The 72,089-nt window shown below is 38.6% G+C and overlaps 3 protein-coding genes across 3 annotated transcripts; all 3 read left to right on the forward strand.

The window, feature by feature from the left end:
• Positions 1-31,888: 31,888 nt before the first annotated feature.
• On the forward strand, positions 31,889-34,397 carry LOC113466741. The gene is made up of 2 exons (XM_026822402.1): positions 31,889-32,182; positions 32,261-34,397. The coding sequence occupies exon 2, from the start codon at positions 32,326-32,328 to the stop codon at positions 33,160-33,162; it is 837 nt and encodes a 278-aa protein (XP_026678203.1). The 5' UTR covers positions 31,889-32,182; positions 32,261-32,325; the 3' UTR covers positions 33,163-34,397.
• Positions 34,398-35,297: 900 nt separating this feature from the next.
• Positions 35,298-39,357, forward strand: LOC113466742. Its single transcript, XM_026822403.1, has 2 exons — positions 35,298-35,484; positions 38,766-39,357. Exons 1-2 carry the CDS (start codon positions 35,329-35,331, stop codon positions 39,327-39,329), a joined length of 720 nt encoding a protein of 239 aa, XP_026678204.1. The 5' UTR covers positions 35,298-35,328; the 3' UTR covers positions 39,330-39,357.
• Positions 39,358-62,290: 22,933 nt separating this feature from the next.
• On the forward strand, positions 62,291-63,091 carry LOC103507572. The gene has a single exon (XM_008472062.1). It carries the CDS (start codon positions 62,291-62,293, stop codon positions 63,089-63,091), a length of 801 nt encoding a protein of 266 aa, XP_008470284.1.
• The last annotated feature ends 8,998 nt before the right edge of the window (positions 63,092-72,089 follow it).

Consider the following 72,089-nt stretch of genomic DNA (forward strand, 5'->3'; position numbering starts at 1 on the left):
ACACATCCAAAATCACGCTAAGTGACGAAGCTATCAACACCATCAGCAGAATCCTTCCAAGAGACACGTCTCTGGTAGGATAGTGGTGCTCAAACCAATTTCAATTTGCTTTCTGTGTCCGTGAGATAGCCATGGACATATACATATCAAAAACACGCTAAGCGACACATATTATAATTTTACACAGAAACGCAGGTTCTCGTTTCTTCACATTTTCCATCTCTGAAAGTATAAATACAACTTCCCAAATCTTGGCCAGCATCTAAGAGCTATGTCTAACTGATGAGTACAAATAAGAACGAAACGTGTCCTAGGCTGCTCACAGATGTCTTGCTAAAAGCAGATAGTAGAAGACCACCCTTTTTCGGTGGAAACGCTCGGGCCTTAGTGTGACAATGCGAAGGTGTTCATAAAAGATCTTGCACAGCTACACAGATTTGTTTAACCCCTTTATGATGATGATAATGATGATATATAGGTACTTTATTTGTAATAATAATTGTTACAATTGGTTTTGTGGTTGGCCAAAAATAAATTACAATTAACATGAAAAAATTAATTCTAAAAATAGGGCAAACTGTCGAGAAAAAAAAAAAATATTAATAATAATCATAAAATAAATACTGAACACAAGCAATACATACTTACTTAAAATGAAAATGAATGAAAGAAGAATACAGAACAGAAAATGGATCAATAATGGATCAATGGATGGAACAAATTTGGTTTATAACCATTATAACTGATAACTAACTATTATACAGGGTTTTCCAAGATGAAATTCCTCTCTCTCGCTACTTTCATGTAATAGGATATAATATTATCCAAGATCACGTTGTTTGTACTGTCGTAGTTGAGCTTTATTAAATCCAAAAAAGAAACGCGGTCCAAAATCTCCGTCCCCAGGTAACTTTTACGTACATTTTTAAAAACGGTACAGCAAAAGAAGAAATGCCAAATAAAGTCTGAATCTCTCGCGTTACAAATTGAACAAAGATTTCTCCCCTCGACCCTTAAACCCCTTTATGAAATACTGTCCTAAATAATAAGTAATGCCGACCACTCACACCCCTTTTGTCAGACTAAAAGTCGGAAGCTTTTTCCACCATACAGGTTTTGTCAGTCCGAGGGTGTGTGGCAGGTCAAAAAACGTGTCCACACATAGTTGACGCCCGTCGATCGACGGTGGACATGACTAGGTGTGGACTGTGGACACACTTTTATACAATAAGTTTAGGACACACTGTCCTTGGACAACTGCAACAGTTCTCACTCTTGCGCTCAGGATCCCAATATAAACATGTCCTACCTTGATTGAGGCTTTGACAGGCACTCTGCATGTTCGGATTTTATTTAGATCGGGCACTGGACAACTGCAACAGTTCTCACTCTTGCGCTCAGGATCCCAATATAAACATGTCCTGCCTTGATTGAGGCTTTGACAGGCACTCTGCAACAAAGAGATTCTCTTTGACAGTGCCTCCTCATGTTCCTTCATTCCTCCGGGGTACAGTTTCTATATTTATGATACTGCTCCAGTTCAATGGAACACGACATCAGGCTGATATTTCTCGAAAATTAATTCCATAACTGTTTTTTCATTATTGTGAATCGCTGATTGAATTGCGCGCATCAGGGTCTGGGTGGATTTGAGGAGAGGGACGTAACTCGGGCTTCAATTTTCTTTTTCTGTAGCCGAGGCCGGATAATTGCAACTTTTCTCCAAACTTCCGTACAATTTTCAAAATTAAATCCTCTCCCATATTAAAATAATAAAAAAATCCTCATCCAAGGTGAACATGGAAACGTGCGGAATTCCTACTCAAAGAGTTTTTTGCAAGGCAGACGCACTACCAACTAAGCTAACTAGGCTGGCTTGGATTTTATCTTAAACAGATAATGTTCGTTCTCAAAACGACTGGCTTAAGACTGGCTTTCTCCTGTCCTGTCTTCCTCTTCTCTTCGCTTTTGGGATGATAATTATTATGACCTTTTTACACAGTTTCCTCTATACTTTTTGTTGTAAGTTTGTTCCTTCTGTCAAACCTCCAAGGCAGACGCACTACCAACTAAGCTAACTAGGCTGGCTTGGATTTTATCTTAAACAGATAATGTTCGTTCTCAAAACGACTGGCTTTCTCCTGTCCTGTCTTCCTCTTCTCTTCGCTTTTGGGATGATATTATGACCTTTTTACACAGTTTCCTCTATACTTTTTGTTGTAAGTTTGTTCCTTCTGTCAAACCTCTTTTTAAAAAAAAAAGTTTCATAACAATAGCTGCCAAGTTTGATCTATGTAGATCGAAGTATAAATCACAAAATGGTTCAAGTGGACCGAGTCTTGGTCAAGTATTCAAGTACCTGACTGCAATATTCAAGCAGTCAAAACTGGATGGAATGGCTTTATTGCAGATCACATTGTTTTCATTACGATGCAGTGGTGTAGTGATATTTTTAAAAAGGGGAGCTCTAAATGTTTGACATAGTTGACGGTCGTCGATCGATGTGGATAGACGTCGAAAGACGGCCGCGGTCGACTATGAGTTTACACACCTTAAAACCTATTAGGTACTGTTCAGAAAAATTCTCTGGCCCTACAAAGGGGCAATTGCTCGAGCATCATAAACACGTTGCCCTCTGGAAAGGTGTTAGACGAAGTATTTTAAGTTTTTAACATTTAATGAACTTGTACATAAGAACACCTTCATGAACTAGCCTTCTTGGCTGATTCGCCACTGATTTATTATTGTGATGTCCTGCTTAGAATTCCGTGGATGTTGTTTAAATTTGAACTCAATTGACGAGGGTCATTTGATAACGTCTGGTATGTTTGACTAAATTTGCTGATACATTTAACTAGATTTGGATCAGGTAGGATTGTGGCTAAGGCGTGCCGAAAAATAATTATCCTTGCTGGCTACAATTATCAAAAATAATATAAAACAAACGTAACATGATCTCGAGTCTTTGCTCATTCTTATATATTATTGTTCTTCTTTATCAAGGATTTCACCTTCTTCATTTTCTTCGTTGTCTTCTTCTTCTTCTTCTTCTTCTTCTTCTTCTTCTCGCCGTAGATTTTAATAATTCTATATGTTTGTACAAATAAGTCGATCCAACAGGAGATTTTGATGACTATTATTATTATTATTTTCCTGTCTTCTTCTCCTTCTCCTTCTCCTCCTCCTTCTTCTTCTTTCTTCTTCTTCTTCTTCTTTCTTCTTCTTAAGTCTTTGCTCATTCTTATATATTATTGTTCTTCTTTATCAAGGATTTCACCTTCTTCATTTTCTTCGTTGTCTTCTTCTTCTTCTTCCTCTTCTCCTTCTCCTTCTCCTCCTCCTTCTTCTTTCTTCTTCTTCTTCTTCTTCAAAAGAGTCTGACTGAGGCCTACAATTAACAGAACTACATAGAAAGAACATGGTCAGTTGGACATGGTCAAATTTCAACAAATAAGAGCATGGAAATGATGCCACCTGCCAAATTGTTGCACCATTATGCATAATAAAAACTTAACAGGCGTTCTTATTTACCATTTGGAAAAAAATGCATGGTAAAATAGTACAGCCCAACATCAGAATTATTTTGAAAGGGCTATACGGTTACTGACATGCATAATAAAAACTTAACAGGCGTTCTTATTTACCATTTGGAAAAAAATGCATGGTAAAATAGTACAGCCCAACATCAGAATTATTCTGAAAGGGCTATACGGTTACTGATCATCGTGTAAACACCACTGGCGTCCAGTTGAAGACTACAGCTGTGAGTTAGCAAGTGATACCAAAAAGAAGAGCTTGGTGTACTCTTTCCAGCGATGTAAAAGTAAAATAAAAAAATTGAAGAGAAAAATGTGAAAAAAAAAAGAACTTGAATCAAAAACTCCTTTTGGCTAAGTAAAGTAAAACGACGAAGGCTAGAGTTAGCAAGTGATACCAAAAAGAAGAGCTTGGTGTACTCTTTCCAGCGATGTAAAAGTAAAATAAAAAAATTGAAGAGAAAAATGTAAAAAAAAAAGAACTTGAATCAAAAACTCCTTTTGGCTAAGTAAAGTAAAACGACGAAGGCTGAAAATTATGACTTAGTCCGGTTAGTTAGTTACTCATTTCTATTAGAATCCACGGCCTCAAAAGTCATTAACATATCCGTGTTGCAAAACTCTGGTAATGTTTAACACGAAACGAGAATTACATCTTCAGTCGGAAATGGTCAGTACAACAGTTACTAGGTAGGGTGAGTTGGGGTAATTTTGAGTCAAGCGCAATTTTGAGACATACTTACCTAACCTGTCATCCTTCTTCAGTCGGAAATGGTCAGTACAACAGTTACTAGGTAGGGTGAGTTGGGGTAATTTTGAGTCAAGCGCAATTTTGAGACATACTTATAACCTAACCTGTCATCCCATGCTGAGCCGCTGAGGGAGATAACAAGACTCAACAACGAATTCGTTTGGAAAGAGAAACATGATGAAGCGTTCAGTAAGTTGAACAACATGATAGTAGAAACCAGTCTGTTGAAATATTTCGACGTCAACAGTCAGATATACATCCAAACTTACGCATTAAAGGTCTCAAATGTTGTATATTGGCTTTGATTTTGGTCATCTTGATTTAAAGTTCAATAATACAGTTCTGATATCACGGTCATCAGAGGTTCTTCTTGAATCAAACATCAAATGACATGCTAATCAAGTACAGAAGTCACTCCCCAGATGGTCAGTTCCATCCATGTGCTAACTGAAAGGCTGTCAGTAAAGTTCCACTTTACTTACAGCCGACAGGGGCGACCTTTGGGCTGGATCAGAGCTAGATCATGGCCATTATGCGAGCTACAAGTATAGGGGCTCGCTCAAGATTTATATCAGAAGAGGGTGTCTTCGGGTATTCCTGTATTGAAATTTGACTATTTCAGTTATCTATTGAAGATAAACAATCAGTAAAAATGGATCAACGTACTACCCAAAACGACACAGCATACTTTTCAGATAGAATTTCGAAACTTTAAAGTAGGTGTCTGTTGTATATTTGATACATACAGTATTGTTATAATTTTGCAAAAATTTTGCAACCACCCAGTACCTATGATTGGTTTCGCTAGGAAACATTCAACAATATAGAAAAACACTTTTCCCAGATCTATCCATATTTTTCAATCAATATCTTCCTGTACTAAACAAATCCTTAATGTTTTCAATCCTTCAAAAAGACACAATAGCGTCTCAAAATTACCCCAGCTCTCCCTACTATCCTGAAATATCTTTCCAGTTTCAATAATTATAAACATCCAACTCATTCAATTCTTCATTCAGGTGCAAGGTGCAATGGGAGTCATCAACTAAACCATTGGGTTATTGGACTTCTTAGGATTCTTGAAGCCTGATGCACACGCCACGATTGCAGACCTTTCTTATTTATACTGCTCGCATAGGACTGAAAAGTCCCTTTACTCCAGCAGTAGGCTACTACTATTATTGTGGTCGAATTCTCAAATTATTTTGAGGATAAAATTCCATACCTCGGGTGGGATTGAACCCACGCCCTCCTGTTTACCAGGCAAGCGCCTTGACCACTACACCACCGAGGTAGTTTGTACGACAAATTTCTTTCCCCTTTGGTATTGCACCCACACCCTCCTGTTTACTAGGCGAGCGTGCACTTCATCACTACTTCAGGTATGTAGCCTACTAGGCTTAAATCTGTGTCACATAGTGGACGGCCGTCGATCGATGTCGACTAAAACTGTCTACACTGCCCTCGACAACATAGATCGCACATGCAACCGCACGTTCGACTCCACTTACGTATACACTTAATCACTTAATATATTTTTTCATATGCCTACCACCTTTCTTTATTACTTTCTATTACCTTTACGTATAGGGAACCTATACAAGGTAATGAGAAAGTATTGCAATCGGTCCAAATTTTTTCTTGTTTGTCTTTGATGCATTAGTTTTCTGCATTTTTTATTCGATGTAAAAAAAGCATTTGAAAAAAGATTCAATTCGTGTGTGGACACAGCTTAACAGTAAAAAAATCCGAACCGCATGGAATCTGCAAGTATTGTCAGAATCATAACAAACATCACCCGTATTCTAAAAGATGCCCATGTAAGGAATGCACCATTCATCGCGACTATTATAAGTTCTATTATGCGAAGACCAATAGATTGGAAGTTCAGGGTTAAAAATCAGTGAACGTAAGCTATAATGAACCAGGCAAGGAAGACGATGATTCAACCCTTTGATACTCGAATGGCCAGATGATCACCGTCGATAATTGATAGGCTCTAATCTGTGGCACAAGCTCCGGCTTTTACGAATGGGTAAACCATTCAAAAAAAAAAAAAAAAAAAAAAAAAAATGGCTATAATTAAATTCAGACATTGTGTCATCTATATTAGAGACGGATTTGGCACCCGATACTTTGGTGACGTCATTCTATCTAATGGAACCAATCATAACGATTATAGACAGTATAAACATAGGAATAGACTGAATAGACAGTATAGACACAGGATATTGAAAACAAACACAACATCAGTGATGTATGGAAGAACGGTAAAAGCTATGCCTATGCGACTATTAACTGGAATGAAACATTAAGCTGTGTGCACACATAGTGGACGCCATCGATCGACGACGTGAAGAGCTGAATCTATGTTGTCGACTGTCGAGGCAGTGTACAGTTTCAGTCGACGTCGATCGACGACGTCTTGTCAGTCTCAGGATATTGAAAACAAACACAACATCAGTGATGTATGGAAGAACGGTAAAAGCTATGCCTATGCGACTATTAACTGGAATGAAACATGCTGTGTGCATACATAGTGGACGCCATCGATCGACTACGTGAAGAGCTGAATCTATGTTGTCGACTGTCGAGGCAGTGTACAGTTTCAGTCGACGTCGATCGACGGCGTCTTGACAGTCCCTTCCAGACAGCCCGATTGTGTACATCAGTATGCTTCTCAGTACATGGGCGAAAAGAAGTTACTTCCAAATCAGGTGCTTAGGTCAACACGAGAACACAAACTTATGGGTTATGGACCCAGCCTTTGGTCTTCGCTTAAATGGCTGTTTGCCCCACTTAAAGACTCGGCTGGGCTTTTTGTGCATGATTACAGTAAAGACTTTGGTGTTAAATTTTGCTCTCGCTGTTTCTTAGCCCATCTTTCCTCGCACCCTGTATATAGTTGATGATACAATTTACAAAGAGATTGGTCTTCGCTTAAATGGCTGTTTGCCCCACTTGAAAGACTCGGCTGGGCTTTTTGTGCATGATTACAGTAAAGACTTTGGTCTTAAAGTTTCTTAGCCCATCTTTCCTCGCACCCTGTATATAGTTGATGATACAATTTACAAAGAGAGTCAGGTGCTTAGGTCAACACGAGAACACAAACTTATGGGTTATGGACCCAGCCTTTGGTCTTCGCTTAAATGGCTGTTTGCCCCACTTGAAAGACTCGGCTGGGCTTTTTGTGCATGATTACAGTAAAGACTTTGGTCTTAAATTTTGCTCTCGCTGTTTCTTAGCCCATCTTTCCTCGCACCCTGTATATAGTTGATGATACAATTGACACACTTTTATACAATAAGTTTAGGACACACTGTCCTTGGACAACTGCAACAGTTCTCACTCTTGCGCTCAGGATCCCAATATAAACATGTCCTGCCTTGATTGAGGCTTTGACAGGCACTGAGTTTTTTGCCATCGACACATGACATACGGGAAACAGAAGAATTGTCCAGAAAGAGATCCCGCCAGTAGTCCAAGACAGTCTTCTTGCGGGGGGGGAGTATGTTTGCGCCGCTCATGAGTTTTTTGCCATCGACACATGACATACGGGAAACAGAAGAATTGTCCAGAAAGAGATCCCGCCAGTAGTCCAAGACAGTCTTCTTGTGGGGGGGAGTATGTTTGCGCCGCTCACACAGTCGTCTGACAGAGACTTTCATATGATCAGAAAGCTATGTAAGTATGCAAGACATTAATTTCAAATAACTACTCGAAGAGCTCCTACTTGTTGTATTTACTAAAAGAAAGCATAAAGGAACTACTCAAGTATTCTGTCAAAAAAATGATGCGAACATCAATTAAAACAACCTAACAATGGGAAAGTTTCCAAGAGGCAAGATCCGCAGATCTTATCACATCTTTAAAACTGTCCTATGTAAGTATGCAAGACATTAATTTCAAATAACTACTCGAAGAGCTCCTACTTGTTGTATTTACTAAAAGAAAGCATAAAGGAACTTCTCAAGTATTCTGTCAAAAAAATGATGCGAACATCAATTAAAACAACCTAACAATGGGAAAGTTTCCAAGAGGCAAGATCCGCAGATCTTATCACATCTTTAAAACTGTCCATCAGATCTTTAAAACTGTCCCTGAGACATTAGAGGACAATCTCAAATGTCAACAAGACGTGTAACAAACGTTTGATTACTTATCATAAATTTCCAATTGTATCGATCCGATCTTACTGGAGCATCTTCTCCTTTATGTATTCGTTCGGTGTTTTTGTCGATCAAATTATTCCGAAGTTCTTCTCTTTTTGTAACAAACGTTTGATTACTTATCATAAATTTCCAATTGTATCAATCCGATCTGACTGGAGCATCTTCTCCTTTATGTATTCGTTCGTTGTTTTTGTCGATCAAATTATTCCGAAGTACCCTGCTTGTTTTTATTGATTGCTCTTTGTTTGATTGTGGTTCTGACCTTTTTGATGTCGCTGCGAGACAATGAAGCGATTGAACCAGATTTCAAACATTCTTCGACGAAGGTGGACGTAAAGCCTTCGAGCGTGATGTGATCTTTGGGTGAATAGCTGTCATACCGAAATATTTATTGCGTACATCTTCCATATAGGTTATATGTTTACTAATATATGTTAGAAATAGAATTTATTTGAGACAGAGAGGTATGTCAGGTATGACTTCAACAGAGTTAGTTGATGAGGATGATGGTGTAGAGAGCGCGACCCCATGCACAACCCCGCGAAGCCCCGGGTGCGCGCAGCGCGACCGTATACGCAACTCCGCGTAGCGAACAAGCGAAGCCCCCCTCCCGAGTGCGAGTTTATTTTATTTTTCTCCTTGATTGTGGGGTTGATCATAGGAATGGTTTCCTGGGAATTTTCTACTGTGAACACCTTAGAGTGTATTCTTTGTGTTTTTCATAAATTTCAGCATCTGCATTAAAGCCAGTAGTAATAGTTGTATTCTTTCTTTTTCTTCTTCTTCTTCTTTTAGACGCTTAGTTCTTTGGTGAGTGGAACTTTGGATTGAATGTGTATTCGACAAAGAATTGAGTAGACTGTTATGGCCAGTTTCTGGTTTCGATATGAAATTAGTTTTCGTGTTAAAGAAATGCCGAAAAACGCTGAAATTCTGTTTCGTGTTAATATAGGCCGGGCGGTGCTGCGAAATCTTGACGTTCGCGCGCCTCCCGGCGCGCTTGATGTAAAAGAATCAAAATGTCACACGTTCACTCTTGAGATCGAGTTCAAGAGTCGTTCTGGGTTCGATCCCCAGACTGGGTGTATTATTAGACCTTTGAAATTCTTAATAAATAAATAAATGAGACATTTTGACCGCCCTGAGTCCAATGTACTTTTTATGGCACTCTGTGTCGGTATAATAATTTTCCTCCTCTTCTATTTATTAATCTATTTTAATCTTTCTATTTACGTACTCAATCTTTCTATCTAGGTACTCAGCTGTAGGAGATTATATTTGTTGCAGGTATATTGTGAATGTGTACTGAGTGGAATAGTGGTGTGGGTATACTGGAGGTGTATGTTGTGCGACTGTAAAAGTATTAGTATGGGTAGGTGTATGAGTGCGTGTAGGTGTAGGTACATATATGAGTGTGGGTAGATGTATGAGTGTGGGTATGTGTATGAGTGTGGGTATGAGTATGAGTGTTTTAAAAAATCAATTACAAACTATTTCTGTTAGTTATAGAAAATATCAAATCAACTATAGAAGTATCGAAACAGAAGGATGAAAAAATGTTATGATAAAGGAGCCAAGGCCCTAAAGCCATTGAAGCTCAATGAAAATATTCTTGTCCAAAAGAAGCCTGGGTGACCAGTTGCAACCAGCTACAGTTTGTAAATTACCTTCTGAGTTGAATTCTAAAAGAGCCTATCAGATTGTTACTCCTGATGGGTCATATTATGTTAGAAATAGAATTTATTTGAGACAGAGAGGTATGTCAGGTATGACTTCAACAGAGTTAGTTGATGAGGATGATGGTGTAGAGAGCGCGACCCCATGCACAACCCCGCGAAGCCCCGGGTGCGCGCAGCGCGACCGTATACGCAACTCCGCGTAGCGAACAAGCGAAGCCCCCCTCCCGAGTGCGAGTTTATTTTATTTTTCTCCTTGATTGTGGGGTTGATCATAGGAATGGTTTCCTGGGAATTTTCTACTGTGAACACCTTAGAGTGTATTCTTTGTGTTTTTCATAAATTTCAGCATCTGCATTAAAGCCAGTAGTAATAGTTGTATTCTTTCTTCTTCTTCTTCTTCTTCTTCTTCTTCTTCTTCTTCTTCTTTTAGACGCTTAGTTCTTTGGTGAGTGGAACTTTGGGCGACATTGAAAGAAGAATGATAAGAAAGGTCCGGTAATGCGATTCCCACGTTTGCTATTCCAGAGGTTAGTAATGTTGGAGGAAAAAAGAAATCAAAATCTTGTAAAACATTTGTTAGAATGTCGTCAACAACAAATCAATGCAAGAAGGAACCCAGAGAAGAGAAGAATATGATAAAGGAGTTGATAATGGCGAGCGAAGAATAATGACTAGAGAAATAATAAACGATGGACAACATAAACAACGATTAAACAATGATTGTTTACACTGATTTTCTTGATTCTTTATTATACCCGTTCCTTGAAACACTCACTGGTGCGAAGTATACAGAGTGTAAAGATCGCTTGGACTTTCGGGCCTTAAAAGGTTAGGACTCAAATTTGGTCCTCTAAAAAAGAAACAATAGGTACAAGGTACTTATTTACTTCAAACCTAATAAAGTTTTAGTCCGAAGTTTAAAATTTCGTATTTCCTAGCAGCAATAACCTAACGGACTTCAAACCAAAACTATTCCTCTAAAAGCCTATGACGAAGACGACATTGAAAGAAGAATGATAAGAAAGGTCCGGTAATGCGATTCCCACGTTTGCTATTCCAGAGGTTAGTAATGTTGGAGGAGAACTTTGGATCTTAATCTTCTGGACCCAGCTTCGTCTATGACTTTAATAAATTTATGATTTTTATTGGTCTCTCCAAACACAATCTAATGAGAAACTTTAGCTTCTCCTCTGGGTAACAGACTGTTTCCATTGTCTCGAATTACTTTCGTATATTTCTCTAATTTTACATTGGTTTTTGCATGTCTTTATTTTTTATTTCTTCTTATTATTAAAACCATTTTTATTGTAATAACTTTCGTCCTGTGAGGTCAGCTTAAACAATTACTCAGGTCGTTATTTTTATTGCTCATTAAAGAACATTAAATTGTTTGAGAATATTGGGCAATAAATTTTACTGGCGGACGATTGAATTAAAGTAGACATAAAAAACACAGTTTCTATTGTGTGTTATGGTTGTAGGTTTGTAAATGGGTTTGGAGCTTGGGTATTTATTGGATAGTAAGCTACTTTTGAGCACACTTATGGATAGGATTATGGGCTTTTTCATCTCAGACACAGTTTCTATTGTGTGTTATGGTTGTAGGTTTGTAAATGGGTTTGGAGCTTGGGTATTTATTGGATAGTAAGCTACTTTTGAGCAGACTTATGGATAGGATTATGGGCTTTTTCATCTCAATAGATTGAAGTTGGAGGCGCCTTTTTGCTTCAAGTATGTATTACAATATTACCTGTGCCAATTTCCTGATTGCAGATTTTCGTGAGAAACAGGCAATGAACATTTAGAGGGCAACATAATTATTAGACGAAGTGAAGATGATTTTGTAGAGAAAAGAGTTTGAGGCATGAAGTACCTCAAAATGTGACTGATAAATACATCTAAAAAGAACACGAACAATCAAAATAGGTACCTACATGTTCCAAGATCCGAACAAATGAAGTCGGACTTTTCTTTGATGCCCAAGACATTACCTCACATGAATTTCTTAATTTCTTGAAATCACCTTATCGGTGAAGTGATTTTCTACATATGTGGAAAAGGGCAAAAAAAACTATTTTGCCGCCTTGCTAATATACCACAAAGAACACGAACAATCAAAATAGGTACCTACATGTTCCAAGATCCGAACAAATGAAGTCGGACTTTTCTTTGATGCCCAAGACATTAGCTCACATGAATTTCTTAATTTCTTGAAATCACCTTATCGGTGAAGTAATTTTCTACATATGTGAAAAAGGGCAAAAAAAACTATTTTGCCGCCTTGCTAATATATGTACCAGCCATCTAATGGGAGGCAATACTACGGAATGGGTATGCTAAGATACAGACCACACGCGTCTATTGTAGCAGTTGTTTCATTGCTACGAATTATAACAAGTTGGAGTACAACATACCCCGTAATCGTACCGAGAGCGTGAATCCCAGACGTGAGGCCTAATCAATTGTTCGGGATCGAGATTGATTGAGAAATTTGATATGATTACAATAATCACACCTTCACCAACCTCGCGAGGAACATCTGGACCTGTTGAACCGTTTGGCGATCCACAGACCAACTTTACCAGGCATGGTCGTAGAAATTCAGAAGATTTCCATAATACTTCCCAAGGAATGAAAACTTCATGGTATATCTTCTGGTGTTCAGGAATTTGTCCCCTTCGATTCAATCTAATAAGTAGAATAAAAGATATTGCCATTGAAAACAATAATAAATTATTGAAGTAATTGAAGAGCATCGGAATTTCCATAATACTTCCCAAGGAATGAAAACTTCATGGTATATCTTCTGGTGTTCAGGAATTTGTCCCCTTCGATTCAATCTAATAAGAAGAATAAAAGATATTGCCATTGAAAACAATAATTATTGAAGTAATTGAAGAGCATCGGTTAAAAATAACAGGACTGCCTACCACTGATAAAAGTGTGTAGGTTTTCATGAGTTTCAAGGAGGGTATCTCATTTTGAGTTGATAAATACGAGTAATTGTCCTAAAATAATCATTCATTACTCAAAACATCAATATTACGTTGGAACCTCGACAAAGGTTATTGATCACTCCTCAAAATTTATTATCATTTTGTAAGGACATGGGAGGAGCCCAGATATGAGATACCTATTGTTTTTGGGCGACCAAAGGGTTTAAACCCCAATCCTTCCGACACCGAGAGACAGGTGCCTTTCCTATCTCACGAACACGGAATTTAGTAAGTACTTCTCAATCCCACACTTTTCAGTCCCTGTAGAGTTGTCTAATCGGCAACACGTCCCATCTCCCGGCCTCACAACATCACCTACAAAAGGTACATTCCTCGTAATCCCGTAATCACTGCCCGTAATCGTACCGAGAGCGTGAATCCCAGACGTGAGGCCTAATCAATTGTTCGGGATCGAGATTGATTGAGAAATTTGATATGATTACAATAATCACACCTTCACCAACCTCGCGAGGAACATCTGGACCTGTTGAACCGTTTGGCGATCCACAGACCAACTTTACCAGGCATGGTCGTAGAAATTCAGAAGGTCCTGGGTTCGATGCCCGCTATCGACAAATATTTGTCCTTCTTTCGATTGCAAATATTTCAACGGGATACTTTCTGGTGTTCTTGTGTTGTCCTAGCACTTAAAAGGGAAGTATTGTGTCTCTTCTCACCCATCTAATGGGAGGCAATACTACGGAATGGGTATGCTAAGATACAGACCACACGCGTCTATTGTAGCAGTTGTTTCATTGCTACGAAATATAACAAGTTGGAGTACAACATATTTCAGATAGTTTACATTGCTGACAATTGTATTATGATGGTCTTTCTCTCATTTTCTTAGATTTAGTTATTGAAGACCATCCCTGATTCTGATGTACCCATGACCATCTTGACCCCTTGCGACCAAATTGTTGTGAATTTATCGAATGGTTTGGTTTCTCTTCTTTTTCGAAACCATAACAATCGAAAATCATGTTCAAACCCATATTGTAACATCAACAATACGTTTGCTGCAATGTATCAATTTTGATACAGACGTGTGTGGAGTTTTGTAGTGGACTTATCTTGTGATGTAACACTTATTGGATACAATAACACGATCATATTGATAATGTTCTTCTAGACCTGTTGTGTGGAACAGACCAATTCAGGACCATAATACTCTTTAGATCTTCTTTTGGTGTTGTTTATGATGACATGTGGACATTCGATCTGAATCTCATTTTTATTATTTTGGGAGGATTAAGTTCTTTTAGTTCTTCAAAAGTGAAATCTTTTAGATATTTTAGAAGGAGGATTTTCGAAAGTCAATTGAATATAGAGCCGCTGAATCTACATACATAGATTTGTGAAAATTCATCTCTAGTTTGGTTGTTTTCGTATTTTGGATTCAAGCAGTTTTCGACAGTAAAGCCTGAACATTAAAAAGAGCAGCAGCCAAATAATTTGGTAACGCCACGTGAGATCAGGATCTTTACCACTCCCAGAGATCTTCTTTGGGTGGTTTGAATTCTGCTTCTTCAGTTAAATTGTTACAAGGATTAGAATTAGATAAACGACACAAATGATAAGGAAACCGTAAATCTAAAAGCATGAACCATGGGAAAAAGGAACAAAAGAAATTACTGACACTATCTGGGAGATACTGTCTAGTCATATTCTCTGAAAGCATAAAAGTTTTTAACTATGGTAAGTATCTATGAAGCTATGAACTTGGACCATCAGACCCATCAGTCTTCGGCGAAGTTGCGGACCACCTGTTGGGAATCACTGCCCTACACATCGCCTGATTGGATACCCAACAAAACCTCATCACATGTGTGAAGTCTGATCTTCAATGTGAAATATATCGTGAAGTATGATGTGGAATATATGATCCCAAGAATGCCTTGATTTCACATCTCCCACGAAGAATAATTTCTCCCTCTCGTCTCCCGTTCAATCAGTGATTGGGTTCAACGTAAATTAACCTTTGTGACACCTGTACTGCGTGGCAGATCATCCATATGGACCATCAGACCCATCAGTCTTCGGCGAAGTTGCGGACCACCTGTTGGGAATCACTGCCCTACACATCGCCTGATTGGATACCCAAGAAAACCTCATCACATGTGTGAAGTCTGATCTTCAATGTGAAATATATCGTGAAGTATGATGTGGAATATAAATATGATCCCAAGAATGCCTTGATTTCACATCTCCCACGAAGAATAATTTCTCCCTCTCGTCTCCCGTTCAAGCAGTGATTGGGTTCAACGTAAATTAACCTTTGTGACACCTGTACTGCGTGGCAGATCATCCATGATATTGACGATGTTTCTTTGCTTTGGAATAATTACTGTGAATAATTTGGTTATGATTGACTCTTTGAGTATGCTTGTCTCTTGTCTATCATGTAGGTATTCTGTAGAGGTATCTAATGTTATGAGAATGTTTAGTGGATTCATATTTAAGCTTAACAAATACTCTGGGGCAGTTGCCCCTATACCTTAGCTTCAGAGTGGGCTTTTTGTGTATGGAGTTGAGCTAGAATATTTGGTATTCATTTGACTGTCGTTGGGTCTGGTCATTTTCCGAAGCAGGGTTTGTTTCATAAAACACATCAGTGGAGATGGCACGTTGAGTGCACCAGTTTCCAATGGATGATTGAAGTTAAGCAGCGTTGGTATCAGGATGGATGACCATCAGGGCAAACGCGTGCTGCTTGCAGTCACATGTCTGCTAGTTGCTGGAACTCAAGGTCACCAAACTCTGAAGAGGCTGCTGGGTTTATTATGCAAATACCCATGATATTATCCAAAAACATGTGTTAATAACTCTGATAAATAAAGGAAATCTGAGATATAATGAAAAATAATGAGAAATTGTAAAAAAAAAAAAAAAAAATGTTCTGAGATTCGAGAACCAAAGGTCACAGTCACACCAGCATTTGAGTTATGAAGTCTTTTGAAGCTAGAGAGATCGCTTCTACAGAGAAAACTTCAAAATCAGTTGGACCTTCTCTGTGTCCGAGAAATGCGTTTTACCTGCGAAAAATCTAGCTGTACAGCGAACAATCTAACTGTAGAACGAACAACTTATTATGCAACCAAGAAAAATACATAATCCAAGTTTCACAATCGGAATTTTTCCTTCTCATTGAAAAAGTGAGGAACTAAAGATGCAAATCCAGTTCTGGGTATGTTTGGAATTTGGATCACTCTATTCTTGATATCGATGCTACGTATGATATGAATTATCGAACCTAATAATAGGTGAACTATTAATTTCCTCTGTTTTGTTGTTCATTTCATTATCCTTCGTCACTTCTTTCCATAGTTCTAGCATAGTGATTGTTTCAATTTCTTTATATTGTTCTCGTCTTGTTTCCTTTTGTGTTGAATGGCTGTTCATTTCTTTAATTAAAAATTCCAAGTGCACATCCTACCTTATCTGAATGGTGCAAGAAAATATTCTTGAGTGTGCTACCGTTGTGTTGATCAGATTTCGGTTTTGAAAGTTGATTTGTGTCAAAGCATCATATTAAATCTAGAACACTCTACTCTCACGTCAAGTGAGCTCTAGTCGCAATAACGATGGCAAATTGCTTTTAGTACGGGAGTTAAAGGTATAAATTTAATTAGCAAAGCAACTAAAGAAATACGAAAAAAACTCACGGTCTACAAAAATTGTATTCTTTTATAATTAAAAACCAAATCACGACACGCTACAACCAGATACGAGGAGAAAAACAAAAGCAGCATTTTTAATAAACTAATTTTTCATTAGAAGAAAAAGAAATAAATAAAAATAGGGATAAACAACACATAAAATAATGTGAACTCCTAATCGGGAATGCAAATCTTATCACAGAAATAAGTAGGAGCTTTGGTAGTTTAGTTGGTTTTGTACAGTTTTTTGCCTTTAGGAATCAGGATAGCACAGTGCTCATAATGCTATGTCACTAATTTGGTTTTGACATCGGTCTTGGATTTATTTTAGCATTTTTAGCCTCACTTTATCATTTTGAAAGTTTCGCAGAATTGGCTTTTGTCCACGGAAAGTTGGGATAGGTCGGATTCAACGAGGCAACGTTCTAGTCCTGGCGGAAACTCAAGAAAATTAGTTGCAGCTAAAGAAGTTACTGATTTTGTTTCAACAATATCAAGCAGCACATGTTTTGGTATCATTTGCAACACATGTTTTGGTAACAGAGCGTGGTTGGTTTTTTCTTATGGAAACGATATCGGCCGTCAAGGGCCAATTCACAAGGAGAGAAAAAAGGAATTAAAAGTTGGACTTAGTTTGCTAAAAAGCAAAAAGGACATTGAAATAACTGATCAGTATTGTGGTGGTACGGCAATTTTAAGATGATTCTTCGAAGATTTCAGGACAAAATTCAAATTACCAAAATCCATACCAAAATCCATGCAGCTATTTGAGGATCGTGTCGAATAATTTCCAACCATCTACCTATATAAATAATGAAAGAAGAAGAAGAAGAAGAAGAAGAAGAAGAAGAAGAAGAAGAAGAAGAAAAAAATGGAAAAATGAATTTCCCACGTTCTTTCGATGTTCTTCAGCAATTTGTTTATTTTCAAGGTTAGGTATGTATGTACTTCCAATTTTTTTTTTTAAAAACCAATTTTTTTCCTGTTGATTAATTAAATTATTACTTTTATCAGCAAAAACTTACAGTCCTCCAACTAAGCTCAGTAGGTGTACGAGTATGACAGGGGTAGGTAAGCACTTCCCATAATACCATTTGTAATTTTGAATATCTTACCTGTAATCAAAGCAAAACGGTTTATATTAGTTTCAATAAGTATGAAAATATTTCAGAAGATAGCCTTTTAGTTATTCATCTCACAACTCAATCACTCAATGTCAATTACCTAATTGACCTAATGCTGAACCAAATAGATCTAGATAAAGATACATATATTTTATAGAAAGAGGAATCCGAAGGATATCTTCCATTAAATATTATGAATAAATTTACCTTTACTTAAAGTTCTGGTTGACAAAATCTGTTTCTATAGTCGTATTTTTTTATGCAAATAAAACTAATAATTTCCATTTTTTTTAAGCAAATATTTTTTTTATTTTCTTCGTTTATTCGATTTATTTACAAATATTTTTTTCAAATATTTCGAATAGGATTTTTTATTTATTTGTCCGCCATGTTTTATTTAGTTTTTTTTTGAGCGGCAGTTTTTAATTTTATAATTGAGTTAAAGGTCCGACACATCATTTGTCAGTGTTGGGACAACACTTTATAAGTTCCCATTTAAAAATGCTACATATTTTTTCTCTCCTATCCATTTATATTAAAGTCAACATAATATGTTGTTACCCACAACATGTGATCTTGACTGTAATATTCTTCTTTTACCTCATGGGGAGATGATCTACATTAGTTAAAGGTCCGACACATCATTTGTCAGTGTTGGGACAACACTTTATAAGTTCCCATTTAAAAATGCTACATATTTTTTCTCTCCTAACCATTTATATTAAAGTCAACATATGTTGTTACCCACAACATGTGATCTTGACTGTAATATTCTTCTTTTACCTCATGGGGAGATGATCTACATCGATGTGTAAGGGGTCAATATGATTATGATTCCCGGCTTTGAACCGTATGCGAGACTTGACTGATAAATACTCTACATATTTTATCCGTGTTCTGAATAACAACCATTTCATTGGCTTTACAGTTCAGCCAGCAACTTCGATCTTTTTTTATACTATTTTCGCTCTTACGATGTTGCGCGCACTCTTTGCTGACTTTCATAAAAAAATGTTTTATGTATTTTCATTTGCTTTTTGTAAACCTATTCACTTTTATGAAGTGTGTTCTGTACGACTTCTTATATCGTTTCTGTGGCGTTTAAATGTTATTTGATCTCTTGACGGGTTTAGTTACACTGTTAGATATGGATGTAAGTTTCTTATGACGAGGAAAGACATCTCTATAACGAAATGTTCCTATTCAGCATTGATATCATAAAAGTATTCAGATAGAAGACAAAGTCAATTGAAATTCTGACACTATTTCTGGATTACCTCTTGTAGGGTTTGAGATATTCAGCTATTTTGATGAAAAATATGTCAGCTTAGTATAGTGATAGGTTTCTGCGTAGGGCATTTAGGAGAATCATTTCCAGATGCCAAGAAAACGAGATAAATTTTACTTTGGGATTGCCAAAAATCAATTGAGCCCACTACATATTTTATCCGTGTTCTGAATAACAACCATTTCATTGGCTTTACAGTTCAGCCAGCAACTTCGATCTTTTTTTATACTATTTTTGCTCTTACGATGTTGCGCGCACTCTTTGCTGACTTTCATAAAAAAATGTTTTATGTATTTTCATTTGCTTTCTGTAAACCTATTCACTTTTACGAAGTGTGTTCTGTACAACTTCTTATATCGTTTCTGTGGCGTTTAAATGTTATTTGATCTCTTGACGGGTTTAGTTACACTATTAGATATGGATGTAAGTTTCCTATGACGAGGAAAGACATCTCTATAACGAAATGTTCCTATTCAGCATTGATATCATAAAAGTATTCAGATAGAAGACAAAGTCAATTGAAATTCTGACACTATTTCTGGATTACCTCTTGTAGGGTTTGAGATATTCAGCTATTTTGATGAAAAATATGTCAGCTTAGTATAGTGATAGGTTTCTGCGTAGGGCATTTAGGAGAATCATTTCCAGATGCCAAGAAAACGAGATAAATTTTACTTTGGGATTGCCAAAAATCAATTGAGCCCACTCGTTGGTTCCGAAACATGATCCTCGAACAGCAGAGGGCCAATTCGTGGGTCACTTACCTCCGAATCTTTCTATTTAGGTACATCAAAAACTATACAACAATGTCAAAAACTGGAACTAAGACTAGAAATTATGTTGGCAATTCACATCCATATTTGTCGTCATTGCATGTTTCTGAGAAACCTTTTTGTGTCAAGATTTAGTTGGAGCACTATTTCATACGGGGCCACGAAATCAAATATCAAATTGTAAAATTTTACTTTTTGTTTCGGTGTAGGAGGAATTCCTCATTCATTTTGATGAGGTTTACCTCTATGAACTATGTCTCGTATGTCTATCAAAGCATTCATTCACCTCAGTCTGCCCTTTCGGCGATGTCGATCGAAACTATACCTGAATCTTTGAGCTTGTTTTCTAAACTCTCTGGCTGCATGTGAGGAAGCAAGATCTTCTTGTGATATTTTCGTGTAAAGCTGAAAGATTTAAAATATTGGTCCAATATTTTAAACCAAGTTATTGTAATAGGTACATCGTTTGAAACAGTTTATAGTTTACAAGAAAATATTTATGTTGAAATATTTTTCAAGTGGCATCTTCTTCGAAGATGTTCTACACATGTTCTACTTATTAACATAGGTAAAAATGAATGAAGTTGGTAGTGCGTCTGCCTTGTAAGCGCTAGGCCGGGGGTTCGATTCCCGCCCGGGGCGGATTTTATCCTGATGGGAATGTTCGTTCTCGGAACGGCTGGCTTTCTCCTATTCTGTCTTCTTTCTCTCTTCGATTTCGGGACGCATTGAGCCCACTCGTTGGTTCCGAAACATGATCCTCGAACAGCAGAGGGCCAATTCGTGGGTCACTTACCTCCGAATCTTTCTATTTAGGTACATCAAAAACTATACAACAATGTCAAAAACTGGAACTAAGACTAGAAATTATGTTGGCAATTCACATCCATATTTGATTGAGCCCACTCGTTGGTTCCGAAACATGATCCTCGAACAGCAGAGGGCCAATTCGTGGGTCACTTACCTCCGAATCTTTCTATTTACATCAAAAACTATACAACAATGTCAAAAACTGGAACTAAGACTAGAAATTATGTTGGCAATTCACATCCATATTTATCGTCATTGCATGTTTCTGAGAAACCTTTTTGTGTCAAGATTTAGTTGGAGCACTATTTCATACGGGGCCACGAAATCAAATATCAAATTGTAAAATTTTACTTTTTGTTTCGGTGTAGGAGGAATTCCTCATTCATTTTGATGAGGTTTACCTCTATTAGGGATGGGTAAATATTCTCTGAGTCGATTCAAAGAGTCGAATATTTCCCTATCCTGTCTTCCTTCTCTCTTCGATTTCGGGACGATAAGACCATGGCAGTTACAGTTCCCTCTGTCAAACCTCTTAAAAAAAAAGTGATGGCAGTTATGTAAAATATATTTTTATTCTCTCTCTTATAAACCACTTAGTTCTTCAGTTAAACTGTCAGTCCTCGAGAAAATCACGATGTTTTCTTCCACACCTTTTACTCAAAATTCTACTAACCTATGAGCAATTGTGCGAGGTATTCAATAGAGTAAATGAAGTAGGTACATCAAGTTCTCCTGGAGAAGAGGGACTCTCTGGAGCATCTCGTTCCACAGATGATGCGGAAAGAAGTAGAATAATCCTGCCGGATTTGCAGTATTTTTGGAAACACCGATTTAACATCACGATGTTTTCTTCCACACCTTTTACTCAAAATTCTACTAACCTATGAGCAATTGTGCGAGGTATTCAATAGAGTAAATGAAGTACATCAAGTTCTCCTGGAGAAGAGGGACTCTCTGGAGCATCTCGTTCCAGATGATGCGGAAAGAATTAGAATAATCCTGCCGGATTTGCAGTATTTTTGGAAACACCGATTTAACAAAAAAATGCAATTTCAAGTTTGTTTCAGCATATCTTCCATCGACATGATTGTGAGGATTCCCATCCAAGATCCAAGTCAATAATAGTCCACATTAGTCTTGGTATGTGGCTATTACAACAGACATAGGAAACCCTCTCACAAAAAGAAACACACGTTTTCCATTCTTTCCAACAAGACTAATCCCATCTGCTCTTGTGAATCTGCGATAAAGTGTGAAAACGAACCAACTGATTCTAATCTAATTAGAAGAAATAATAGCACAATAGATTCTTGAAACTGCAAAAAAAAAAAAAGTTGCAATTATAACAATATGTTGTTGCACAACGCAAAAAATGTAATCCAAATCCAAGATCTGCTGTTTCTGTTGCCACGATATCCTGAACTCAGATCTGATTTGGTTTTTTGCTCGGAGATTCTCTTTCTGCAGATGAGTAAAGAGAACTTCGGTCTTAATTATGAAAAGATTGTATAAACAAAGAATCGCGATTCTTTGAAGAGTCGCGATTCTTTGAAGAGTCGAGGTTGTACCTACGTTGCCGTGCCCTGTACAACTACAATTTTAGTTGTTTTTAGTTTTGTTTTTTCATTCCCCATTTTAGTCTCCCCCGCCTACAAAAGAATCGCGATTCTTTTAGAGTCGATTCTTTGAGTCGAATATTTGAAAAGAATCGAATCGTGGTATTCGAATATTCAAAAAGAGTCGAATATCCCATCCCTAACCTCTATGAACTATGTCTCGTATGTCTATCAAAGCATTCATTCACCTCAGTCTGCCCTTTCGGCGATGTCGATCGAAACTATACCTGAATCTTTGAGCTTGTTTTCTAAACTCTCTGGCTGCATGTGAGGAAGCAAGATCTTCTTGTGATATTTTCGTGTAAAGCTGAAAGATTTAAAATATTGGTCCAATATTTTAAACCAAGTTATTGTAGGTACATCGTTTGAAACAGTTTATAGTTTACAAGAAAAGTGAGGAAGCAAGATCTTCTTGTGATATTTTCGTGTAAAGCTGAAAGATTTAAAATATTGGTCCAATATTTTAAACCAAGTTATTGTAATAGGTACATCGTTTGAAACAGTTTATAGTTTACAAGAAAGTATTTATGTTGAAATATTTTTCAAGTGGCATCTTCTTCGAAGATGTTCTACACATGTTCTACTTATTAACATAGGTAAAAATGAATGAAGTTGGTAGTCCAAAACAAAAAAAAAAAAAAAAAAAAAAAAAAAAACACTTAGAGAATGTAATCCAAATCCAAGATCTGCTGTTTCTGTTGCCACGATATCCTGAACTCAGATCTGATTTGGTTTTTTGCTCGTAGATTCTCTTTCTGCAGATGAGTAAAGAGAACTTCGGTCTTAATTATGAAAAGATTGTATAAAGGGGTAACAAAGTAAACTGATGATCTTATAAATAACTTGATTTTCCAATGGAAACTTGATGAGTTCAAAAGATTCTTCAAATGTTGGTTGTTCAAAATAAAACTTATTGGACTCATCTCTTTTTAGATCTAAAGTTCTGGATTTCCTGGAAGGCCGGTTGCCTTTCATCGACCGTCCCAATAGTCCTCATGACAGTCAGAACAAATTTATATTCATCATGAGAACAGTCTACCTCTATAATTAAATCGACCAGAACATGGAAATAGGTAACTCATGAGACTCAGTCATCCAATTTAACCTATTCTGGAAGAGCATCCGAGATTAGATAAAGATCCAAAACACAAGTACACATGTTCCTCAACCTAATAGCCAATCTAAAGCCTAGTGCCCACCGGAAACATTTTCATCAGAAACATTGTAACAATCCAGAAATATTCTTGCAACAATTCAGCAACTTTTTTTCCTCTCCAGAGTCTCCAGAATTATTTATGAAACATTTTATTGGCTGCTACAACTTTGATATTACTTGAATGTTAGAATGCTTAATGCTCAAAATTCAAATATTTCTCAACAGTTGGGAAACAAATGTTGTTGGTGGGTACGAGGCTTAACCCAATTGATTCCAATCAGGAAACGAGAAAAATTACGCGGACAAACCTCGGCACGACAAAATCTGATAGTCAAACTCAATGCAAATCTTATCTGGAAAAAGCTCGGGCCATAAAGTTGTCGGGAATCCGTCAATCAGCGAAGAAATCAGAGAAGATAGCCGAGAAATCAGTGGAAGACAAAGAAGATAAAAGCCAGAACAGGATCGTTCACAGGCTGACAGAGCCCGGGAATGATTCCAATAATGTGCCCTTTTTTCAAGAGGTTTGACAAAGGAAACTCTAACTGTAAGGTCCTATCGTCCCGACCCGCGGCCTAGTGCTTAGAGTCATCCGATATTAATATACGTCATATTCACCCTGTCGGGTCGTTCCCTACTGCTAATGTTCGCGAGTGATTAGTTCCTGATATGGTTGCCATGGAGACGCAGCCGCCGCCACAAGTACCAACTTCCCAGGTCGTATACCCGATTCCAATAGTTATCTTGTAAGAAGTCAAAATGAAGCTGTCATCAGTGTTCTGTAGTGGTGTATTATTGGTTTTGTGAATGTCACCCTCCTATGGCAATGTTAAATGAATTAGCCAGAGAGTTTTAGAAAGATCAGTTCAGTCTTCATCAACTTTTCAATCTGGTAAGTTCTCTTCACAAATTTAATGTTCAATATAGGTAATATAATTATCTTGAGGTGTATTATTGGTTTTGTGAATGTCACCCTCCTATGGCAATGTTAAATGAATTAGCCAGAGAGTTTTAGAAAGATCAGTTCAGTCTTTATCAACTTTTCAATCTGGTAAGTTCTCTTCACAAATTTAATGTTCAATATAGGTAATAGGTATAATTATCTTGGACGAGACATTTAAGTGGATACTTTGATTACCACGTTAAATACTGAGCATGACGTGGTCGACTTCAGTGAAAAGTCGCGTGAAATATTTTCCGATGTGTCTTTCAATCTACTTTCGTGGTCGCCAAATTACGACGATCCTAACTATGACAAACTGCCTCCTGATGTCGAAAGTGGACCTGGCGTTCAAGACATATTTTGGTCTAAGTGGAGTTCGCAATATTTTGAAAGGCGACACGTTAGGTTCAAAAGTTTTGGTGTTGTCGTACAACTTTGAAATCGATTTGTAATTTTTCTATGTCTAAGCTTAAATATTTTGAAAGGCGACACGTTAGGTTCAAAAGTTTTGGTGTTGTCGTACAACTTTGAAATCGATTTGTAATTTTTCTATGTCTAAGATTACGAAAGTTTGCAGATCCACACTTTCCGATTGTAGTTTTCGCTAAAACTAATATTTATCGAAAATAAATAAAATATTACGCATGATTAAAAACGTCGTTTTTCTTACACACCCATCACAATCCACGACACGTACTACCAACCAAGCTAACTAACTAGGCTGGCAAACTTTAATTTTGATTTCCAGGGAAAACTGTTGATTCCGCGCTTCCTTGAGAAGCCCACGACCAGAAGGTACCGAATACACCCCCCTGCGGCCGGACCCTGGGCCAGAAACAAGAGAACGGAGACACAAGTCCGCAGCAATTGATAGTCAATCAAGTAATTGAAGATCACCAATAAATCTGTTACAATTCCAACGGCATTGTCTAGATCAGAAGGAAGACTGAAGACTCCTTCTCCCAGAGATCTTGGTCTGATTTCTGTTCGATTTTTTTGCAATCTAGATATTCTTCTTTCTTGTTTGTCTTTTAGATTAGATTGTCTATACGAAACTACACCAGGGCATGAAAAATAAATGTGACTTGTGTTCAAAGGAATTTTCCTGCAAAATATATTTGACAGAACATATGTATGAAACTACACCAGGACATCACATATACCTAAATGTGACTTGTGTTTAAAGGAATATTCCAGTAAAAGATATACCTATAGGTATTTGACAGAACATATGAAACTACACCAGGGTGTCAGATATTATATCTAATTTGTGTTCAAATTAATTTTCTTACAAAAGTGATTTCAATAAACATATGAAACTACACCAGAATTTTTCAAAACGCACAATCCGCGGTCTGGCATTTCGTGTTTTTCACTCCGCGGAGTGAGCAGTTTAGCCCTCTTTCTCTTTCTCTTGGTGGTCAATGTCAATCATCAATGGCCGATTAACCGATTTAACGAGTTCGGTTTAGTCAAGGTCACTACCTCCCCTCACATGGAAGTGTGTTTATGACGTGAGGGGTTAATGCGAACAGCTGATTTTTTTAATCAGCTGTTTATCCCCACTACGAGATTTTTACCCCCTTTATCTAAATTTCGGTTTACGGTTTAGTGTTAAATAAAATGCGCCAATTAATCGAGAAAAAATGGCGACTATCGTAAACCGAAGTCTGGAGCTTGGTTTAGTATGCCAAGAGGGGAAAGGTAAACCTAAAAAAGCTGGGCCCGTCCCTCCGGGAATTTTTTAGCCTGTAGTTTCATCCACATCCTAGAGTTTAGTATGCCAAGAGGGGAAAGGTAAACCTAAAAAAGCTGGGCCCGTCCCTCCGGGAATTTTTTAGCCTGTAGTTTCATCCACATCCTCCGCCCAATACTCGCACCAACCCGGTCCTCCCTCCCCACCCCTTTCTCTCTACAAGATGAGAAGGAGGGTGTAGACTCCCTTTTTCCAAGATTTTCATTTCGATCCCTGCTAAACTTACTTGTGGATTTTCACTGCTACTTTTTCCATGCCACATTACCACGTGTGAGTTTGGTAAGAAATATAAGAATCAAACAAATGGATTCATTCAAGGAAAAGAACAACCCATGACCTGATGTGATGTATTGTAAATAAATATGTAATTTGTAAGTAGGTACTATAGTAGTACTTGCTACTATAATATTAGAGCTACTTTATAATTATTATTCAAACTAAACAAATCACACACGTCTGTCCAGTGGCGTGTTATGTATTTAAAAAAAAATCTTACTTTCCTAGGACAGGGGTTTCCAACTAGCGGCCCGCGGGCCACATGTGGCCCGCCAGACCATTTTCGTGGCCCGCGAAGCTTTGAGATTTGTACACAATTTACCTAAATGTAAAAAAAAGGCAAAAATCTTCGAACACTTTTTGAAAAATTTCGCATGCGGCGCTCAAAATTCGATTGGACTGCATTTCTGAAAAGTTTGGGGGGAAGGTGTGCTCCCCTATGTACATAAATGTGGCCCGCGAAGTACCTCCCAATATAGCATGTGGCCCGCATACACATGGAAGTTGGACACCTCTGTCCTAGTATAAGAAAAGTAATAAAATGCCTAGTAAGAAAACCGCAAATCACCAAATAAGTCATTTTTCAGGAGAACCAAGAAACTTTCGACAGCGTAGTTAACTTGGAGGGTAGTGCGTCTGCCTGGTAAGCACTGGGTCGCGGATTCGATTCCCACCCGGGGCGGATTTTATCCAAAACAGATAAGGTTCTACCAAGAAACTTTCGACAGCGTAGTTAACTTGGAGGGTAGTGCGTCTGCCTGGTAAGCACTGGGTCGCGGATTCGATTCCCACCCGGGCCGGATTTTATCCAAAACAGATAAGGTTCGTTCTCAAGAAGACTGGCTTTCTCCTGTCTTGTCTTCCTTCTCTCTTCCATTTCGATACAATAAAACCTTGAGAGTTACAATTCCCACTATCATAAGCTTAGGTGTATAGGGGCAAATAGCCCTAAAGGATGGGTTAAGCTTCTACGAATCTAATACTTCAATGCCCTTGGCTTTAGACACTGATGATGATTCCCTCTAAAGCCACCCACTCACTATCCCCTGATGAGCACACACACTATCAGGTAGACCTGACAGGCGGACCTGATCAGGTGTACCTACCTGTCAGGTCTACCTGATAGTGAGTGGCTGGCCTAAAACATCAGAGAAGTTCTATAGTCGTTCCCAGTCTCCTCCAGGACTCTTCGCCACTTGTCCCGGTTCATTCATAGATCACTAAACGCCAGGCCTCACTCCCATTACATCACTTTCTTCACAAGAATCGGAAGCGGTACATTAACAAACTGTTGTAAACCGAGTCAAGGTCGATCCACAAGACCGATTCGCCAACTCCGTACCACCCTATGGTTTACGATTTCAGTCATCCGCTTTTTCATTTAACGTAATTACTGTATTATTGTACGCGAATAATTATAAAAGAATCCTTGTAGTCCAGTCAAAGTGGAGTCAAAATGGTGGAAAGATTCGTAAAAGCCTTTCAATCGATGTAATTACTGTATTATTGAACCCTTGTACCTAGTCCAGTCAAATTGGAGTCAATGGGTTTCGAGTAATAGAGACTCTCGTTATGAAGAGATTGATGTCACACGCTTGCGGATAGGTCACACACGCCTAACACATGAGTACCTGTTTAATAAAACTCCTCGTCCATCCTGCAGCTGTGGTGAACCTCTGTCTGTTCAACAAATACTTTCCTGTCCATCTTACAGCCAAGCCCAATCATCACTATTTTTCCTCATTCAGGAGCTTTTTCGTTTTACCATTTCTTTCTAATCCTCCTCCTCTCTTTCTTCTTCTTTTTCCTCCTCCTCCTCCACCTCTTCCTTGTTCTGCTTCACGTTAAATTTGTTCATGTAAAAAACTCACCAACTTTTCTCCCACTTTGACCGGACTATACACTAGGTAATTACACTCATAATGAATTGATAATTAAAAACGAAACGATCTCTTGTTTTGTTCTTTTCAATATCATGATCAACTGGTTACCAGGCTTGTTTGTTTTTCTGAGTCCGTCCCGGATCAGCGATTTCTTGCCAAATCGGTCCAAGATCATAGATCACGATGAAGAAAGTTCATCGGTTTACATTTCGTTTGTGATTCAAACTTCGCCGTATATCATCTTCGGTTGAACAAAACCGAATCACATTAAAGAGGCGTTATGAAGAGATTGATGTCACACGCTTGCGGATAGGTCACACACGCCTAACACATGAGTACCTGTTTAATAAAACTCCTCGTCCATACTGCAGCTGTGGTGAACCTCTGTCTGTTCAACAAATTATACTTTCCTGTCCATCTTACAGCCAAGCCCAATCATCACTATTTTTCCTCATTCAGGAGCTTTTTCGTTTTACCATTTCTTTCTAATCCTCCTCCTCTCTTTCTTCTTCTTTTTCCTCCTCCTCCACCTCTTCCTTCATTTCCAACCATTTCCCGATTTTGAAAATTTGGACCGATTGCAATACTTTCATTACTAGTATAGCTCCGCTATACTGTAGTAATAGAAAGTAAAAAGAAGAAGCATCAATTTCATCTGATTGGCCAAAATTTGTTTCAGTCTGACTTGAGAGCGAAAATTTTTCTTCATAAAATGGGGTGTTATTAATATCCTTAAACAGGAAATAGACCAGCCTAGTCTGGCTGGGGGTCTTTAAGGAAGAATACGCATACCAGCCTGAAATTTCTGTTGCTAGAGGTAAAAAGAAGAAGCATCAATTTCATCTGATTGGCCAAAATTTGTTTCAGTCTGACTTGAGAGCGAAAATTTTTCTTCATAAAATGGGATGTTATTAATATCCTTAAACAGGAAATAGACCAGCCTAGTCTGGCTGGGGGTCTTTAAACAGGTAGCATACGCATACCAGCCTGAAATTTCTGTTGCTAGAGAAAAAATAACAAAGGTTGAGTACGAGGGGGATCCACTCGTAAAATTCTGTCGTCAAAACTAAATGTCAGCCCAAAAGCGATCAAACCGTCTGAAGACGAAGATAAATACAATTGATAATCCAAGAACCTGCGTGTAACAGCGCCCTCATGTTACACTTGCAGCGATAGGATGAGCATTCGGATGATCATTTATCAAAACCAGATCTCTCCAATGTCAAGTCCCGATCATATACCGTGGAGTGCTCTTCGAGATCACATATATATTCAAGTGAGAAAGGAGCGCAGGGGTTAACAAGACCACAACATGTTCCAAACACAGACTTTGAGATGGTTTTTAATTAGATTCTGAAGTACTGGGTCGGGCCATAAATATACCGTCACTTTCCAAACGCCAGCACGGCTCTATGGGAATGAAAACTTTTTTTCTGCACATTTTTCGTTTGTTTTGGTCGTTTTAGAAGTGAAAAGTGTAAAAAAATTGTAAAAAAAAACATAGATGTATACAAATCTATGAAAAAAAATATATATTTTGTAAAAAATATAAAAAAATAAATAAATAAAAATAAAATGTTGAAATAAAACCCTGTGACCTAAATTAATACGTGTACAGTTAATAATTTTCTTTGAATTAGGTTAGGTTAGGTCTTTTTGGGGGATAAGACCTTTAGAAACAAGGAAAATATGTAATAAAAAAAACTATCGAAAACTATCGATAGTTATCGATAGTTTTTTTGAAAACTATCGATAACTATCGATGGCGCCGACTATCGATAGTTCTCCTCCTCTATTCTTGAGTAATGTTTCTCAACATCTAAGCGCAATGGTTCTCAACATCAGTGATCCATTGAGCACTGCACTGGTGCATTCAACGCTTCATTTATTTCACTCATCTGCTCCGACACAAAATCTAATCACATTAACACATCCAGATCATTTATATCCTGTATCATGTTCTCATTGGGTTCATCTAATGTTTCATTTAGTTCATCTATTGGGGTGCCATAAGTTACGGGCTCTCGTCGGTGTTAGGTCCCCGAGCCTGATTATTTCTTTTCCATTAAGAACTTGATGCTCCCTCTGAGGAACTAGGAGGGGTTTCTTTTGAGTCTTTTGGTCTCCGTCTTATTTCATTATTTTCACCATTATCTGTTTGTTTCCCGGGCTTCATTACTTGTAAACTTTTTAGACATTTTCGATGTTAAATCATTTCGCCTTTTTCTCCTTGTGCTTGCATCTCGCATAAATATGCCACCTGACAGTTGATTCCCGACATGTATTCGTTTGATTATTAGAAAATCACTCTTTATTGAGGTAAATACAAATATACATTAAGTTTAATCAACAAATGGGTGCAAAGTCTCGACTCACTTTGTTATGGCCAAACAATTACAAGAATGCATCCAAACAGATTACCCAAGTTTTTCAGATTTTCACTGAAAATGACAAAATTGAATGACTCTATGTATTGAAGATAGCAGAACTTAATTACGTTTTCATTATGAAGTTTTCATCCAAGCCATCATCTACCTCATTGACATCGCTGAGGCCACAATGTGCTATGCTGCTATGCCTTCAATGACCGATTTGGCTGCAATGACTGTAATATCCACAGGGTTTCTAGAGTTCTTACATTCCTCTCTCTCTCTCTCTTTAGTCTCTTTTCTCTCTCTCTCCTCTCTCTCTTCCTCGAAGTGTTAAAATAATAAATTCCCATTTTATATCCTTAAATAATTAGATATATATTGATCATTTATTACGAGTTGCTTGCTCCGTGGGTATATAAATTGGTTAGTGTCATATTATTTTTTTTTTATTTCACACTTCATGTGCGCGGGATTGTCTTATTATTGCGTTCCCGATAGAGATGGTGAGGAATATGTTCCCACCAGTCTCTATTGTAAGATGATTGTTCTAAATACATTCCAGGTAGATATTATTGGGCCCATCACACATTGTAAGCGTAGTCGCCTGAAAAAATTCAAATCTATGAAAATGACACCTATGGAACTTGAAATAGAAGAAAATGGTGCTGGAATTTTCTAATGCTGTAAAAGGGATAATTTTGAAGCTACACGGGAAAAATGATCATGCACAAAATTTCAGCAAAGCAAAGTGTTGGAAGACAATAAAAATAAATTTAACGGGTCGTTCCCTACTGCTAATGTTCGCGAGTGATTAGTTCCTGATATGGTTGCCATGGAGACGCAGCCGCCGCCACAAGTACCAACTTCCCAGGTCGTATATCTTTTATAACAAATCATTTGAAGTTTAGTTGCTTATAATCTTATATTTACTTGCTAGCACACTCTTGCGGACTATTTAGTCGTAAGCCCCTTTTTGCATTTTTTTATGACACAAATAAAGTGAATAGAAAAACCAAAGAAAACAAATAAGATGATTTTTTTTATTTACATAAAAAAACACGACTAAAGATTACTGTGTCATGGGCAACCATCAAAGTGATGACAGGATACTGATAGTGAAACAAGTGAGAATGCTGAAAATGATGGTCATGATGATCTTTGGGCAATTCACACCCAACTTCAAAAGGAAAAAGGTACTACATATAGAACGTCTGAAGCTCACCAAAATTCAGACAGTGCAGAGCTTATGTCTTACTTAAGTCAATCAAGCGTCTTGTCTTATCTTATGTCTTACGTTTGAAGCGAATGGAATATGCAGCAAACGCTACCCTCGGCAATTCACAAATGAGACAAGAACAGGAGAAGATGGGTATCCCACTTATCGAAGGAGATCTCCAGATGATGGCGGTCAGCAATTCACAAATGAGACAAGAACAGGAGAAGATGGGTATCCCACTTATCGAAGGAGATCTCCAGATGATGGCGGTCACCATGCCATCCATGCCATCATCCATGTCAATGGAGAAGATGTAAATATGGATAACCGATGGGTAGTGCCATATTCGCCCGTATTATCTCGGACTCTGGAAACACATGTCAACGTGGAATACTGCAGCAGTGTGAAGGCCATTAAATATATTTGCAAATATATTAATAAAGGTAGTGACCAGGCCACTTTCGCAGTAAGCGACGCTACAGATGAGATCCAAAGATTCCAGAGTGGACGATACATCTGCACATCAGAGGCGGTATATCGAATACTGTCCTTTGAGATACATGATCGCTATCCGGCAGTCATGCATTTGGAAGTACATCTTCCCGATGAACAGCGAATCTATTTCCAACCTCATTCAGTTCGAGAACAAATGGATCGCAGCACTACTCTAATGGCATTTTTCGAACTTTGCCAAACTGATTCCTTTGCTAAATCATTATTATATTGTGAAGTCCCTAGCTATTTCACGTACTCCAGGCAAAGGGGTTGGGCTAGAAGATTGAGAGGTCAACCAGTACCTGGACATCCCAATATAAGGCGAGACTCTTGCATTGGTCGAGTCTACACTGTCTACCCTTCCAGTGCTGAGCGGTACTACCTTCGTCTACTACTGCATTCCATTCGAGGCCCCACTTCCTTTGAAGCTCTGAGAACGGTGAATGAAGTCTTGCAACCAACTTTCCAGGCTGCTTGCCGTGAGCTCGGACTTCTGGAAGATGATGCGTGCTGGGCAGAAACCCTCAGAGAAGCTGCCGTATCAGACAGTTCTCGGAAGCTGAGGGATCTCTTCTGTGTCCTGATCGTCTTCTGCACTGTCAGCAGTCCTCGAGATCTCTGGATGGAATTCCGCGATCATCTCGCTGAGGAGTATAATTAATGATCCCCAAGAGACAAATGGAGAAAACGTTCAAGAAAATATTGAGAACGCCGCCAGTGTCGATGCCGATCCATATTTGAATCTTGCTTGGACCGATCCAGTAGGGAATCACAAAGATTTCCATTTTACAGACACACATGGGATGGACCCAACCACTGCAGGACTATTGGCAATGACCGATCCCATTGATTATTTTTATTTGATGTTGACAGAAGACATCATCAGAAAAATGGTGGAGGAGACAAACCTATTTGCAACCTGACAAACCTATTTGCAACCTAACAAACCTATTTGCAACCTAAAGTCTACTAACAGCTGACGCTCTACCTAATTCCAGAATTCATGATTAGACACCGACTGATGTATGGAAAAAATTCTCATTCTCATTGCATATATGGGAGTAGTTAGTTTACCGCATGCCGCTGATTATTGGAGTACACAATGGCATTTTCCCTGCCCTTTCCAAAGTTACTGATGTGAAGAAACAGGTTCTTACTGCTAATGAAATTTTGGCATTTCAATGACAATGCGAAATACAATCCTCAAGAAGACGGGAGGTTATATAAAATAGAGCCTATGGTGAGAATGTTTCTCAGGAACTTTCAGAAATCTTATACACTTGATTCAAAAGTATGCATCGATGAAACGATGATCCTCCATCGTGGACGCCTTTTGTTCAAGCAGTATATACCGACAAAAGCGAGCAAGTATGGAATAAAACTGTACAAACTATGCACTGGCAAAGGATATATGTACTTATAATTTCGAAATATACTGTGGAAAAGATGCTGCTAGAATGGAACCAGGGAGGGTTCAGATGTAAATAATTGTACCGCATCTAGCGTTAGCGTCGTACAGGAACTGTCCGCGCGGCTTCGCGACTAAAGTAATTTAAATGAAATCCATTACCCGGTAACCTCCATGGAAAACGAATGAAATCCACCACTCGGCAACCTCCATGGAAAACGAACACACCCGAGCTCGGCCGAAAGATAACAAAGAAGAAAAAATCCCCCATTGGACCGGGATGGCTCGCTCTCTCTTAATCGAACCACCGAATGATCAACAAGTGCGGATGCGGAACGAAAGTGAATCCCAGGACTCTCAGGAGGCGCCTCGCCCACGAAAATAAAGAAAATAAAAACTGTAAGTTGAATGTTCAGTAAAACCAAAACCCCAGGAGCTACCGAAGATACAGGAACCAAAATAATTTTTTCAAGGATATATTATCACGGTTTTTTTGTAGATGAATGTTCAGTAAAACCAAAACCCCAGGAGCTACCGAAGATACAGGAACCAAAATAATTTTTTCAAGGATATATTATCACGGTTTTTTGTAGATTATTTTAGCATTTTTGAGATTATTTTAGCATATTTTGGCACTTTTTCTAGCATAATCTTTAGCACATTTTGGCGATTTTGGAGAGATTATTATCCGGTGAAATCCGGTCTCTACTGATGGCAAACCGATTCAGAGAAAGAAGTGCTCTGAAAGAGGATAGACGTATGAATAGAGGTGATTCACAGCAACTAGTAGGCTTCAATGAGAACAAACCAACCATAGTCATAACAAAATGGATGGACAATAAGTCTGTGCTACTAGCATCAACAAGTATCGGTAAGAACCCTGAAAGGGAAGTTCGACAATGGGACAAATCTACAGTTCAATATGAATTTTCGACCTTTTACAGTTATTTTTTCGGAGTTTTGACCTCAGATTTGGATTTTTCCTAACTTTTTACATAGGAGTCGACCATTTATTTATAATTTTTACCCATTTGCAACTGCTCCATTTAACGTCATCTTTGACCTAGGCCGGCATATAAAAAAAAAAGTGTAGACACTCAAACCCTCATAGCTAGACAAGACACAATACCTCTCGAAGACCAAAGGGGAGTATACCGCTTAACGTGCGAATGCGGTAGCACATACATACGCTGAGGCGGAGAAGGTTCTCAAAAGGGGAGCCGTCTTCCAGCCCCTTACCATGAACGCGCAGTTCAGGCCCCCCCACTCCCCCAGTAACGGACTCATCGCTCCGACAACTAGAGCGCACGTTGGGGGGATCAGGTTTTACATGTTCTGAATGTTATCGTGAATGCCTATCAAGAATACAAAAGGGCAGCTCGCTTCTCACAACTTCCGCCACGGCAAGTGCTTGATTTAATGTCCTTTAGACTACAAATAGGGGAATATTATCGAGGGGTGTGCCAGGGGCAATCAATGACGGCCCAGACGAGGAACCTCTATTACCTCAAGTCCGAATCAATAGACAGGAGCCCATGCCATACCAAGGGAAAAGGTTTGACATGTTCCAAAGAGGTGAATCAGGACACCTCTCTGAATGTTGTAAGCCTTCAGAGAGGAAGATACAAGTTCGAACATGTGTAAATTTCATCTTCTTGCCATGTGACGGGTACAATGACAACATTGCCTGAAAGTACTAAATGAGACCGGAATTTTGCCACCTCAACTAGGCCAATTGGATATCTGAATGTTGTAAGCCTTCAGAGAGGAAGATACAAGTTCGAACATGTGTAAATTTCATCTTCTTGCCATGTGACGGGTACAATGACACCATTGCCTGAAAGTACTAAATGAGACCGGAATTTTGCCACCTCAACTAGGCCAATTTCTTCCTTGACGCTCCAGGGGGGACTGGAAAGACTTTCCTTATAAACTTGATACTGGCTAAAATACGAAGTCAGTCAAAGATAGCTTTGGCCGTGGCTTCCTCAGGACTCGCAGCAACCCTGCTTCCTTGTGGACACTAGGCCAATTGGATAATCCATTAAAAAGTTACAGACATTAGAACATCAAAAGTGTCCCAGTTGTATGGACTTTACGGTACCAGGAATTTTTGAAATTTCCAATGCCACAGCCAAACAATAAACCGGGAAAATATTGGACGGGAATTATTGTCACAGCCAAACACAACCGGGACTCATTTTCCAGGACTTCTTCCAGAGACAGCTGACAGTGCATTGAACGTAGACTATATGAGAGAAACAAGCTACAACCGGTCTGAACTTCAAGAGTTTGTTGATAGAAATATTCTGACCCTGACAGAGGAACAGGGCCAAGTCTATGAAGATGTGCTTTCCAGTGTCACCAACCCTCTTCACCACGATGTTTTCTTCCTTGACGCTCCAGGGGGGACTGGAAAGACTTTCCTTATAAACTTGATACTGGCTAAAATACGAAGTCAGTCAAAGATAGCTTCGGCCGTGGCTTCCTCAGGACTCGCAGCAACCCTGCTTCCTGGTGGACGAACAGCTCACTCTATGTTCAAGATACCCATCGATGTCAATCAAATGGAATTTCCCATGTGTTCTATTTGTCTATTTCACGAAACGCTCCAATGGTTCAAGTCATCCGAGAATGTAAATTTTGTACGAAAAAGGTAATATTTTTATTTATCATTAAACTTAAAGTACCGACTTATGAGTTAGGTAGGTAACTAATAGACTATTTGATGGACGAAACAAAGGAAGGAACTTGCAAAAAAGTCCGATACTAAATAACAGTATCCACCTGACGTTAGATGCGACGATCAAGGAGGCTGTAGGGACAGAGTTGCTTACCTACAGCTGGTATAGAAATTTAGAAGACTTTAGTTAAAGAAAATGTCAGACATCTTAGAAGACCCTATACGCATATTTAATGCGGATGAATCAGGATAGTCATATTGTCGACAAGGAAATTGCAAAAAGTAGTCATGTTGAAGAAGAAAGTCTAAGATGTGAACCTGTAAATCAACAAAAAAGATCATCAAAATACTATACGCATATTTAATGCGGATGAATCAGGATAGTCATATTGTCGACAAAGAAATTGCAAAAAGTAGTCATGTTGAAGAAGAAAGTCTAAGATGTGAACCTGTAAATCAACAAAAAGATCATCAAAAATAAGCCCATCATTTGCTAAACGTTCAATTTGGCCCACTGAATCCCCACGTAAGTCCAAATTAAAAAGAAGAAAATTGATCTTACCTGATTCGGCTACAGCTTTAGAATGGTTTGCATATTGGAAATACCAAGACAAACTAAAGAAAGATTTTTTTTTTTTTTTAACAAATTACCCGTTGCGGGACATTTATTATTTATTCATAATGAATGAATTATTCTAGGAGTTTCTCCAAAGAAAATACAACTCAGTTTGAAAGGTGATAAATTCTGCAGATCCAACAGAAATGAAAGTGTAGATTTGTCAAGGAATGATTTTATTAACCTGAAAGCCCTCCGAGAAAGAAAAAGAAGATTGAGTGCTAATGTTGCTAGCCTTGGTCCAGATGACACTTCTGCCACTATGCTGTTAGTAGATAAATTAAAAGAAGAATATAACCCAGTTTTTGTCTTTGAATAAGAAAAATGCAGTAAGGCAATACATTGGTTCTCTGAAAGCTTGTGAAAGTCACTACTCCAGAAACAAATCCAAAAGATTGTACCTCAGAAGTCAGAAGTGATCTGAACATCAAGAAACTTCATGTTGCGTACAATTCTACTGCTCAAGAAGATTTGCGCGTGTCTATTCATATGTTTCGCCGTGTCTTTTCCAATGACTTTAATATTGGGTTCAAGACTCCAGCGACTGATGTTTGCAGTTATTGTGAAAGAATGAAGAACCGCATCAAAATTACTCAGGGCGCAGCAAAGATTGACTTAATGATACAACTTAGAATGCACAAGAAGAGAGCGTAAGCTTTTTATGAACTAATGAAGGAAGAACGTGATGAGGACTTAATATTCTGCTTTGATAAGAAGATTTTACCGCTCTTCGAAGAATTTTTTGCAAGATTTGGATATCCTTGTGTGGTAATTACTGACAATGGACCGCAGTTCTCATCTAAGATATGGAAGGAACAAATGTCAAAGTGGAAGATTCAACACCACACAATTGCAGCATACACAGCACGACAGAATCCTGTGGAAAGACAAAACCAGGTTATTAAAAATAAACTTAGAGTATTCCTACTGGAATACAATCATAAAACATGGGACGTAAATATTCAAAAGATTTCGTTCTCCATGAGAAATTCTGTAAATGCTAGAACTAAATACTCACCTGCCGAACTAATGTTTGAAAAGAATATTCGCCATCCCCAGGATCTTGAGACCTTGCTTGACAATTCTGTTGAAGAAAACTTGGATGAATATGTGAACCAGAAAAGACAGAGTATTAGATTGTTGGAAAAGAAAGCCAAAGAAAACCTGCTGAAATACAAAGAAGGATATGCTTCCAAGGATACATTTGAGCCACTTGAGCCTGGTCAAGAAGTATATCTGAAAAATCATCAGTTATAGTATTACCGGACTTTTTACAAAACCAGAAAGTGGTCAGTCAAAGTGATCCATCACTTCTTTGATTTAGCTATCGTGAATGCCTATCAAGAATACAAAAGGGCAGCTCGCTTCTCACAACTTCCGCCACGGCAAGTGCTTGATTTAATGTCCTTTAGACTACAAATAGGGGAATATTATCGAGGGGTGTGCCAGGGGCAATCAATGACGGCCCAGACGAGGAACCTCTATTACCTCAAGTCCGAATCAATAGACAGGAGCCCATGCCATACCAAGGGAAAAGGTTTGACATGTTCCAAAGAGGTGAATCAGGACACCTCTTTTGAAAATACTCCTCAGCTCTATGATATGTGCCTCAGAGACCTGCAAGAGATCATTTCCAGAATAGGTGGTCAATCACTGAGTGCTTACAACCTTTTTCTTCCAGAGACAGCTGACAGTGCATTGAACGTAGACTATATGAGAGAAACAAGCTACAACCGGTCTGAACTTCAAGAGTTTGTTGATAGAAATATTCTGACCCTGACAGAGGAACAGGGCCAAGTCTATGAAGATGTGCTTTCCAGTGTCACCAACCCTCTTCACCACGATGTTTTCTTCCTTGACGCTCCAGGGGGGACTGGAAAGACTTTCCTTATAAACTTGATACTGGCTAAAATACGAAGTCAGTCAAAGATAGCTTCGGCCGTGGCTTCCTCAGGACTCGCAGCAACCCTGCTTCCTGGTGGACGAACAGCTCACTCTATGTTCAAGATACCCATCGATGTCAATCAAATGGAATTTCCCATGTGTTCTATTTGTCTATTTCACGAAACGCTCCAATGGTTCAAGTCATCCGAGAATGTAAATTTTGTACGAAAAAGGTAATATTTTTATTTATCATTAAACTTAAAGTACCGACTTATGAGTCAGGTAGGTAACTAATAGACTATTTGATGGACGAAACAAAGGAAGGAACTTGCAAAAAAGTCCGATACTAAATACTCTCTCGATACTTGAGAACAGTATCCACCTGACGTTAGATGCGACGATCAAGGAGGCTGTAGGGACAGAGTTACTTACGAGTGTTGGCAAATCAAAATGTAGGAGCCTTCATCCTGTCAGTGTGAACACCTCCTTTCAATCAAGCACATTTTGACTGCCTGCCCAAACTACTCCACCCTACGTAACCAACTTTTCGCTCCAAGATCCACATGTTGGGAGATTCGCGGGAGGCAATCCATAAGACAATGGCATTCATCCAAGGAGCCCCAATTGAAGGATTATAGGAACCCCAAGAATATCAAGAAGAAATTATTATTTATTTACATACCTATGTTTTGTCCTTTTTATAAACCTCATTTGAACATGTAAGCATCACAGGCCATTTAAATCAAACCAATAAAAACCTATACGCATATTTAATGCGGATGAATCAGGATAGTCATATTGTCGACAAAGAAATTGCAAAAAGTAGTCATGTTGAAGAAGAAAGTCCAAGATGTGAACCTAAATCAACAAAAAAAGATCATCAAAAATAAGCTAATCATTTGCTAAACGTTTAATTTGGCCCACTGAATCCCCACGTAAGTCCAAATTAAAAAGAAGAAAATTGATCTTACCTGATTCGGCTACAGCCCCAGAATAGTTTGCATATTGGAAACACCAAGACAAACTAAAGAAAGATTTTTTTTTTAAACAAATTACCCGTTGCGGGACATTTATTATTCATAATGAATGAATTATTCTAGGAGTTTCTCCAAAGAAAATACAACTCAGTTTGAAAGGTGATAAATTCTGCAGATCCAACAGAAATGAAAGTGTAGATTTGTCAAGGAATGATTTTATTAACCTGAAAGCCCTCCGAGAAAGAAAAAGAAGATTGAGTGCTAATGTTGCTAGCCTTGGTCCAGATGACACTTCTGCCACTATGCTGTTAGTAGATAAATTAAAAGAAGAAGAATATAACCCAGTTTTTGTCTTTGAATAAGAAAAATGCAGTAAGGCAATACATTGGTTCTCTGAAAGCTTGTGAAAGTCACTACTCCAGAAACAAATCCAAAAGATTGTACCTCAGAAGTCAGAAGTGATCTGAACATCAAGAAACTTCATGTTGCGTACAATTCTACTGCTCAAGAAGATTTGCGCGTGTCTATTCATATGTTTCGCCGTGTCTTTTCCAATGACTTTAATATTGGGTTCAAGACTCCAGCGACTGATGTTTGCAGTTATTGTGAAAGAATGAAGAACCGCATCAAAATTACTCAGGGCGCAGCAAAGATTGACTTAATGATACAACTTAGAATGCACAAGAAGAGAGCGTAAGCTTTTTATGAATTAATAATGAAGGAAGAACGTGATGAGGACTTAATATTCTGCTTTGATAAGAAGATTTTACCGCTCTTCGAAGAATTTTTTGCAAGATTTGGATATCCTTGTGTGGTAATTACTGACAATGGACCGCAGTTCTCATCTAAGATATGGAAGGAACAAATGTCAAAGTGGAAGATTCAACACCACACAATTGCAGCATACACAGCACGACAGAATCCTGTGGAAAGACAAAACCAGGTTATTAAAAATAAACTTAGAGTATTCCTACTGGAATACAATCATAAAACATGGGACGTAAATATTCAAAAGATTTCGTTCTCCATGAGAAATTCTGTAAATGCTAGAACTAAATACTCACCTGCCGAACTAATGTTTGAAAAGAATATTCGCCATCCCCAGGATCTTGAGACCTTGCTTGACAATTCTGTTGAAGAAAACTTGGATGAATATGTGAACCAGAAAAGACAGAGTATTAGATTGTTGGAAAAGAAAGCCAAAGAAAACCTGCTGAAATACAAAGAAGGATATGCTTCCAAGGATACATTTGAGCCACTTGAGCCTGGTCAAGAAGTATATCTGAAAAATCATCAGTTATCAAGTGCCCCCAATCATATCACAGCAAGCTTACTGCCGCGCTGGCTTGGTCCATACAACATTGTGAAGCAGTGAAACCACTGCACCACACCTTAAACTAGCTTCTGGTCGAAGAGTGCATGACTTAACACTCCTTGATACGTCAGAAAATCACTTTCAAAGGATCCCCCCGGATATTGTTTTCTGGCCTGTTTTTGGATCAAAGAGCGACTCAAAAAACCATACTCAGTCAGGATGGCGATTGTCCCCCAACCCTTCGGAACCTTTGTGGGATATCGTTGCTTGGACGGAATCCTTCTTGAAAGAAAGGTGCGGAACCTTGAAAATTTCCAGCTTGTTTATTTCCTCACGGGGAAAGGTTAAAGCTGCCTCCAAGGCAGTTCATTGCCAAATGGGTAACGACAGCCCTAAACGAAGCTGGAATTATTGCTTCAGCTGGAAGCCTCCGCTCTGCTGTCAATTCTGACCTGCCAAGGAAATTTCCAGCTTGTTTATTTCCTCACGGGGAAAGGTTAAAGCTGCCTCCAAGGCAGTCATTGCCAAATGGGTAACGACAGCCCTAAAAGAAGCTGGAATTATTGCTTCAGCTGGAAGCCTCCGCTCTGCTGTCAATTCTGACCTGCCAAGTTCAAATGTCCCTTTGGATAATATTCTAGCAAGAGCTTTGCTTGACTCCAAAATATCAGTTTCCACATCCCTCCGGGGAGGAAACTGTATTATTTTGGAGCATCACAAAGACAGGTATCATTGCACAATGCACACGGGAGCATATTATTACAAAGAAGATGGAAAATCTCTCTGTCGGACTTTCTGCTCCTGCTCTGATAACACACGTCATGATCCCGCAGCTATCTGGGCTCACATGAAACCAGTGCTCAAGTTTATTCACAGTAAGTTGCCACATGTTGATACTATTTTTATAAATAGTGATGGACCTGCTTCACAATACAAAAATAGGAAAAAACATTTACCTGATTACGAAGTAAATCATGAACTTTGACGTCACGGCATACGCTCCCGTAGGCGATGACGTCACATGAAATGTCCCGAGCAAAGCTCCCTCGCAGGCAGCGCATTAATGTGTTTCTGCGCATACGTTTCTGCGCAGTTCTTTCTGCTCCTCCGCTAGCGCGCTTGCATAGTGGCGCTACCTATTACCTAACTGACGAAAAAAAACAACTGCGTAAAGTCTGACGTCAGACATATTTGAACTCTGTCGTTAGAACGACGGCATACGCTCCCGTAGGCGATGACGTCACATCAAATGTCCCGAGCAAAGCTCCCTTCCAGGCAACGCATTAATGTGTTTGTGCGCACACGTTTCTGCGCAGTTCTTTCTGCTCCTCCGCTAGCGCGCTTGCATACTGGCGCTACCTTGCGGACGAAAAAATAACTGCGTAAAGTCTGACGTCACACATAATACCGGTAAATCGTGAACTTTGACGTCACGGCATACGCTCCCGTAGGCGATGACGTCACATCAAATGTCCTGAGCAAAGCTCCCTCGTAGGCAACGCATTAATGTGTTTGTGCGCGTACGTTTCTGCGCAGTTCTTTCTGCTCCTCCGCTAGCGCACTTTTTTAGTGGCGCTACCTAACGGACAAAAAAAAAACAACTGCGTAAAGTCTGACGTCAGACATCTTTGAACTCTTTTTTTTTACAGTTATTTTTTCGGAGTTTTGACCCCAGATTTGGATTTTTCCTAACTTTTTACATAGGAATCGAATCGATCATTTATTTATAATTTTTAACGTCATCTTTGACCTAGGCCGGCATATAAAAAAAAGTGTGGACACTTCAAACCCTCATAGCTAGATAAGACACAATACCTCCCGAAGACCAAAGCGGAGTATACCGCTTAACGTGCGAATGCGGTAGCACATATTATGTAGGTATGACGTTGACCTCAGATTTGGATTTTTCCCAACTTTTTACATAGGAATCGATCATTTATTTATAATTTTTACCCATTTGCAACTGCTCCATTTACCTATTGAGAAAATCATATTTATTTTAAACTTTAAATAGAACTCATGCTCTTATTCAGGCTAGGTTTTCATGAGAGAGCAGAAAAAAGAATGGAAACTATCGAAATTTTCAGGTAAATTTCTAAACTAATTTTGGGAATGCGCTTTTTTAAACTCAGAAATGTTTAAACATACGACCTAGGTACCTACATAGGTAAAAGCCACATGGGTAGCCATAAAAAATAAATAGTAATGAAAAAAATAATAATAAAGAAAAAAATGCAATTCAGACGAAGCACGTGCGCAAGTGTAACTTTATCTGTCTCCAAATCGTCGGAAACAATAGAAAATATAGAAATAAATCTGAAAGATATTAAAATCTACTCCATTCTATTCTACCAACTCTACTCTACTACTGTATTCTATTTCATTCTATTCTACCAACTCTACTCTACTACTGTATTCTATTTCATTCTATTCTACCAACTCTACTACTGTATTGCGCAAGTGTAACTTTATCTGTCTCCAAATCGTCGGAAACAATAGAAAATATAGAAATAAATCTGAAAGATATTAAAATCTACTCCATAGATCTACCAACGTACCAACTCTACTACTGTAGGTATTCTATTTCATTCTATTCTACTCCATTCTATTCTACCAACTCTACTACTGTATCCTACTGTATTCTATTTCATTCTATTCTACTCTATTCTATTCATCATTGCGTTTTACTTCTCATGGTCTGTTATGATATTTAATCTTTTATTACCCACACAACACACACTTTAATATGACGTTCGCATGCTGTTTTAATAACTGCTATTCAAATCTAGGTATACTCAGAAGAGAGAGAGAGATAGCAGAAAGAGGGGACGAAAAGAGACGAATAGAGAAGAGAACGCAACAACAAACCTGAAAAGTCTAACTTCGCGAAACACGTACTAGAAACAGGGCATAATATGAACGCAGCGAAACAGGAAATACTCTGGTGCGGAAAGAACTTTAGAGAAATCCTGTACCATGAACAAATCGAAATACACAAGGCCGTGCATAGTGGGCAATGTGTTAATGAAATAGTGGAAACGGTCCCTAACCTCGTCCACAAAAGGGACCAGCTGATCAGTCATCAGGTGACAGTGTCTACACCCCCACCACTGTCACTATCAGCAACAACAACACCTACACTCAGTTTCCCTTGAAAATGTCTATGAAATAGACGAAACTCCGAGTCGGGATAAATAACCAACTCCACCATTTTCATAAATAACCTAAGTAAAATAGGAATATTCCTACCAAATTTCAGCTTTCTAGGTGTTGTGGTTCAGGAGATAGAGCGATCAGTGTGTGAAATGTGAATGGATCTTGATTTTATAATCTCAAGAATCACAAGACCTAGAAAGCTGAAATTTGATAGGACTATTCCTTTTATGGTCTAGGTGTGCAATAAGAAAGGATTTTGCGAATCTAAACTGATCCTGAGATATGATCAATTTTTGATCGCTAAAATCTCCATAAGAAATACACAGAGTGCAGAGACTGCGGGAGAGAATCCTGAGATATGATCAATTTTTGATGCTAAAATCTCCATAAGAAATACACAGAGTGCAGAGACTGCGGGAGAGAAATGTTCCGCTCTCGACCAACATTTTGAGGTTCGTTTGTTTTCTTACAGGAAAAATGGACAGGAGGATGATTATTACAATAATTAGAATGAGGAACAAGCATGCAAGATATCCAGTGCATCTCTATAGAATGGGAATCATAGATAATGAACATTTTTTCATTATTTTCTACAAGTTTGGCCATGCCTCGGGATGAACTAGCGGGATTCCGGAGCGAAGCGACGGAATTCAGCTAGTATAAGATACGAGTAAAAAGCCATGTAAATAATTTTCTGCGTTGGAAGCGTCCATGGCAACAATACATTCGGAGATTTCAAATATATCGGCAGCGTTCCGGGCGATGGTCCCTCCTCCCCCGTTTGACCCAGAGGACCCCCTTCCCTTCTTCAGACGCTGAGGAGGAGGACGATCTCGACTATGTTCCCGGCTACGTGCCACCCGTGGCAACCATATGTCCGAACGACCCGTGGAATCTAACGGCTCGCCTTCCTACTACTTGTTCCTTTGACCCCATGACAATTGAAAAGGACCCGGAGGTCCTCGGACCTTCCTCCCACATTCTGGCTCAGGGGGTGAAGTGCCAGAGGCTGGGGGAGTCCGGTTGGAACCGGATCCGCTATGCTGAGGCGGAGAAGGTTCTCAAGAGGGGAGCCGTCTTCCAGCCCCTTACCATGAACGCGCAGTTCAGACCCCCCCTGTCGCGAATTCTCGCGAGTTTATTTTTTCGGCCAGTTTCTGGATAGTCTAGAATTTAATAGCCCAGATCTCGGAATTTTTCGGACACAATTCAGATTTTTTCAGATTTTTCCACATTCAGATTTTTCTCTCGGACATTTTCAATTTATTCGGTACCCCTTTTTGGAGACTTAGTATTATTTTGGACATATAGAGTCTTTTTATGTATCGTTGTCACTGATAACGCATCTAATGTACTAACTGACGGCCAATGTCCATTTCATAACGGACCATTATATAGAGATGGCCCTATCCCATCCACTGATGGATGGACGTCCAGGACTCAAGACCATTACCTAACGGCGAATATACACTTTAAAACGAAATCTTGGAAGCCTAATCTGATCACAAAAGCAATCATAGAAAGAGAAACGGCGGACAACTTCTGTCGCGAATTCTCGCGAGTTTATTTTTTTTTTCGGCCAGTTTCTGGATAGTCTAGAATTTAATAGCTCAGATCTCGGAATTTTTCGGACACAATTCAGATTTTTTCACATTTTTCCACATTCAGATTTTCAGATTTTTTCTCTCGGACATTTTCAATTTATTCGGTACCCCTTTTTGGAGACTTAGTATTATTTTGGACATAGAAGCCTAATCTGATCACAAAAGCAATCATAGAAAGAGAAACGGCGGACAACTTCTGTCGCGAATTCTCGCGAGTTTATTTTTTTTTTCAAAATCTCTGTCAAACCCCTTAAAAAAAAAAAAAAAAAAAAAATGAATGATTTAGACTAATTTAGAGAATATTATTAATTTATGATACGATGGTTTAGAGGCAGGTTTTATGTTTTCTTAAATCTTTTTTAAAGTTGATTTAATATGTTCATGCCAATGAAATCTTTTTAAATTTGAAGATACAGATGATATTGCAAGTTATAAATAAAATAGTATTGATTAAGTTGTTGTACCTATATTAGCTATTGCTGATTTTGGTCATCTTGATTTGAAGATATCAAATAATACAGTTCGAATATTACAGTTACCAGAGTTTCTTCTTCAATCTAACAAAAGTTACGCGGTCACAAAAGTCGCTTTTTTCTAAAAATTTTGCACCAAGGTATCAATCTAATTGATGAAATTACGAACCTAGAACATACGACAAAAAGCAAGGTTGATGAACAAAAACAAACTCACCTAAGTTGGACCATAATCCATAGTGAAACTCGAAGGTAAAATCCAGATCACTTGAGAAAAACAACATGAGGGGACAGAATTACAATAATTATAATGGATCCAAAACCCAAAACCAATTTGATAAGGTTCAACAACTCAAACACTTATCATGATCAAAGTGACCCAAACAAGATCATCACCTATTGATCTGAAGAACGCATTCGATAACATTAGGGGTTTCCAACAGGGCTCGAGTCTCGGTCCACTTTTGAATTGCATACATCACCTATTGATCTGAAGAACGCATTCGATAACATTAGGGGTTTCCAACAGGGCTCGAGTCTCGGTCCACTTTTGAATTGCATAATTCATGGACATCTTCAAGAAATGTTCAACCGCGCCATTGACTATGCCAAATCGCTTTCGATTCTCTAACCTAAAACGTAAGTTTTAGGTTAGAGTGTTTTTTAACTTAAGTGCTTTTTAACACCTGCCAACTAAGGCCAGCCACTCACTATCAAATAGACCTGACTGGTACACTTGCTCACGTCCGCCTGTCAGGTGTACCTGATGGTGAGTGGCTGACCTAACACTTGAATCCTTTGGACCATCATTGGACATATTTTTTTTCCTTGTGAATTATCATTGTTTTTTTTACATCCAATATATTGTTACAATTGTGTATATTCAGTTACGGCTTTTATTTCTCTATTTTTGCACCTAACTGTGGGGAAATTCCATTCTCTTCTCTCAATTACGCTTCCACTGTCAACCACTCCATTTCCCCACAACTTCACCCAAAGCTTAAATGAAATAGCACAAGAGTGAGGAATAGAGGCTAAAAATTATTTTAAAAAGCAGTCAGTCTTCAACTAAAATTCCTCACTATAAAGACTAAAGTTCTAATAGCAATAATACGGGCAGTTTCCCTTAGGTTGCGTGGGAGTCGTTACAAGCCTAGAAGCTTAAACATGGAAGATGGGGCTGGGGGTTTTTGTGCTGAGCTGGGTGAGAGTGAGGACTGAGTTCTCAATTCTGAAAGCTGTCTCATTAAGATTAAGAGGAACAAGGCAGATTGTTAAGCCCTGTGCTTTTGATGATGGAGCTGGCTTAATGTGTATTGATGATTGAAGAATTGTTATATATTAAAAAAAAAACAAAGTTTTCGAAAAAAAAAAAAAAAAATGAAGATGGGGCAGGGGGTTTCCTAAGGTGTTGAAGGTATTTCTGATGATGATTTTCTTTTTAATCATAAAGGTTTAATAAAGTACACGACCTGTTTTGGACTAAATAAAATCGCTATATTACCTACGTATGATTATAAACGTCTTTTTTCCTTACACACCCATCGCCGCAATTCACGACACACAAAAATTATAAATCTGTAATATTTCGGACTGGTATCATGCTTCAGCCAGTCCAAATTACACATTCGAAGTTTCATTCTCCATTCTGATTTTCATATTTGATCCACAAATAAATTTGCTCCCGCTTTACAACAAAATAAGTTTGTCTTATCTTATATTATAAGAACGGAAATTTAGCTAGCACCTCCAATGTATTTCGAAGAGGGGGGGATACTGTGGCGCTCACATTCCCCATTAGAAAAGTCGTATAAAAAAGGGTCTAAGTTATAAGGATAGACCCTTGCGGAATAGCTACAAGCCTCTAATTATTGTTTTTCTGAGAGTAATGAGTACTGGGCAAGTATATTACATTTTCGAAAGGTAACAAGAACACAAATCTGTAAGAACCATGGTAAATTATGGGTCAATTTCTCCAGACGTATGCATTTCATATTCTAAGTCAAAGGTCGAAGTGATATCTTAGCAAATGTGGTTCAGTTTAGAACTTTCAATTTCAACCAGTCTAAATCCAAGTAATGATTGGTTTTATCATTAGATTATTATCTAGGTAAATTGATATATCACACATTGGAAACTTCAGTTTTCTTCTTCCATCAATCACCCTAGCTAGGGCTGATTGACAGGCTGACGAAAAACGCCGACCCCGTCTGAACATGGGAAAGGGCGACGAAGAAGACCTGAGAAGTATTCTGTGTCGTTTGGGCAACCCAAACTTTGGGCAGTCCGTCAATAAGTTTAATTTAAATTCAACACCATGTCTCTTACTGCCTTCCACAGATCTATTTCCAACATTTCAAAGTTCCTTCTGTTTTCATGTTTTCTCTTTCCAGTTCCTTCTGTTTTCATGTTTTCTTCTACAGTTACTCCTTTCATCTTACCCTGTAGGCGTATTGAAATGATTTCAATGTGATCAAGTGATAACCATTGTTTCCTGATCCTGATTCTTCTCTAGGTCTTTTGATTTGATCAATATTAATTGAGCTATGAGCAAGTTGTACTTTGTGACTCATAGGTCTTGCAATGACTCCATAAATTGTCTTAATTGACCAAGACAAATCGATGCCTTGTAATATCTGCATGATCATTTCGAACTGTTTGTCCTCTCATTAGTTACCATTAGGAGGTGAGTCTTTTGTAGGTATAAGTTCTCACAATTATAAGGTTCGGTTTATCAAATTATCGGCCAGTTAAAATTTATTTGAATCAATGTTATTAATTCAAGAGGTGAATAATTTCAACAGCCTGAAACTTCTAAAATAGACCGAACTCGAGTTACATTACACGTAAAAAAAAACTGTCGCTTCTTCTCATGAAAATTTTCGATAGGTCAACACGAGAACATCAGAGTGTAAAATAATGAAATAGGTATTTGCAATCGAAATACGAACACTTTTTGTTGACTCTGGAATTTGAACCCGGTACCTTCTGTATGGCAAGCAAGCGAGTTACCACTGGGCTGTCCGTGACGAACCTTGGACCTCAACGGCGATGTATACGAAATATAGAATGTTCTACAGACGAGATAAGATACGTGTATGTTAGTTGCCACTTGCAAATGCTCCTCGAGATCTAAGATGTACCATTTCTGAGTTCGCATCCCGGTCAAAAGCTGGTTTCGGCAGCCACTATCGCTCAAAACATCCAGGAATCGAAAGCCCCGTTCCTGTTTGGCCATGCCTCGGGATGAACTAGCGGGATTCCGGAGCGAAGCGACGGAATTCAGCTATCTTATATTATAAAATCTATGCTGCTATGCCTTCAATGACCGATTTGGCTGCAATGACTGTAATATCCACAGGGTTTCTAGAGTTCTTACATTCCTCTCTCTCTCCTCTCTCTCTTCCTCGAAGTGTTAAAATAATAAATTCCCATTTTATATCCTTAAATAATTAGATATATATTGATCATTTATTACTAGTTGCTTGCTCCGTGGGTAGGTATATATAAATTGGTTAGTGTCATATTATTTTTTTTATTTCACACTTCATGTGCGCGGGATTGTCTTATTATTGCGTTCCCGATAGAGATGGTGAGGAATATGTTCCCACCAGTCTCTATTGTAAGATGATTGTTCTAAATACATTCCAGGTAGATATTATTGGGCCCATCACACATTGTAAGCGTAGTCGCCTGAAAAAATTCAAATCTATGAAAATGACACCTATGGAATTTGAAATAGAAGAAAATGGTGCTGGAATTTTCTAATGCTGTAAAAGGGATAAGTTGTTGTTGTTGTCGTGTTGTTGTCTCAATTTATCTCAGGGCTCAGGGAGTTTCACAAAAGCCGAAGCCTTTGAAGATGTTGAAACTTTCATTTCAGCAATGCCATGTCAAGATTTTTAAGTGATATTACTTCAAGCTCTTCAAAATATCCTGAACATGGTTCATTACCACCATCCAAATCCGAAACAATTCGAAACATATGACCCCATCACTCGCCGTACCAACTCCACACAAACCAATTCACAATGCGTTTAAAATTGCTATTAAATTTATTATTACACGCCTCATAAAGTACATCAATTAAAAAAAAAATAAATAAATAATAATAATCTTACACAGTCCTAAAGGCGCTATTAGACTGAGGCAACTTGTAGCAAACCACACTGAAGCTTCAAAACCATCTCAATCCATGGTCAATATGAGGCTACTGAAGCATCCTTCAAAGGTTTTTCATTGATTGTCGAGGCACTGTGGAAGAGGTTCACTCGACATCGATTGATCATTCGACGCCGAAATCACAAAAATCGCCATATTTATAAACAAAATACTGGCTCTTAAGTTGCACCGAAGCATCAATTGCCAGCCTAGTTAGCTTAGTTGGTAGTGCGTCTGCCTTGTAAGCGCTAGGCCGCGGGTTCGATTCCCGCCCGGGGCGGATTTTATCCTGCTTGGATAATGTTCGTTCTCGGAACGGCTGGCTTTCTCCTATCCTGTCTTCCTTCTCTCTTCGATTTCGGGACGATAAGACCATAGCAGTTACAGTTCCCTCTGTCAAACCTCTTAAAAAAAAAAAAACCTACGTCAATAGTTTGAAGAGACGCCCGGCATAAATCAACACGGAACAGAGTTTTGATGTTTTACTGATTTTTTTTTTTTTTTTTTTTTTTTTTTTTTTTTTTTATTTTATGTTAAAATTTTTTTTGAAAAAACAAAATAATAATAATAAAAAAAAAATGAAAATTTTCCTAAGGCCCGAGCTTGAGCCGCCTACGGCACGGCCAATTTTCGACCAAAAATCTTCCTATCTTAAAATACTCCCCGAGTAATGAGGAATCATAAGAAACGTGTCCAAAAATTGAAACTCTTTTTTTTTTTTCCTTTTCTCTTGGAAATTTTCTAAGTCCAAAATCGACCGCTACGGCGAGGCCAATTTCGACCAAAAATTTGCCTATCTTAAAAATGAGTTCCACCGCTGTGATAAGGAATCATATAAAGTACGACAAACTGTTCTTGAGATATTTTGTTCACAACCTTTTCAACATTTTCCACGAAATGAGGGTTAAGTAACAATTACTTTGGTTAATATCTGGATGGGTGATTATCCGATTTTTACCAAATTGTTACAGTCGCGTCCTTGGATCATACCGGGATAGCATACCAAATTTCATTTCTCTACGACAAGCCGTTCTTGAGATATTTTGTTCACAACTTTCTATTTTTTCCCATTTAAACCTGTAGTACGTACGTACGTACGTTCGTACGTACGTACGTTACGTACGTACGTACGTTACGTACAGACCATGGGCTAAAAATCACTTTTTTGACATCAGGGGATCCCAAAACGGATATTTCCAACCATTTCCCGATTTTGAAAATTTGGACCGATTGCAATACTTTCATTACTAGTATAGCTCCGCTATACTGTAGTAATAGAAAGTAAAAAGAAGAAGCATCAATTTCATCTGATTGGCCAAAATTTGTTTCAGTCTGACTTGAGAGCGAAAATTTTTCTTCATAAAATGGGATGTTATTAATATCCTTAAACAGGAAATAGACCAGCCTAGTCTGGCTGGGGGTCTTTAAACAGGTAGCATACGCATACCAGCCTGAAATTTCTGTTGCTAGAGAAATAACAAAGGTTGAGTACGAGGGGGATCCACTCGTAAAATTCTGTCGTCAAAACTAAATGTCAGCCCAAAAGCGATCAAACCGTCTGTGAAGACGAAGATAAATACAATTGATAATCCAAGAACCTCCGTGTAACAGCGCCCTCATGTTACACTTGCAGCGATAGGATGAGCATTCGAATGATCATTTATCAAAACCAGATCTCTCCAATGTCAAGTCCCGATCATATACCGTGGAGTGCTCTTCGAGATCACATATATTCAAGTGAGAAAGGAGCGCAGGGGTTAACAAGACCACAACATGTTCCAAACACAGACTTTGAGATGGTTTTTAATTAGATTCTGAAGTACTGGGTCGGGCCATAAATATACCGTCACTTTCCAAACGCCAGCACGGCTCTATGGGAATGAAAACTTGATGCCGATGTGGTTCGAGATGGGAACTTTGGTGTAAAATATTAAAAACTGGAATATTCTTATTTGTAGGCAGTTTTATTATGCGCTGTAGTCCGTATTGGTCTCTCAAGGGTCGTATGTCATTCAGTTCATTTTCTTTGTTTCCATAGATAATTAGATACACCTAGGAATGTTTAATAGTGGCGCCATCTATGTGATCCTGATTATGTGGTCAGTCAGTTTCCAAATAATAAAGTCAGTCTAATATTTGATCTTGATCTGACATCACAGAAGTTTTCTCTCTTCAAATGAAACCCTCCAAACAAGAACTGCCATGGCAACGAAATAGTTGATAGGGTGATCCTGATTATGTGGTCAGTCAGTTTCCAAATAATAAAGTCAGTCTAATATTTGATCTTGATCTGACATCACAGAAGTTTTCTCTTTTCAAATGAAACCCTCCAAACAGGAACTGCCATGGCAACGAAATGGTTGATAGGTTGTTTAGATTTTTTTTTCGTATTTTCGGATTTGAAAAAAATATTGGTCTGCTCCTAAAGCTGTACGTTTGTAAAATTTTATTCCTGAAATAAAAGTATGTCCCGTTGTTTCCAATTTGACATCAAATCTTATTTGTTTTTAAATTTAGCCTCGGATTTGAAAAAAATATTGGTCTGCTCCTAAAGCTGTACGTTTGTAAAATTTTATTCCTGAAATAAAAGTATGTCCCGTTGTTTCCGATTTGACATCAAATCTTATTTGTTTTTAAATTTAGCTAGCACCTCCAATGTATTTCGAAGAGGGGGGGATACTGTGGCGCTCACATTCCCCATTAGAAAAGTCGTATAAAAAAGGGTCTAAGTTATAAGGATAGACCCTTGCGGAATAGCTACAAGCCTCTAATTATTGTTTTTCTGAGAGTAATGAGTACTGGGCAAGTATATTACATTTTCGAAAGGTAACAAGAACACAAATCTGTAAGAACCATGGTAAATTATGGGTCAATTTCTCCAGACGTATGCATTTCATATTCTAAGTCAAAGGTCGAAGTGATATCTTAGCAAATGTGGTTCAGTTTAGAACTTTCAATTTCAACCAGTCTAAATCCAAGTAATGATTGGTTTTATCATTAGATTATTATCTAGGTAAATTGATATATCACACATTGGAAACTTCAGTTTTCTTCTTCCATCAATCACCCTAGCTAGGGCTGATTGACAGGCTGACGAAAAACGCCGACCCCGTCTGAACATGGGAAAGGGCGACGAAGAAGACCTGAGAAGTATTCTGTGTCGTTTGGGCAACCCAAACTTTGGGCAGTCCGTCAATAAGTTTAATTTAAATTCAACACCATGTCTCTTACTGCCTTCCACAGATCTATTTCCAACATTTCAAAGTTCCTTCTGTTTTCATGTTTTCTCTTTCCAGTTCCTTCTGTTTTCATGTTTTCTTCTACAGTTACTCCTTTCATCTTACCCTGTAGGCGTATTGAAATGATTTCAATGTGATCAAGTGATAACCATTGTTTCCTGATCCTGATTCTTCTCTAGGTCTTTTGATTTGATCAATATTAATTGAGCTATGAGCAAGTTGTACTTTGTGACTCATAGGTCTTGCAATGACTCCATAAATTGTCTTAATTGACCAAGACAAATCGATGCCTTGTAATATCTGCATGATCATTTCGAACTGTTTGTCCTCTCATTAGTTACCATTAGGAGGTGAGTCTTTTGTAGGTATAAGTTCTCACAATTATAAGGTTCGGTTTATCAAATTATCGGCCAGTTAAAATTTATTTGAATCAATGTTATTAATTCAAGAGGTGAATAATTTCAACAGCCTGAAACTTCTAAAATAGACCGAACTCGAGTTACATTACACGTAAAAAAAAACTGTCGCTTCTTCTCATGAAAATTTTCGATAGGTCAACACGAGAACATCAGAGTGTAAAATAATGAAATAGGTATTTGCAATCGAAATACGAACACTTTTTGTTGACTCTGGAATTTGAACCCGGTACCTTCTGTATGGCAAGCAAGCGAGTTACCACTGGGCTGTCCGTGACGAACCTTGGACCTCAACGGCGATGTATACGAAATATAGAATGTTCTACAGACGAGATAAGATACGTGTATGTTAGTTGCCACTTGCAAATGCTCCTCGAGATCTAAGATGTACCATTTCTGAGTTCGCATCCCGGTCAAAAGCTGGTTTCGGCAGCCACTATCGCTCAAAACATCCAGGAATCGAAAGCCCCGTTCCTGCAATCCATAAGACCTGTGAGGGAAGTTCATTCCAGACAATCAACAGACTCCATCAGCAGCCATTCCACACTGAGCAATGAGTTGAGTTCACCATCAGTACAACATCCGACATGGTCTGCATCCTCTGCAACCGAGCGTTCAGAACGAGAGCAGGACTGACGAGTCATCGCAGAGGCAACACGTGCGGAGTTATGAGAGGCGGAGGCAAATCGGATCGATAACGCCATTAATCATATTAGTTGCCAACAATCCCCGAGTATGTCACCAGTTTATATGAATTCCCTGGCTATACAACGATGATGCTACATGCTACTGATAAGCCGCGCCTGATGATATGATGCTACTGATAAGCCGCCCCTGATGATATGATGCACTGCTAAAAGCCGCCCCCGATATGATGCCCCCGCGTAGCGAACACGCGAAGCCCCCGGGGGGTGGAGGGGGGCGAAGCCCCCCTCCCGAGCACGAAGTGCGAGTCACCAAATATTACCCGCGCCTGATGATATGATGCTACTGCTAAGCCGCGCCTGATGATATGATGCTACTGCTAAGCCGCGCCTGATGATATGATGCTACTGCTAAGCCGCCCCTGATGATATGATGCTACTGCTAAAAGCCGCCCCTGATGATATGATGCTACTGCTAAGCCGCGCCTGATGATATGATGCTACTGCTAAGCCGCGCCTGATGATATGATGCTATTGCTAAACTACCAATGAATGTAATATACACAGTTAGTGGAGATGTCAACAGCACAGAATACTACCAATGTAATACAAACATACAGTTAGTGGAGGTGTCAACAGCACAGAATACTACCAATGTAATACAAACATACAGTTAGTGGAGATGTCAACAGCACAGAATACTACCAATATAATACAAACATACAGTTAGTGGAGATGTCAAAATCACCAAATTAATATTACCAATGTAATACAAACATACAGTTAGTGGAGATGTCAAAATCACCAAATTAATATTACCAATGAATTCTGCTCTAAACAGACTCGTTTCCTCTACCTTGATCATTATGTGCGTTCTGAAATAAACTCACAGATGTAAATCTCAGGATGTTCAAGTTTTCCATCCCACCTACTTCGATCTCAATTCTCAGTCCAATGTATCACACTGCGACGTGTGGACTTGATATAAATATACAGTCTTATACAGTAGAACCTCGATAGAAACTATACCTTGATAGCAAGCATAAATCTCCATTTCCCTTCCCATAGAAATAGGAAACTTCGTTATTAAGTAAATTATTACCATAGACTTTACCTCAATATTAAGTAGCTTTACCTCTATAGTAAGCAATTTTCGTTACCTCGACCCCTAGTAAGTGATTTTTACGGTTTGTTTTGTTTTTAGTACCTATTGTGGCATCGTGTGGAAATGTCGAAAACGGCGATATTAAGTCATTTGAAAAAAGGACCCTCGTAAATAAGTAACCTATTTACTGAGTAAACCTCTATAACAAGTCATTTTCGTTATTTCGCTTGACTCACTATCGAGGTTCGACTGTACGACCTGATATAATACTAATATAACTGATATAAATATATACTTTTATAATCATACGCTCTCTCATAATAAAATGCTTTGAATAGGATGAGGTATGTGTTGGCAAGAATGATTTGTGATGGTATTCTTGTGTGTAAAAATCGTATACCTACATGAATGAATGTGGAGGAAAGGGGTAGGAGAGATGCATTCATTTGGGTTTCGAAGTGTTTCTTATGAGGCTGAATTCGGTCACAGGGCGATTATTTGTTAGGTTTATATTGCTGCTAAGCCGCCCCTGATGATATGATGCTACTGCTAAAAGCCGCCCCTGATGATATGATGCTACTGCTAAGCCGCGCCTGATGATATAATGCTACTGCTAAGCCGCGCCTGATGATATGATGCTACTGCTAAGCCGCGCCTGATGATATGATGCCACTGCTAAGCCGCGCCTGATGATATGATGCTACTGCTAAAAGCCGCCCCTGATGATATGATGCTACTGCTAAGCCGCGCCTGATAATATGATGCTACTGCTAAGCCGCCCCTGATGCTAATGCTACTAAACTGCCTGAGAACATCCAAATGCAAATATAGTGACTCCTGGGCCTGCTCTTCGGACATCAATCCCACTCTCCCCGTTGTAAATGTTTTTTTTTTTTTTGCAATGAGCTTCTTTGGAAGATTTCCCCTTCTCCACAAAAAAAGGACATCTAGGAGACTGTCAAGTGACATTTGGACACGGACCAAATGATCCCTTTGGTGGATTTGATAGCATCTAGGGAGGGTAAAATATTTGGGTATTTTCAAGATTCCAGATAAATGGACACTTGAGATTATGGAGATTATCGAAGACACCTCAGCTTATCTGGACAAAATCCTCAAAATAGTGAAAGGTGTAACTATAATCAGATTAGTGGTCATTGAAGAATTAGTGGAAACGAGATGGTCGATAAGTTTTTGTGGGGAAACAGCTGTATTTACCGTACATTTTGTTTTGTTTACTCCAAAAATAGTGGCGAATAATGGAGCAAATTTTGGGTCAGTAGCAATAAAGGTACCTACTGTGGTGAATATGCTTGATGGTTATGTTCCATTGTCCCTACCTTACTATATTAGGATTCAGGAGGATTCAATTTGCTCAAGCCGATTTGTGGAAGCAATCTCGCACTTTGCCCTTTTGCAGTTTGTCGAAATGACGTCATCCCAAAAGCATCAAATAAACACAAGCAACAGCTAACCATAACCGAATACCAGCTAACCATAACCAAACAAGCAATAGCTTCTTGGTTATGGATAACTTTATTATTAAATATTTTCTTTGAAGTTATGTAAGCATGTATGGATGTTCAAATAAAAATAAAGTACCTATTCATTTGTTGGAAACAAAAATCTGTTTTTTTTTTTTTTTTTATTTTAAAAAAAAAAAAAAATACCTTTTTTTTTTTTGGAAAAAAAATTTTTTTTTTTTTTTTTTTTTTTTTTTTTTTTTTTTGCAAACTTCAACATTTCCAGAACCTTTCTTTAACGGTTTTACCATCACTAAAGTTTTCACTCCATTTTTATTTCGCTAATAAACTAGTTTCTTTTATGGAGGTAGGTATAGATTTTATTATCTTTGATATTCTTCACTGATCTTGATCTCGAGTTTGATGGACTTTTCCTTTCTTTCACTAGACCTCATTCAAACGCCCACTAATTCTTGTCACCATTCTCCACTGCCCCGAGGGTTCTATCACTATAATAGTGGATCTGAGATCCACTCTGATGATTATCCACAAGATGGCACGTGAGATTTCAAGTGGATTGGGTGGCCTAGTGGACCAAAATGTTGGTCACTTCTATTGTTGGAGTGATGGACAGACTGACAAAGGGGTTGTGTTGGTTTTCGATCAATATACTGAAGTGCTACCTTGTAATCTCTTCTTCACCTTTTAAAAATAAATTTAGGTAGGTATTACGTACCCAGGGTTGGAAATATATGGGAATCTAATGATGGAAACCCTGATACAGACGTCAATAACGAGAAAAGAGAAATTTAACTTCCAACAGTTCCATACTTCAAAGACAAAACATCAAATCTCTATAACTGCTAATTTTATGAATGTGTGGCGGAATTTTCAGCCACATATTTTTGTAATGGATTTCGGAAAATAAACCCGTACCGATTTGACTATTTGAAGCTGATCGCTTCTCATTTCTCTAGTTAGGACAATGTCTTTGGATGGAGAATCGAACTCCACAAATGACTGAAAAGTGAAAACATACGGATTATTCTACACGAAAAAGGATATCAGTCAGACACAACTCAAGTTCGTGTTTTACTAGCACATTTCATTCTTATGTCTCTTGTGGAAAACAATGGACGAAGAGTCAGTGCCGCTGTTTCTTATTTTCAAAAAATGTTATATCTTTTTCTACGTTTCTATAGAAAATTAAAAAGGTTATCTAATTTTATTTATTAAGATTCATTCAAATTTGCTTCTTCACAAGGTGGCTTCAACCACCCTGTATACAAACAATACAATGAGACAACCTCATGGAACAATGTGTGAGAGATGTGAGATTAGCAGATCTGGATTTATCTATTCGGCCTTGACTTGGGTGAACTTCAGAGACTACAGGAGCCTTGGCAATCGTTTCTAGGAGATGATCTAATTTAGGCGATAAAACGTGCACTAGATGAAGAGATGCACTAGTTAAAACGCATTTTATGCAACTGAAGTAGTTTTGTGCACTGAAGAAGTTAACTCAAGCCAAGCGCTACTTGGAAAACTCCAGTGCACTAGATATGACGTTTGTGTTCAGCACTATGAAAAATGAAAAGCGAAAAACGCGATGGAGAGACACCAGAAAATGTTGAAAGACAGTAAACACCATAAATAAATGATGACTAATGACTATTGTTGTCAACACATTAAACACAATACATACATATTTAACATTTTAGTTAAAACTCCTAACGAAAAAAAAAAAGGTAGAAACATAGTAGGTATAAAAAAAAGTAGAAACATGAAAATTTAGTTGTGATTTTTCCATGGTCGACCGTACAGCTTTTCCTTCTCATCAAATAATACATTCTTTTGCATGCAATTATCAACATGATACCAAAATGTTCAAATAAAACACCCCTTCCAGATTTTCTTGTGCTGGAAGAGCACTTAAAACAGAATCTGTATTGCCACGATGAATAAAATAAAATAATACTACTGGCTGGAAATGATTTTCCATGATTGCCTATAAGATAGGCGAAACTCGAGTCGGAGTAGAAAAACACAAATACCTAGTATCCAGTAATAATAGAAACGGTAAGAATAATGTCGGTCACAGGGCGTTAGACAAGTTGGTCAAACCAGAAAAGACAACTTTGAAGTACCTGTTCGCCATCCAAAGGGGCCATTGATGTGGGCACACAGCTTTAGATGAAGTATTTCATCGTATACCTGTTCCGTTCATATACCCGTAGAACAATATACCATATCCGTTCCGAGAACGACCTTTATCTGTTCAGGATAAATTCAGCCCTGGGCGGAAGTCACCGCAACCTAGCGCTTACAAAAGGTAGACGCACAACGCACAATCCGCTGAGCTAACTAGGCTGACAATTTCATTTGAACTTCTCTTGTCTCACAACTTCCTAGTCACCCGATGCCTTATAAAAAGTCGCCTGTAATAGAGAACGTTGTATTTATCTATTTTACATTGATACATTTACACAAACACATTATACGCATGTTGTTTCGGTGTTGGAAGATAAACGTTCGATAAATCATCGGCTAGAGAACCGATTGAATCGATTATTCAAGTGCGAGGTCAAGCGGTTTAGGTCCGTGACAACGTTGATTCAAAGCTCGTTTTGTCTAGGGGCGATAGCGCGTTGAATGCACCAGTTGCCGGTCACTGAAGCAACGTGGAGCGGGGTTGGTATCAGGATAGGTGACCATTTGCGGTGAGATTGTCACCGCGCGGTTTATGATATGGAAAAAGGGAAATAAATACTTGAATACATTCTGGTCAAGTTGGTATACGAGTCCTTAATGTCCTTACGGTGACATTAAACTACATAGAATAATCAAAGTAATAGTTAAAATGTCCTTATTTCTCGAGATTTTGAAATACCTATATATACCTATTAGCTACTTATGTACAGGTTGAAGATTTTAATCTTCAGAACTACTACACTATCCTTTCTCACTTTTGGCAAATCTGCTTTGATGGGTTTCTCGGAAACCATCATCTTCTAAATCTTCTTCTTCATTGAAGAGATGTTTATCAATCCCGAGTATTCTTTGGAGTCATCCAGTCAGAGAGATGGTCAATGGATTAGAGTTTGACAATATTTGTCATGTCATTCATAAGTGGAACATGTTCGGTCACTCCTACAACTGGTTCATTGAGAAAATCTCAAGATGGAAGAAACAAAGTGCCCTCACGTAACGTGATGTCACGTCCAGTCGTGAATTTGATAATTCACGAAAGATTGTCACCAGCTTTCTAATTTTTCTGGCTAAACCGAAAGCTTTCCTTATGGTTGACCTTACCACTGAGACCTTATCAGATATGATACACATAGCGCTCAACGTGTTAACATAGTGTCAAGGGTTGTCTTTGACGTCACCCATTTGATTTACACAGGTCAGTAGGTACCTATATTGAATATTCCAATTTGAAACTTCTTTATGTTCAGAATATAAAAATACAAATGGTTTATGTTTAAAAAAGAAGAAAGAAAAAGTATTTCTCAAACTCTGGATTCACTGAAAACTCTCTGTGATAAGATAGAGCAAAGACTTCAACATGCCCGAAGAAGAAAACAGAAGAAACAAGAACTGACAGAAAAGTGCGGAAATCTTCGTGTCAGATGCTTTTCCGGCAGAACTTGTCAGCGGCCTGTGGAATTCGACCTGGCTTCAATAGTAGCCAGAGATTTTAATGTCATCCGGATTCCAATAAATCTACCATCAAGTTTTCTCTGAAAATCTCTCGTGTATAAGTGCCCAACCAAACTATAACCCAATTATTTTCCAATCATAAACCTACATCCATTTCAGTTATTTCTCAAAACCATCGATAAGCAAGTAGAGACATAGTTTCATTCACAACTACTTCCACAAAGCATTCAAAATACGCATGCAAAATGAGTAGCCCTTTGACCCCGAACTATTTACAGATGAATGAGCTAATCTATAATTCCAGATGGACACGTAGCCCTTCAATATTCATGAATGAAGATCCTCATCTGACCATTGTCCAAAAATAGTAACACTTTTATACCAACTATATTAGACTCTACTCAGAGACTGCTCTCTAGAATTAAGGGTATCATAGTATGGATCAAAAGGTGTTTAAGCTACTCTCATATTGTCTATTGTAGTTTAGTTTAATATAACAGAGTAGGTATAACAACGTCCTATGTCGGTCAAATGTAAATGAAAATGTGGTTTTAGAAAAATGCAAAACTCAGCCATTCGTTGAAACATCTCCCGAATATGGTAGATTGGTAGATATAGGAAAAGTATCTTGACTGCTGGATTCACATAATCTTTCCACCTTTTCTTCGGTCTACCTCACCCTTTTCTTCTCACTTCCATTCTCTCAACTCTTTTAGCTCTCATCTCTTCTTTCAACATGTTCATACCACTGCAGTCTTCACCTCTCAGTAGCTCAAGTGGAAGTGGATCAATACTTTCACAATGGAGGAGACAAGATATACGTAGATCAACAAAACAAAACCAACAAGAGCGGAAATATGATTTCGAAATCCCCAGTAATTTGTACATTTGTGGTGGTCCTACGATTGGATGGTTTTTCAAACCAGTATTTTTCTTAAGAATAAACTTTCAGTCTTTGCAAAATAATATCACGAACATCACGATGTTTTCCTCTACACAAAATTCCACATTGGTGACCCCGACGGCTGACGACCGTGTGTATCGCGTGGCCGTGAAACCGCCTCCATTCTGGAAAAACAAACCGTCTATTTGGTTTGCCCAGATGGAGGCGCAATTCCGCACATCAGGCGTTACTGCTGATCAGACAATGTTCGATTATTTAATATCTGCAGTAGACAGTGAGATTTTAGAGTCGGTAAGTGACTTAATTCTGAATCCTCCTGCAGTTGAAAAATACAAAACATTGAAAGATCGTCTCATTGAACATTTCTCTGGTTCTGAGACGCAACGATTCCAGCATTTGCTGTCAGCTCAAGAATTCGGCGATAAGAAGCCCTCTGAGCTTTTGCAACATATGATTGATCTCTGTCCTGCCCTTGATGCCAAATTCCTCAAAACGTTATGGTTACAGCAGCTGCCATCTTCCCTTAGGCCAGTCTTGACAGCGCAAAATATTGATTTGCGATCCTTGGGAAAGCTGGCCGATGATATTTCAAGTTCCCTGCAAGATCACCATGTCAAAGCTGTTGAGTCAAGTTCAACTCAGTCTGATGTCCTCGAGCGTTTGAGCTCGCAGATGGAGAATCTCAGCGCATCTTTAGAAGTTTTGAAAATCCAGCAGAGAAAGCCATTTCGCTCGCGTCCATTCCAAGCAAGAAGATCTGAAGCTCCAGAAGATATATGCTGGTATCATAAAAAGTTCGGACGTTATGCCCAACAGTGTTTGCGTCCTTGCAACTGGTATCGTGCTAACAAATCTTTAAACACCAGGGCCGGTCAGTAAAGGTGACTGATGGCCGTGGCCCCACTATTCATTGTCACCATGATGTCGGCACTTGTTCTTGTCATCCTGAGAACAACAGACTTTTCCTGTCTGATTCAGCGTCTGGATTAAGGTTTCTCATTGACAGTGGCGCTGATGTATCCGTGATGCCTCCGTCTCGGGCTGACAAGAAGTGCAAGTCGGATGTTTGTTTGTTTGCTGCAAATGGTTCGAAAATACCAACCTACGGTAAACGCCTCGTGTCAGTTCATATTGGACTTCAGCGTTCTTTCCGTTATCCATTTATCATAGCGGATGTCACTTGCCCCATCATAGGAGCTGATTTCCTCCGTCATTTCTCCCTCATGGTAGATTTGAAGAATCGTTGTTTAGTTGACTCTGTGACAGCTTCTCACGTCAAAATGTTGAATATGTCGCAGCAATCCGACAATATTTCAACAATGTGTACCAATGAGACTCATCCTGAAATTGTCAAACTTCTCAAAAAATACAACATTGTGTCTGAGGACAATAACTTGTGTGTTCGTTCTGTCAAACATTCAACTGTTCACCATATTGAAACTAAAGGTCCTCCGATTTATTGTACTCCACGTCGCATGTCTCCTGAAAAATTAGAAGCCGCCAAAAAGGAGTTTGATTATATGCTTAAATTGGGTTTGTGTCGACCCTCAAAATCTCCATGGGCTTCGCCGCTTCACCTAGTGCCTAAGAAGAACGGTGACTGGAGACCTTGTGGTGATTACAGAAAACTGAACGATGTCACAATCCCCGACAGATATCCTTTGCCTCATTTGCAAGATTGTTCAATTGTTGCAGCCGGTAAAACATATTTTACAGTGATTGATCTGGTTCGTGCATATCATCAAATTCCCGTTCGAAAGGAAGATATACCAAAGACTGCCGTTACCACACCATTTGGTTTGTTTGAATTTCCCGTCATGTGTTTTGGATTATGTAATTCAGCGCAAACATTTCAACGCTTTGTGAATGAAATGACTCAAGGACTTGATTTTTACCTAAAAAGAGCTCTTTTTATTTCTTCAATAACTTTTGAACCACTTGGAATTTTTTGACACCAGAAGAAACCAAAACTAAGCATTATATACTGCATCAAACCACGTAGAGTAGAGGTCTCCAGTATGATCCATTTTTGTATCACGGGCCTTGGATTAAAGGAAGTCTCGTGATACAAAAGTGGATCACACCGTACCACCACCAAAGTGACGGTGATACAAAAATGGATCACATCGTACACAATGTGTTAATCAAAATCATCTGGTGAAATCGCTCTTTTTATCGCTTTTTATCGTTCATTTACATCCATTTTTTGCAGAATTAGAACATGTTTTTCAATAACATCTAATAATAAAGAGAAATCATCTTTTTATGACACATGTTATAGGAATCATTATCTTCATTCATTGGTTATCGTCTTCCTACAATAGAATCATTAGAATTTGCCCTGGTTCGATTCCAACTAGTATAAATATTTTTCCAATACTAGATTCTGTTATGTGTCCGAAGCCAATAGTTTTATTATTGTCAATGGGTATAACGTTTTAATTGAATACAACTTGAGTCTCATAATAATCTCTCGGAAAAAGAAGAGAAATAAAGATGCCCCTAATTCATTATTCTTTGAAATTTCAATGTAAACGTTTGTTTGTTATTAAATTACATTAATTGAAAGTCGAGCTGCTGCTTCAGTGGAGAATTTACGGTACACCAAGAAACCCAAGCTGGCCCAGACCTGTGAACCCTGTATATCAAGTAGCTCAAGCGATGACAAGAAAAGATATCGCAATCGCACCCGAAGAAAGTAATTAAATTTGTCCCCATTCCTCCTGCGCTGTTTTGAAGTGAAGTCTGTGTTTTTCTGCTCCTCGTTAATATATTTATAACTCAGTAATTACTGAACCATTTGTTTTCATTTTTGTATCAAAATGTTCCTTTTTTCTTCGTCTTTCCCGTGAATATATTAGTTTTCATATACGACTATTCCATGTGTGTTTTTTCTTCGTTTTTTCCCGTCACCTATGCCTTTTCTATGAATAACTTGTTCTTGTTACCATGACCAAAATGTTCCTTTTTTCTTCGTCTTTCCCGTGAATATATTAGTTTTCATATACGACTATTCCATGTGTGTTTTTTCTTCGTTTTTTTTCCCGTCACCTATGCCTTTTCTATGAATAACTTGTTCTTGTTACCATGACAGCCACATCTGTTCCCCTCGCTCTTTCTACCGTCTCCCCGTTCGAAAATTTCTGAGCATTTTAGCCAGTTAACATAATTTATTATCTGGAAAACTTAGAAATTTTCATCATGAATTTTGCTGCAGCCGTATCGAAATCGAACTCCAATCGCACTTCCTCCTTCTCCCACAAGAGACCAGCACCGTCCTCATTCGTATCATCTCTGTCCCGCGAAACTCAATCTAAACCTGTCAATGAATCCCTTCTCCTCCCGCTGGAATGCGCGTTCTCTCTTCCCTTCATTGAGTCCATCTCGATGGAAAAGTATTTCCTTGCAGTGGGGGACCTCTTGGGTGATTTCCGTAAAATAGTTTATGGAGGTAAAAACGGCGCTCGCGTCGTTATGCACCTCTGTTCCCAAAATGTTCTTGAAGAATTTGCCACGAAACATGAGTCTATTAAAATTGGAGATCAAATCTTAGGAGTCAAGAAACTTGTAGATCCGGGCTTAGTTCTCAATATGATTAATGTTGTCCCCCATATTCCAAATGAACTTCTCGCTTCAGAACTAAAGAAAAGTGTGCGACTCCTATCTGATATCAAACTGACCAGCTATGGAATGAAAGATCCACGCCTGCGTCACATCCTCGCCTACAAACGTCAGGTTCATATCCCTAGTGAGGATAAAGATAAGGTCCCCATCTTCATCACAGTTACCTGGAAAAATGTACCCTTCACCATCTACCTCTCGTTCGATTCCCCTCGCTGCTACTCTTGTGGTAAAGAGGGCCACATATCCAAGAACTGTCCGGAACCCGCTCAGGCCCCTGCTCAAGAAAGATTGGAAGTTTTCAAACAGTCCCTCGCTGAGGAGACACAGGAGACTAGCATGCCCTCATCCCTCCCTCCTCTCCCATCAGATGATGATATGATGTCCGGTAACGAAGAGGAGGTACCTTCCACCCCTGAGTTCATCAATGTAACTCCCAGTTCAAGTTCCGCCGCTGCCGCCGCTTCAAATGATAAGAATGATTTCTTCCCTATTTTCTCTTCCACTCGCTCCTCCTCTCTCCCATCATTAACTGAGGAAGATACGAATGTCACTCTGTCACCTGATCCTCAATTTCCCCCCCTCAAGGCCCCACTGAACTCACAAGGAACTAACAAGAAATTCAAGCGTTCACACCAAAACTCTGAATCCCATGCTGAAAAGAAACCCAAGTTCACCCCTTCTTCTTCTGATCCCGAATTGTCTGATGGCTTCAAGTCAATGGTCGAGAAGCTGGTCGAAGAAGATGAAGAACTTTCTTTGTCTGCTGTCGACGTCTGCAACTTACTTGCGAAGCTCAAGAACTCCCACAAGAAAAAAGAAATCATCTCCCAATCTGAACTTCCTATGCATGAAATAAAGAAAATCCTAGAAAAGATTCATGGGTGTCCAGACACATCCACTAATATGAAGTCAAGGATTCAGCGCCTAATCCAATCCGTTTTCTCTGAGCCTTCCATGGTTCTGAAAAATGTAGAATCATGAATTTTGCTGCAGCCGTATCGAAATCGAACTCCAATCGCACTTCCTCCTTCTCCCACAAGAGACCAGCACCGTCCTCATTCGTATCATCTCTGTCCCGCGAAACTCAATCTAAACCTGTACCTACTTCATGCTGTACCTACCTACTCCATGTTTTATTATCCCTACTACCTTTTGATTGTGCTTATGTATCTACCTACTTGGTTTACTTTATTATTTATTTTTTTTTTCTTCTTCTTCTTCTTCTTCTTCTTTTTCGCTCCCCCTTTATACGTACCTACTCTATGTTCCTACTACCTTTTGATTGTAACTACCTATGTTTTTGGTTTACTTTTTGGTTTGGTCTCCTTTATTTTTTTTTTTTTTCCTCCCCCCTCTGTACCTACCTACTCTGTTTTATTGTTTTTACTACCTTTTGATTGTACCTGCCTATGTTTTTGGTTTGGTCTCCCTTGAGTTTGCTTGTCTTTTTTTTTTTTTTTTTCCTATGTAGGTACCTACCCCATGTTTTATTTTTCCTGCTACCCTTTTGATTGTTCCTATGTACTTATTTTACCTTTTGGCCTTTACCTTTTCCAAGATAATAGAGATAAGAAAGAAAAGTCGATCTTTCTGACGGGCGATACGTTTAAGGAAATCCAAGATAGTAGAGAAACCTCAAATATTCCAGAATCTCCTCGGAGATATTCCCAACGTAGAGGTACTTGCAATGAACCCTGTACTTTACGAAATCAAGGGGATGCTAACATTGGTATGAACACCAATAATACAGAGAAGTTGCAAGATACGTCACCTTGTCGAACATCCAAATGCAAATATAGTGACTCCTGGGCCTGCTCTTCGGACATCAATCCCACTCTCCCCGTTGTAAATGCAAAATGTTCCTTTTTTCTTCGTCTTTCCCGTGAATATATTAGTTTTCATATACGACTATTCCATGTGTGTTTTTTCTTCTTTTTTTTCCCGTCACCTATGCCTTTTCTATGAATAACTTGTTCTTGTTACCATGACAGCCACATCTGTTCCCCTCGCTCTTTCTACCGTCTCCCCGTTCGAAAATTTCTGAGCATTTTAGCCAGTTAACATAATTTATTATCTGGAAAACTTAGAAATTTTCATCATGAATTTTGCTGCAGCCGTATCGAAATCGAACTCCAATCGCACTTCCTCCTTCTCCCACAAGAGACCAGCACCGTCCTCATTCGTATCATCTCTGTCCCGCGAAACTCAATCTAAACCTGTCAATGAATCCCTTCTCCTCCCGCTGGAATGCGCGTTCTCTCTTCCCTTCATTGAGTCCATCTCGATGGAAAAGTATTTCCTTGCAGTGGGGGACCTCTTGGGTGATTTCCGTAAAATAGTTTATGGAGGTAAAAACGGCGCTCGCGTCGTTATGCACCTCTGTTCCCAAAATGTTCTTGAAGAATTTGCCACGAAACATGAGTCTATTAAAATTGGAGATCAAATCTTAGGAGTCAAGAAACTTGTAGATCCGGGCTTAGTTCTCAATATGATTAATGTTGTCCCCCATATTCCAAATGAACTTCTCGCTTCAGAACTAAAGAAAAGTGTGCGACTCCTATCTGATATCAAACTGACCAGCTATGGAATGAAAGATCCACGCCTGCGTCACATCCTCGCCTACAAACGTCAGGTTCATATCCAATATTTCTTACGTCTATCCTTTGATTACTTTGATAAATTCTTGGAAGTTCATTGTCAGGTCTAATTCTTCATATCTATTATTGAAAACTCTTCTTTATGTCCAAATAATTATATCTGTGATATATCATTGTCTTCATAGCAAAAAATCATGTTTGCGTCATTTTCAGAGAACCACTTAGCTACTAGGTATATAACTATAAAAATATTGATTTAAACTACTTTTATACAAAGATAAAGTTTGCACCCGCTAGGTAGTGTTCATAGTTAGGAAGCTCATTTTTCAAGTTTTCCAAACATTATAATAATGTCATCATGCATTAAATGTAATTCTATAATGTCCTATCCTGAGAAATGTCGGGACGTTCCTCGAGAATACGATTTACGCACAATATTTCAAGACATAGGTAGGTAAGATTAAGATATAAGATATATTTATGTCAATTTTATGTGAAAATGCTTGGTAGTTTATGTGAAAATTACTTTCACAATAAAACATTTCTAACATGACATATATTTTAAAGCCTTCAGTCCACATAGACTTCAACCTTTAATCAGGCGACCAGGCCAAGTGGATTCTGAATCTTCATTGAATTTACATCAGAAGTAATTCCTCAAAACTAGGGATGGCAATCCCGCATTCCAATCCCGCCAGGTGCGGGATCCCGCGCGGGATTGAATCCCGCAAGTATGGAAAAAACGGGTTTCCTTGTGTTTTTTTTTTTTTTCGAAATGTTATCTGAAGCCGGAGAACCTCCCCTATCTATCCGCCGTAAAATTCTCCTCGGAAATTATCTATTGAGAACGAGAAGGGATCCACGTCACATCCACCACTCACTACATGATTCCAATCTTTATTACCGCGCGTTACTTCAAGATCTCAACATCAACCTATCACTGCCCAACATTCTTCCTTGTCCTCAATTCTCTGCCCCATGGACCATCCAAGTACCATCCATAAATTATGAAATGCGAAAGTTTGACAAATCTCAAGATTGCCATGAAATGATCAAATCAGGTTACCGCGCGTTACTTCAAGATCTCAATATCAACCTATCACTGCCCAACATTCTTCCTTGTCCTCAATTCTCTACCCCATGGACCATACTACATTACCGCGCGTTACTTCAAGATCTCAATATCAACCTATCACTGCCCAACATTCTTCCTTGTCCTCAATTCTCTACCCCATGGACCATACAAGTACCATCCATAAATTATGAAATGCGAAAGTTTGACAAATCTCAAGATTGCCATGAAATGATCAAATCAGGCTTTCTTGAAATAGTAAGCAGATTTCCCCAGTTTTCCCCAATTTATACTGACGCTTCCAAAAACGATTCCTCAGTCGCAGCTGCCTTCTGGTCTCCTGATTTTTCCTTTAAAGTCAAGCTTAACCCACTTCTCTCAATCTGTAATGCAGAACTCATGGCTATTCTCTATGCTGTCTATTTCATCCTCGCTAATTGTTTGTCTGAAGTCCGTAATTCCAGCTTCCTCCTATGTACCGACTCCCTCAGCGCCCTCCAATCTCTTCAAGATATCTTCTCTCCCAACCCAGTGTCATCTGAAATAAGAAAACTTTTACACGAAAACAAACATACCCTAAACCTCTGTTTCATGTGGATTCCGTCACATGTAGGTATACACGGCAATGACAAAGCGGACCTCCTTGCAAAGGAAACATTGTACAGTACCTCTCCTGCCATAGATAAGATCCCTATACAAGATTTTAAACACATTTTAAAACGAAAAATCATGTCATCGTGGCATGAAGATTGGGAATACCTAATAGGTAACAAACTTCGATTAATTAAAGAAGAAAATAAACCCTGGCACCCCCCTCAAACCTTCTCTCGACGCGACCAAGTCACCCTCACTCGCCTCCGCATAGGTCACACAAATCTCACCCATGTGCACCTAATGAGAAAAGAACAACCCCCGGAATGTAATGTTTGCCAATGTAACCTCACAGTTAAGCACATTCTGAAAGATTGCTGTAAATACCAAAATATTAGGAACCCTAACAATCTACATGCCTGTCTAAATAATGATCCTACCTCTGTCCTTAACTTTATTAAAATGACCAAACTAAAAATGTAAATCTTCCCCTCTCAGTGTATATAACATTTTATAATTATGTTTGCACACTATAATAAATGTTAATAAAAAAAAAAAAAATCTGAATGCCTCTCCTAGAATCCCATGTCCGTGACGCGTTTAATAACCAGGAGCACTGTGTAGCTGTGAGTTTAGATATATCTCGAGCTTATGAAACTACTTGGATCACCAGAGTCCTTCAGATCCTTATTGACCAAAACCTTCGAGGTAACCTGATGCATTTCATCCAAAACTTACATCAAGAAAGAAGCTTCCGCGTTCGTGTTGGTTCCACATTATCTGTCCCTAAGGGACAAGACAATGGAATTAGTCAGGGCCTGTCCATTAGTTGTACCCTATTTCTCATCGCCATCAATGACATCGTCTCTAATGTTCACCCTAAAGTTAATGCCTGTTTATTTGCTGACGATTGCACACTATTTATGAAATCAAAATTCATAAGTGAACTCGAAGTCTGTATGCAACATTCATTGGATAACCTCACTTCTTGGACCAACACCTCTGGATTTCTCTTTTCACCTCAAAAATGTCAGGCGATTCATTTCTGCAGGAAAAGAAAAACTCACAATCATCCCAAGCTTTCGATTTCAAACCATGACCTGACATTCGTAAATAGCATAAAACTGCTCGGCCTTCACCTTGATGTTAAATGGAATTTTAAGGTTCACCTGAACCAACTCAAAACCGACTGTCTGAAACGTATAAATTTGATGAAGATTCTTTCAAACATCCGATGGGGAGCTGACTATAAGACCCTTCTACTTCTCTATCGTGGATACATCAGATCCAAACTGGACTACGGATCAATAGTCTATAGCTCAGCCTCTCCTTCATCTTTAAAAATATTGGACACTGTGCACCACCAAGGGGTCCGGCTGGCCTTAGGGGCATTCAGAAGTTCTCCCATCACAAGCCTGTTATCTGAAGCCGGAGAACCTCCCCTATCTATCCGCCGTAAAATTCTCCTCGGAAATTATCTATTGAGAACGAGAAGGGATCCACGTCACATCCACCATTCACTACATGATTCCAATCTACATTACCGCGCGTTACTTCAAGATCTCAATATCAACCTATCACTGCCCAACATTCTTCCTTGTCCTCAATTCTCTACCCCATGGACCATACAAGTACCATCCATAAATTATGAAATGCGAAAGTTTGACAAATCTCAAGATTGCCATGAAATGATCAAATCAGGCTTTCTAGAAATAGTAAGCAGATTTCCCCAGTTTTCCAAAATTTATACTGACGCTTCCAAAAACGATTCCTCAGTCGCAGCTGCCTTCTGGTCTCCTGACTTTTCCTTTAAAGTCAAGCTTAACCCACTTCTCTCAATCTGTATGGTCAGTATCAGTTCATTCCAAATCAGTATAGAATTTCTAAAATTTTAAATTTGTACCTATTTATGAAAGTTTTAATTTTAATCCAATAAACTTCAACTAAAATGAACACTTTATTGAAAGTTGCGGTCGCTGTGGCTGTGGGGCTT

This window comes from Diaphorina citri, unplaced genomic scaffold, assembly GCF_000475195.1.
Source record: "Diaphorina citri unplaced genomic scaffold, Diaci psyllid genome assembly version 1.1 scaffold323, whole genome shotgun sequence".
Classification (NCBI taxonomy): domain Eukaryota; kingdom Metazoa; phylum Arthropoda; class Insecta; order Hemiptera; family Psyllidae; genus Diaphorina; species Diaphorina citri.

Bases quoted from the DNA above. Each gene is read 5' to 3' on its own strand.
- LOC113466741 (XM_026822402.1), top strand. From the start codon at position 32,326: ATGGATAACCGATGGGTAGTGCCATATTCGCCCGTATTATCTCGGACT.
- LOC113466742 (XM_026822403.1), top strand. From the start codon at position 35,329: ATGTCCTTTAGACTACAAATAGGGGAATATTATCGAGGGGTGTGCCAG. The intron at 35,485-38,765 runs GTGAATCAGGAC...TGTTCCAAAGAG, and splicing joins GTTTGACATGTTCCAAAGAG to GTGAATCAGGACACCTCTTT.
- LOC103507572 (XM_008472062.1), top strand. From the start codon at position 62,291: ATGTTTTCCTCTACACAAAATTCCACATTGGTGACCCCGACGGCTGAC.